The sequence below is a fragment of the Ceratotherium simum genome, chromosome 16 (assembly GCF_057802395.1).
Source record: "Ceratotherium simum simum isolate JZ-2026a chromosome 16, ASM5780239v1, whole genome shotgun sequence".
In the NCBI taxonomy this organism is placed as follows: Eukaryota; Metazoa; Chordata; class Mammalia; order Perissodactyla; family Rhinocerotidae; genus Ceratotherium; species Ceratotherium simum.
In genome coordinates, this window is record NC_141915.1 from 20,935,389 (window position 1) to 20,996,336 (window position 60,948).

The 60,948-nt window shown below is 36.5% G+C and overlaps 1 protein-coding gene across 2 annotated transcripts; it reads left to right on the forward strand.

The window, feature by feature from the left end:
* The first annotated feature begins 19,599 nt into the window (after positions 1 to 19,599).
* Positions 19,600 to 60,487, forward strand: SUZ12 (SUZ12 polycomb repressive complex 2 subunit). 2 transcript variants are annotated; one of them, XM_004441906.3, is made up of 16 exons: positions 19,600 to 20,077; positions 22,897 to 22,943; positions 23,031 to 23,095; positions 27,203 to 27,271; positions 36,215 to 36,264; positions 40,562 to 40,647; positions 42,520 to 42,751; positions 44,086 to 44,179; positions 48,438 to 48,543; positions 52,188 to 52,365; positions 54,034 to 54,125; positions 54,342 to 54,485; positions 54,967 to 55,124; positions 55,522 to 55,720; positions 56,372 to 56,451; positions 58,144 to 60,487. In XM_004441906.3, the coding sequence occupies exons 1-16, from the start codon at positions 19,804 to 19,806 to the stop codon at positions 58,487 to 58,489; spliced, it is 2,220 nt and encodes a 739-aa protein (XP_004441963.1). In that variant the 5' UTR covers positions 19,600 to 19,803; the 3' UTR covers positions 58,490 to 60,487. The 2 variants fall into 2 exon arrangements, with proteins under 2 accessions (XP_004441963.1, XP_014651871.1); XM_014796385.2 differs by lacking the exon at positions 27,203 to 27,271.
* The last annotated feature ends 461 nt before the right edge of the window (positions 60,488 to 60,948 follow it).

Here is a 60,948-nt window from a genome sequence, read left to right on the forward strand (position 1 = left end):
TTATAGCACCAATCCATAACTGTCCCCTGAACTCCAGACTCATGCCAGTACATCCAACTGCCTACTCAACATCTCCACTTGGAGACCTTACAGGTGTTTCAAAATTAGCATGTCCAAAACCAAGCTGCTGATGTTCTCCCGCAACATCTGCTCTTGCTATAATCTTCTCCATTAACCAAGGTTAATGGCTGTTCCAGTTTTTCAGGCCAAGAGCCTGGGAGTTGTCCCCAACTCCACATCTAATTTGTCAGCAGTCCTCTCTGTTCTACAAAATAGAGCCAGGATATGACCTCTCCCCCTTCATTGTTACTGCTATCATCCTAGTGCAAGCCACCATTATCTCTCACCTGGATTATTGCTATAGCCTCCAGCTGGTCTCCTTGCTTTCACCTTGGCCCTCTTGAGTCTGTTCTTAACAAGTGTCTCTTCTTAACAGCAGCCAAGGTTATTTTGTTAAAATATAAGTCAGACCACATCACTCCTCTGCTCAAAACACTGCAGTGACCTCTTGACTCAGAGTAAAACCTAAAATCCTTTCATTTGCCTACAAAGCCCCATACAATCTGGTGCCCTGCCCTTCCCTTCCTCTCTGACCTTACTTCCCACTCCTGCCTAGTTTCCTCCACTCCAGATATATTAGCCTCCTTGGTATCCCCTCAATATGACAATGCAGGGCCTTTGCACTCGCTATTCTCTCTGCCTGGAATTCTCTTCCCCAGATAAATTCATGGCTCATTCCCTACCTCCTTCAGATCTTTCTCAAATGTCACTGTCTAGGGAGGCCTTTCATATTTAAAATTGCAGCCCTTACCCTCAACAATCCTTATTCTACATTTTGCTTTTTTACCTCCATATCACTGATCACCATCTAACATTATAGTAGTATTTATTATTTGTCTCTCCTCACACAGACACTGAAACATTAGCTCCATAGAACTAAACTTGTTTGCTGCTCAGTCTCCAGTGTTGGGCACAGTTAAGTGTTTATTCCATATTTGTTGAATAAATGAATGAATATTTGTATAGTTGTACTACTTAGTTTGTATTGTAACTTATCTCTTTAACCTACATGTCTACCCTTCGTAACACTGTGACTTTCATGAGAGAGAGAACTAGTATTTTATTTATCTTTGAGGTCCCTAGAACCTAACATTGGAAAACATTAGGTACTCAGTAAACATTCACTGAAAAGAAACAACTCTACATTATGCATAAAAGCCATGACAGTGTTTATCACGCCCAAAACCCTTCCTAAAGGAAATGGATCTACCCACAGCTACATGTTTCTTACCCCCTGTCCCTGGGCAATTTGCTCCTCCTGATCAGGCCACAAGTAAGCTCCTGACTCAAGGACAACTCATCCATTGGCTGGCCAAAAACCTATAAAATACCCTGGCATGAAAAGATGACTCGAACTAACTTAACTCGCCCTGTTTGGACTCTGAATTAAGAAGAAAAAAAAGAGAATTACATGATGGGGACATATGAGTTAAAACCAAAGAGAATCCATGAGTTAGAGATAGGAGCTTGAGGAGCTTGGCAAGGCAAAGCTGTAAGGAAGCAGAAACTATGAATTAGTAGAAACGGTGAAATAAAAAAAAGGTATATAGAGTAAGGGGGGAGGGGACGACACAGTACCTAAGAGAAAATGGAGAGTCACTGATTCACATTTATAAGAGCACTCTGGAGTGAGCATCCACAAATTCCTGCAATTGAAGTCCCATTTTGAACCGTTTTGAATCTAGTTGTCTTGAATTTCTGTGCCCCTTCTTGCTTCTGCGTCAATTTACAATAGTGCCCAATTGTCTGAGGTGCCTTAAGAGATTGTCTCTGTTCTTTACAACCCTCAACCCTAACTAAAATACCATTTTTGGTTCATACAGTGGCTGTCACATGTAGAAGAGTGATGATATTGCATTTTCATATTTTCTACCAAATGATACATTTGAGATGTTCTTCAAAGCCTTAGGCAATTGACCCTTGGAGCTTTGAACATTTATTAGGAAGCACAGGGAAGAATGTTCTCTTTGGAGCCATTTGGTTTCTCTTAAAGCCATACTCCTACAGCAAGCTAGAATCCACTTACAGTATGAATGTACCTTGCTTTAAACAAATTTGGAACTCTGGATTTATAGCAATAGATTATTATTTGGTCACTTTAATAATCTTTATTTATTTATTTTATTACAAAAGTAATGTACTGTTAGAAATTCAAATGCTATAGTCTTTCAAATAGTGAGGATTTATGAACCACAAGAGAGCCACAACCTAAAATTCCCCTGCTACGTTTCAGTGAATGCCATTGGCTTGTGTAAACATAAAGCACCTAAGGAAAAGGGCTTTCTGCTTCAAAGACTTGGTCACAATCTTTCTCTTTTCCCTTCTCCATTAGTAGCCATCCCCTATGGGTCCACACAGCTGCCACTGCAACAGAGAAAGCCAGCTATTTCAAAATGCACTAGGTATTTTGCTCAAGGGGCAGTGGGACACAACAGATAAGACCACCAGCTTTATTTTGAGTACATTTTGGCAGTATCTACCAACATTTTAAATATACATGCCTTAAGGCCCAGCAATTCCGACATCTACAAATCTATCCTACAGAAATACTAACAAAAGTGCACACACATATATGTATAAGGATGGTCACAGAAGCAATGTTTGTAATAGCAAGACATTGGAAAAATCCTAAACTGTCTATCAGGGAAGTGGTTAAATAAATTACAGTACATCCATACAATGGTATACTATGCAACTATTACAGACAATGAGGAGTGTGTCTATGTAATGAGATGGACAGGCCTATTATACATTGTTAAATCTAAAAAAGGCAAGTTGCAGAACAGTAGTTATTGTATGATCCATTTTAAATGTGTGTGTTATGAGCTAAAAAAAGCTTGGACGATTGCCCACCAAACCATTCACACATTGGTTACCTTTGAGAAGTAGAATGACGACTTTATACCTTGCTATATTGTTAAGTAATATAACAAAGGTATACTATTTTTGTAATTTCTAATTTAAATAAAACATTTTAATAGAGAAAAGAAAAATGAAAGAAGAGGCTTCAGAATCAAATTCTGGTTCAAATCCCAGCTCCATCATCTTTTTAGGGTTAGTTGGGATATTAAAATGAAAATTTGCTTTATCTTAACTTCTGATTAACACTTCACAGCAATTGCTTGAAATACTTGAAATACCTCAGCTTTTATTTTATACATTGTGGTTTTTATAAAGATTTTTTTTTTATTTATTTTATTTTTTCCCCCCAAAGCCCCAGCAGATAGTTGCATGTCATAGCTGCACATCTTTCTAGTTGCTGTATGTGGGACTCGGCCTCAGGATGGACGGAGAAGTGGTGCCTCGATGCGCACCCGGGATCCGAACCCGGGCCGCCAGCATTGCAGCGCACGCACTTAACCACCAAGCCACAGGGCCGGCCCTACATTGTGGTTTTTAAACACCAGAGAAGATTTTGCCTTCGTGGACTTGTGATCCATTTTTCATGTGAGGAACACTTTTTGTAAGGTGAATAATTTCACTCAAGTTATCTGTTTGCTAGTAAGATACCCATAATAAATAGGGCATATTTTTGACTCTTTCGCAAATCCTGCTCCCTTTTCTCCCCATCTCACCCCAAGCCTCCACAACCTGGGAGCTGTCCAGGTACAAATTAACATTTAAAAAGACCTCAAGTTGTTCACACAAGCAGCTCTATTATTGCTCTCTCCTTTACAGCCTTGGTCTGCTCAAAAACCCACATTCAAATTGGATCACATCCACTGCGGCCCTTGAGCACACAGGTATTGTGGGAGAGAGGCCGCTTTTGGCTACAAACCCCTTTATTCATTCTAAAATAACTTCATTCATAAGGTTCATTGAACAACTAGTTTGTACCCATCACAGGCTCTGACAAAGCACTTTTGCTTACCTTGTCACCAAACCTTACAGTAACTCTGTGGGTGGGTGAAGCTTCATTAAGAGATGAGCAAACCAAGCTTTCAAAGGGTGGAGTGACTTGCCCAAGATCACACAGCTAGTAAGTGGGGGAGCCTGCTGAGAAATCTAGGCTTTGGGGTTACTAAAGGTCACTAACGGCTCTTTTTTTTTTTTTTAATTAACTGGTTCTAAAAGCCAAATAGTACTTTAAAACTTGCAAAGAAAAGCAGCATTCCCCGACCCCACCAGTCTCCTCTCCTGCTATAACTGTCTTATGCAACCACGTGGAACTTTTTAAGCTATGTCTACTGGTTTACCGCCATTTTTCTGATTAACACGTATGACCAGGGTGTTGCATAGATTAACCAAACGCCACTCTACCGTCACCTCTCTGTTCCTTTACACTTCCATGCACTCTCCCGGCTCAGGTTGGAAACTCGGGCTCGATGCCGTCTCCAGCACGACCGCGGCAGTAACCAGCCGGGCCGGGGCCCAGAGGCCACCACACCTGGACCGCGCCCCGGGCTGCGCGCTCGGCCTCCCCCGCCCGGCCCGGCCTGGCCAGGCCTCGGCCCCCTGTCCCACCCTAGACTCCTCGCCGGCTTTGGGTCGGAGCCCCGGCCACGGTCAGGGTCTGAGAGCCAGGATCCGGCGGGGCGAGGGCCGGGGTCAGGGGGCGAAGGTCAGAGCAGGGGGCGAGGGCCAGGATCTGAGGTGAGGGCCGGGGTTGCAGGCAAGGGTCGAAGTCGGGGGGCGAGGGTCGGGGTCGGGGGCAAGGGTCAGAGTCGGGGGGCCAAGGTCGGGGTCGGGGGCAAGGGTCAGGCGGGGGGCGAGGGCCGGGGTTGGGGTCGAGGGCCAGAGTCTGAGGCTAGGGCCCGGTCTGGGATCGAGGGCCGGGGTCGGGGCGGCGATTGAGGCGGGTGAGGGGGCGCGTGAGGCCGGTCCCGGCTGAGCCGGTGGCCGGGGCTCGGGGCCGGCAGAGGACGAGAGCCGCGCTCCCCCGCCGGGGCAGCGGTGGCCCTGGGGAGGGTCCCTGCGGGCCCTCGACCGGCGGCCGCAGCTCCGCGGAGGGGGCGCCGACCTCGGCTCCAGCCTCGCGCCTGCGGGCGGCCTCTCCCGCCACGGACCCCGGGGGAGGCAGCCAGGGCGCGGCCGGCCTTCCCCGGCGTGGGGCGGCACCGGGGCTGCAGGTTTCCCCGCTCGCTCACGCGGCACGGCCCGCAGGCCCCTCCCGACGCTCGAGGTCGAGGGTAGCACCCCCTGCCCCTTCCTCCAAGGGGGCGGGGGTCCACAGTACCGCAGCCTCGCTCCAAAGGAACCGCTCCACCAATCCCCTCCAATTTTCCCTTCTGACCCTCTTGTAAAAACGTTCTTTATTAGGCTAAGCGGATCCAAGACTTGAGCAGTTTGGGAGGGAAATCTCCTTTGTTTATGGAGGGGGCAGCGTCCGTTTCCCACTAAATGTAGTACCCTCCTATGGGCCTTTGTCAACTCTGTCCCCTCTCTCCACACACACTCATCCTCCCCATCCTCCCCAAACTGTCGTCACACGTGTGGGTTAAATCAGTTTTTAATTTACGTTACTATGAGTTTGAAACTACTACTCACAGTGGCTCTGTGTAATATACTATGATTATACTTCCTTTCTTATCAGACTTTTTTCTTTTCTCTGGAGTTAATCATTGTCTCAATTCTTTGTTAAGCTTTCTACCTACCTATCATTAATTTTTAATGAAATCTTACTTTTGTACATGACCCATATACCTTTGTGTATTACCCTATTTTTATCGTTATATCTGGAAAACTATAAATCTCTGTTCATTCAAACTCATCAGGTAATACATCTATTTTGTTTTTTTTTCCAGAAGTATCCCTCCCATTCCAATCTTAACTGTTGCTCACTAAGCCAACTGCACAGCTGTTACTCTGGGATTTCCCTTCATCACCATCCTGGGAATTTTCCTTACTTCTTTGTGTGAGTCCCCTGTGTCTTGGATTGCATGTCTTGTTTTTCTTCCTTATTTTGGTACAGCACATCTTCCAGTAGCTTCCTGATAAAGGGTATAAAGGAGGTAAATTTTTCTTGCAATCTTGCATGTCTGAAAATATCTTTATTTGACCACCTCACCTAACTGATGTGATAATTTGTCTGGGTGTATACTTCTAGGTTGGAATTCATTTTTCCATAAAACGGTGAATTGTCTTCTAGCTTCCAATGTTACTGCTGAGAAGTCTAATGAAATCTTACTTTTGTACATGACCCGTATACCTTTGTGTATTACCCTATTTTTATTATTATTTCTGGAAGCTTTGATTATTTTATATTTTTGATGTTTTGAAGATGCACAATGATATGCCTTGATGTGCATCTTTTCATTCATTGTGCTAGACACTCAAGGGTCCTTTCAGTTTAGAAACTCCTGCCCTTCAGTTCTGGAAAATTTCTTGTATTACTTTTTTTTTTCTTGCAATACTCATTAGATTTCTCTCTTCCAAACACACATACTCTGCCTCCCTCTATCCCCATCCATCTTCTCTGTTCTTACTTTCTCAAATTCCTGTTATTTGTATATTGGAATCTCCAAATAATTCTAATCCTCTCATCTTTTCTCTTCCACTTCTCATCTCTTTGTTTTTCCTACTGTCTGCAAATTTCCTCAACTCTATTTTCCAAACTTTTCATTGACCTTTTGTCAATTTTGGCTTCTAAACAATGGTGTGCTAGTAAATGTCTAATAACCAATTCTCCGAGGAGGGTTGAGGGAGGATGGGGAAGCTTTGATTGGTAGTTTGCCCATTTCCATAGTGTAAATATTTCCACTGTGGTTAATTTCAAGCTACCACCATTACATCACCACTGAATGCAGAGTTGGGAAGAGATGCACAGTAGTATATCATTATATTAGTATTTCTACCATATAGATACAATAAACAAATCATCTCAAGAGCATAGGTAATAACAAAATGTAGGAAAATAACTTGGAAGTGATGGCTTTTGAGTATTACTTTCGTTTTTAATATAATATATTGAATTGTAACTTTATAAAATAATTTTTTTTGGGTTTTTTTTGCTGAGGAAGATTAGCCCTGAGCTAACATCCATGCCAATCCACTTCTACTTTTTTGTATGTGGGACACCTCCACAGCATGGCTAGTGAGTGGAGTATGTCTGCTCCTGGGATCAGAACCCCCAAACCTGAGCCACAAAGCAGAGCATGGGTAACTTTTAACCACTCAGCCACGGGGCTGGGCCCAAAATCTAATTTTTAATAATGACTCTGTTTAACAAATAGCTTGCAAAATTACTGGAAATCAACAATTGGCTCTTGCAATCCAGTATGAGCCAGCTCCTGCAAACTACTGCTTTAAAATAAAAAATCATGGTCTTTAACATAACAAAATTAAATCAGAGTAATCTTCCAAATGCAGTTCTGATCACATCACTCCCCTGAGTGAAAGTCTTTATTGCTTTTCTGCCTACTGAAGCCCTCAACAGTCAAAGCTCAATTCACATTCTACCTTTCTTATTTGTTCATCAAACAAATATTGATCAGGTATCTGCTATGGGCAAGGTCTTAAAGAAGGAGCTGAGGATACAAGGCTGAATAATATACCTTTCCTTTTTTTGAGGTACTCACAGTATAGTAGAGAAGCAAAAACTTAAATACGTACTATTGAATGTGCTAAGTACCATAAAAACGTGTGCACAAAGTACCATAGGAATGCCTAGCAAATGACTAATTCAGCCTGGGGGATCTGCCAAGGAAAAACTCAGCATGTCTTTCCTTGTCTTTTAGGTCTATAGTGGGTTAGGTTTTTCTGTTTTGTTAAGCATTATATACTTTTCTCATCACAAGCCCTAAAGGTAAAGTGTAGTGTTCATTTTGAAGACTGCTAGTCTATTTTTTTTTCAAGCTACAAGCAATGTCCTCAAAATAAACTCCTGGTTTACTCTGTTAAGTGCAAAAATTTTAGACTGAATCAATAAAGAATCTCTTCAAGCTATCAATGCAGGGGAAAGGTGGGAATATTGAAGTATGTGCTGCTAAGTGTCTGGAGTATATTTACAAGTATGAATAGAAGAAATGTCATGGAAATAATGTGAAACATAAATGGAAGTAATAGAATATATGGCAGTGGATAAAATATACTTGTAAGTTGTAACTGAGCCATAAGCTTCCTAGAAATCATATATATAGGATTTCATAGGATTAGCAATCATCTTATCAGAGGATCACAAGATGTTTCTGATCCAAAATATTTGAGGCTATAATCTCATTCCAGACTGAGAATAATTGATCTAGTAGAATCTTCTAATTGTGTAAAGAAATAGGCCCAGAAAGTTGAAGTGACTTTTCTAAGGCTATGTAGATATTGGCTGAGCTAGGATTAGAGAAGCTAGGTGTCTTGGCTCTCACTTTAGTGTGTCTTTTCCTCTAAATACTTTAAATATTTACTTAGGGGCAAGCTCTGATGTCCACCAAGCAGCACTGAAGCAATTTTGTGTCAATATGTTCACTCCTTTGTTAATTAGTTCAACAAACATTTATTGAATGCCTATTCTACAATAGGCTTTAGAGATACACAGATGAATTACACATTATCTAGTAGAGTAGACAAGCACATACTCTATGGGTAATTTATTCTATCTGGGAAGATTGGGGGATATTTTCACGTCAGAGATGACATCTGAGATAGTGATGAATGTGTAGAACTTCGATGAGGGAATGAGAGAAGGCGTTCCAAGCATATTAAGAAAGTGTAGAAATGCTAATGGAATAATTCTGAAACTAGTATGACTGAAGAGCAGGCAGTATGGCCAGGAATAGAAAGAGATGAGATAAGAAGGTAGGAAGGACTCTGCTTTTGCAAGGCCTTTACCTGAGAAATTAGGGATATTTATTAACTTTGCGAAAAGCTCTATCATAGTATTATTTGAAGCAGGAGTCAGTAGCTTAGGCACTTGAAAAAGTCTTCAAGACTCATCCTAAACATCCAAACTACTTGTTATATGCCATACTTCTTTCTGAAATACACCTGAATTCACAGTGTCCGGAAACATTTAGCCCAGAATGAAACAAGTTTCTCAACTCTATTTGGGAATTTTATGGTGAACTCATTTCCTCTGTTCATGTTATATTTTGTTCTCCCTTCTTCTGCTCAGACACTTGAGAAAAATTTTAAGATTTCTAAAAAATAAAAAGTAGCTTCTAATAAGAAAAAAAAGGAACTCAGCTTTAATTGAGTATATAAGCAACATAATTAGAATCATAAATTTTCCAGGAGACTTAAAGTGAGAAAACTGAAAAATGCTCTTTATGATGGGGACTCACAGTTGAGTAAAGAGGAAGTCCCCAGTCTGGAGAGTGAGCTCTGCCAGTAAGGAGGAGGCATCGCCAATCAGTAGACCTTCAATTCATTTGCTACTCCCATTGCTCCTTTCTCTCACCAGCATTTGCTGGAAAGGGCAGTGAGCAAATCCACTCTTCCTTTAACTCAGGGATTTGGTTGTCATCTCTCTCCTCCCTAACATTTCAACGTTCCTGGGAAAACAAAATTTGTTCTTTCTCACTAAAATATGACACTTGTTAAACACCTAAGTAATGCTATTAACAGCACCAACTGGGGCCCCTTGGAGTAAGTGCTCAGGAAAGAGAGACAGAGATTGAAAAGAATATAACTATTCTCATTAAGAAACAAAGAGGGGAAAAAAGGATTAGAGTCAGAGACACCAGTATGAACTCATCTTTAGCTTAAAATAGGTAGAGATGGATAGATACAGAAATAAGTATAGATTTGTGTGTATGCATGTGTTAGTATATATACACATATTTCCTAGCTGTGTCCACTGAGAGGGCCTAGAAGCAATGACACCTCAGAAGCAATGAGCATATCCAGCACCCACATCTTGGTTTCTCTATCATTTTATCATAATAAAAGGACCCAGGGCTGCTTGGACTGGTGGCTGATCTAGGACTGGGGTAGGGAATATACTAGATAAGTCTGGCATTTCTTATAGTAAGAGAAAGTAAGGAATTGCTAAAAGAAAAAAAAAAAACACAATGATGGGGTCATGTCAAAGGAACAGAGGAGTCAAATAAAAGATCTCTCAATGGCCAAAGCAGGAACAATTTGGACAACAAATAAATAATATAGTATTCGATATAGCCCAAAGTATCAAATAAATATCCATGAATCCATACTGATACAAATAAATGATTGAATAAAGACAGAAATGAGGGAGAAGAGAAAAATCTCCTGTACAGAAGAATTGGAAATCATTTACATAGATACTCCCGTATCAAGGAGGTGGAACTTAGTTCACCATCACAATCACCATCACCACACCCAAGTGTAGGCTACACTTAGGGACTGGCTTTCAAAGAGCACAGTATGGGAAGGGGAGAAAAATTAACTTTACAGTGGAGAAACCTGTCAAATACTAAATTGGTCTGGTGATCAAGATTAGCATCATCAGTGGCAATCGTATCGGTAGCATGTACCCTGGATATGATGTAATGAGAATGGCACTTCACATCTGTGATCTTCCTCCCAAAAACCCATAACCCCATTCTAACTTAGAAAAACATCAGATAGACCCAAATTGAGGAGCACTCTACAAAATACCTGACCAGTACTCTTTAAAACTGTAAAGGTCATCAAAAACAACGAAAGTCTGAGAAACTGTCACAGGTCACAGACCAGAGGAGACTAAGGAGTCATGAGGACTAAAAGAAATGTGGTATCCTGGGTGATAGATGCATAGATAGGTAGATAGACATAGACAGTTAACTTTGCACCCAACAAGAAATATACACATTATTTCAGCATCCATGGAACATTAAAGTAATTGACCGTTTTAGGCCCTAAAAAAAAAACTCAACAAATTCTCTAAAACAGAAATTATATAGGCCTTTTTTTTTCTTCTTACCATGGTGCAACACAGAATTAATAGCAGATTGGTTGAATAAATTATGGAACATCAAGAAAAAAAAGGCCTAACAACTTTATTTTTTAACGAGCCTGTCTGTGGGTAATTCAGACTGCTCAGATCTTTTTGTATTCTCCGTATTTTTCAAATATTTTTTTTTCCCCCAAAGCCCCAGTAGATAGTTGTATGTCATAGCTGCACCTCCTTCTAGTTGCTGTATGCGGGACGCGGCCTCAGCATGGCCGGAGAAGCGGTGCGTCGCTGTGAGCCTGGGATCCGAACCCCGGGCCGCCAGCAGTGGAGTGCGCGCACTTAACCGTTAAGCCACGGGGCCGGCCCTTTTCAAATGTTTTTGTTTTAATTTGTGAAAGAGGATTTTTAGATTCTTGCTTGATAACTGCAGTATAAACTTTTTTTAATCTTATTTTATATCCCATCCTAAATATTGTGCAGTTCGCCTTCTTACTGGACACTCTTCTACATCATTTGACATGTTTTGAGCTGAATTTGTGATCCCTTTCTGCCCCATCGGAAAAAAGATAACACTATTTGCCTTTTGTTTATTGATCATTCAGGAACAAAAAGTGGAACCCAAGCTTTATAATTTTATAGAAAAGGAATATTAGTATGAATTTAACTTTGGCATAGCACACTGGCAGGTGATTTCGGTGATTTTCTTAGAATTGAACTGGGATAATTTTTTTTTTTAATAATTTTATTTATTTATTTTTTTCCCCCAAAGCCCCAGTAGATAGTTGTATGTCATAGCTGCACCTCCTTCTAGTTGCTGTATGTGGGACTCGGCCTCAGCACAGCCGGAGAAGCGGTGCATCGGTGCGCGCCTGGGATCCGAACCCAGGCCGCCAGCAGCAGAGAGCGCTCACTTAACCGCTAAGCCACGGGCCGGCCCAAGAACTGGGATAATTTTAACAATAACCTAGATCAGTGTTTCTTGATCTTTTAAATTTTTTTTCTTGATGTCTAGTTTGATTTTTAATAAATTCCTATTCCTCTACCTCTGAAATCTATGTCTATCTCTCTAGCAAGATGTGCCTTAAGAACACTGATGTGTGGGGCCGGCCCCGTGGCTTAGTGGTTAAGTGCACGCGCTCCGCTGCTGGCAGCCCGGGTTCGGACCCCGGGCGCATACTGACTCGCTGCTTCTCCGGCCATGCTGAGGCCGCGTCCCACATACAGCAGCTAGAAGGATGTGCAGCTATGACATACAACTATCTACTGGGGCTTTGGGGGGAAATAAATAAATAAATAAAATTATAAAAAATAAAGTTATAATGTTGAATATGATTTTCCAAATTACACATGACCCACCCTCAACTTCCAGGGATTCTGTTATGTTCAAAAATCACTGGTCTAAATCAAACCTTAATTTTATATTTAAGAAAACTGAGACCAGAGAAGTAAATAGCTTTCTCAAACTCACACTGTAAATAATGACCAAGTCAAGTCTTGATTCATAGTGTAATGTTCTTTCTCGTAAATTTGTTGCAAAGTGGGACTTAAGGAAAAAATAGATTTTAAAAATAGAAATAGAGCCAGAAGTATTTCTCTCCTATTAAGAGAACTCTCTTCGAAGAGTGTGCTCTGAAGAAAGCCCAACCAAATTAAAATTCCTTGGCCTCTGTGTGTGAATTTGATCCTGATACACTAAAGTACAGAAACTTAATTTATCTTGATATAAAGTAGAAGTCCTACTCCTCCAATCATTCTCTTTACAGTTCCTCTGTGATAGAAAATGGTTACAGAACTCTTCTGTTGAATGCTTTTATAATCTCAAGGAATTTCTTTCAGGCACGTAGAGTTCAAATTATCCTAGTAGCAACGTATGAGCCCTGTGTTGTTCTGTCAAAAACAGCTGCTAAATCATCCTGTGGTCTCTTCAGGACACCTCTCTTAGCTCAACCACGAAGGTCGCAACCGCCTCAAACCAGTCACATGAGTAAGTTATTGTTAGAATCTTCCATGTCCCAAATTAACTTACAGTACTAATAACTGCAGGGAATGAGGAATGACAATGCCTTTCAATGGATTCACAGCAAATTTCAAATTGTTACAGGGTCTGCAGGACAGATCTTTCTACAAATTAAAGTTAAAGGATAGTAAACCATGAGTATGAAGAAAAAAAAGTAGTTCAACCAGGAATAATAGCAATGTTTCCCCAGGAACTAGTTCCACTGAATAGTGTGCAAGCAGAAATAAAATCCTGAGTAGAGGAAGGTGAATGAGGACATTTTTTGTATGAAGTACCTGAAACATCCTGAATAACACTGAATTTATAAGCTAAGAGACAGCTCTTCCATAAATGTGCAGGCCTACAGATTCTCTCTCAACATATACTTAAACCTCCTTTGTGATCTTGGCAAATTACTTTAAACTCTGGGACTCAATTTCCTCAGGTGTATAAAAAGAGGCTTAAACTAGATTCTATCTAAGTTTCCTCTAGCTATAAAATTTGTTTCCATATAATAAATTAATTTCTAAACAGTAATTGCTAAATATATCCTTCAAACAAAAATTATATCATGGAAATATGAACAATATTTATAATAACAACCAGCTAAAAACCACCTGTATCTCTTAATTTATTTTGATTAACAGTAGTAATTACCAATTGTGAAATGAAGGTGAATTTATAAACTTTGTGGTTTTTTTTAATATAAATTCTAATCATTAGTTACTATTTATTTTATTTATTTATTTATTTTCCCCCCAAAGCCCCAGTAGATAGTTGTATGTCATAGTTGCACATCCTTCTAGTTGCTGTATGTGGGATGCGGCCTCACATGGCCGGAGAAGCGGTGCGTCCGTGCGCACCCGGGATCCGAACCCAGGCCGCCAGCATTGGAGTGCGAGCACTTAACCGCTAAGCCATGGGGCCGGCCCTGAATTTATAAACTTTGAACGGAAATCCAGACTATAGGAGTATTATGGAAGTGGTATGATACCTAGTTATGCTGACATGATTTATGAAGGACAGCGACAAAGTAATGCTCTTTTCCCTTCAGAAAATGAAGGAAGCATTTATTTTGGAAACAATAAGTTTACTCAAAGTTAAGAGGTAACAACAGTAAGACTGCATTTTTTTCTGGGCAGGCCGTGCATGAGATATATATAGACTGATTTTTTAATCTATATTTCATTACTATGAAACAAAGTAATCTTCATTACTCTTAGCATAGGTTTGTTTTTAATGCTGTCAAATTTTGAGGTGAGTATAGCCCAGAATAGATTATTAGTGCCATTTTAGCTCATTGTTTCTCATTAACAGATTTGGGAAGACAGCAGAGTATAATGTGGTGGTTTTCAAAAAATATTTTTTTAGTAAGTAGAACCATTATCTTCAAACAAATAGTTAAAAACAGAACAACTCTGATGGGAGGCGAACGGGGATGCACAGCCCACCATATTGCAGCCTCGCCATTTCCCTAAGATAGCTCCGTGAAACTCTGGGGCTTCCAAGATGACAGCCTGGATACCTTTGTTGCACTGGAAAACACTTGGGGTTTTGAGTCGCATGTAACTGGGTTCAAATCTCAGCTCACCCCCTTACAAGCTGTGGGGTGGTGAGAGAGTTACTTAATCTCTTTGAGATTTAGTTACACATGTGTGAGAGGTTAACAATAGTAACAAACATTACTGTTTATGATTGTTGTATGGATAGGATGCTCAATAAATATCAATTCATTTCTGCTTTTGTTTAAAATTAAACATAAAACAATTTTCCCCACAGTTTAAAAAATGGGCATAGTAGCTGTCTTCAGATGTAGGCCTCCCGAAATTCAGTTCTAGATATTTCCAATTTGTCTCAGGTGGTTTTTTTCCTCCCTCAGGTTATTAGTGTCAAGTTTCTTCTTGTCCCAGGAGTTCTAACTATGCCTTACTACCATCCTTATTATATCTAGTTAACTCTAGATAAACATACACACAAATCAGTGGTTTATTACAAAAACCCCGTAACACACAGTGAATGTTCCATGGTTCTCATGTTTTTCTTTTCTAGACAAAGGGAACAAAAATGTGTAAACTTTTGATTTTAAATTTCACATAGAACTTTTAAAATTGTTCCTTCACACTAACTTTTATTAGGAAGATTACTATTTTTATTTCAGAGGCCATTCCTTTTTTTTTTTTTTTTTGGAGGACGATTGGCCCTGAGCTAATATCTGTGGCCAATCTTCCTCCTTTTTTTTTTTTCTTTTTTCTCCCCATAGCCCCAGTAGATAGTTGTATGTCATAGTTGTACATCCTTCTAGTTGCTCTATGTGGGATGCCACCTCAGCATGGCTTGATGAGCGGTACGTAGGTCTGCACCCAGGATCCGAATCAGCGAACCCCGGGACACCAAAGCAGAGCACCCAAACTTAACCGCTACGCCACCAGGCCAGCCCCAAGGCCATTCCTTTGTTAAAATCAAATTTGATTATATTTCTCTCAGAACTTATCAGCAAATATAACCTTTTAGTTTCCTCAAAGCAAGGGAAACATTTTTTTTCTGATATAGCATTTGTTGACTTATTCTAATAGTCTCAGCCCTCAATCTTAAGGTGATGAGAGTGGATGGAGGATAGAAAAACACCATACAAGTAAAAAGGAAAATCAATATCTAGGTTATTTTTCAGCAAATGCATTCAATATTGATGACTTCATTCCAGCGCATCCAAGGCGATATTTACTGATCTTTCTTGACCTAGAAATGACACGTGCAATATCTTATATCTCTAAAACTCTCTAGTTTCATGGCATGGTGGTCAAGAGTGAGGGCTCTGGAGACAGACTGTCTGGGTTAGAATACCAGCTCCATCATTTACCTTGTGCAAGTTACTTAACAAGTCTTGCCTTTGTTTCCTCATCTGTGAAATGGGGGTAATAATAGTTACCTAAATTAGAGGGGTGGTGTGAGAACTGAATGAGTTAAAAACATTAAAAACTTAAAATACTGCCTGGCACATAGTAAGCACTCAATCATTATTGTCATTATTTGTATTTTTGCACTGGTGTCCATCCTTATTCATCAAAATTCATTGAATGAGCCCTATTCTGTGCTAGGCACAGTGATAGACACCTTATTTACTGAGACAAATCACTCATCATCCTTGCCCCCAAGAGCTTACAGCCAGAGTAGAAAGAAAAAGACTTGGTGCTATAACGCAGGGGTTGTTAACTTGAATCGGATTCAGGGAGTCTGAGAACTTAGATGAGAAAAAAAATTACATCTCTATTTACATTAACCTCTAACTGAAATTTAGCATTTCCATTAACTGTCAATATAGGCGATAAATCACAGGGTGTAGCAGTGCCCATGGCTTTGTTTCCATGAGAAATTACAGATATTTCCATATCACATTACAGTTCTTGCAGGTATTTCAAAATATTATTTGCCCTCATCACTATTTTGAAATTATGCTAGTTAACAGACTGACCTGCTGCTAGATCCTATTTAGTACATTCAAAAAGAAGCACCTGTAATACTACATCACAACTATTTTTTACTATTTTGGTAATGATATTTTATTATGATTGGTTTCCTTTATAATCTGATAAACTTTATTTATATTTGTGCATTTTTTCAAAAGGGTTCCATAGGCTTCATCAAACTGCCGAAGGCGTCCATGGCACAAGAAAGGTCAACAAATGGGGCCAGCCCCGTGGCTTAGTGGTTAAGTGCGCACACTCCCGCTACTGGCGGCCCTGGTTCGGATCCGGGCGCACTGACGCACTGCTTGTCCGGCTGTGCTGAGGCGGCGTCCCACATACAGCAACTAGAAGGATATGCAGCTATGACATACCACTATCTACTGGGGCTTTGGGGAGAAAAAGGAGGAGGATTGGCAACAGATGTTAGCTCAGGGCTGATCTTCCTCACACACACAAAAAAGAAAGGTCAACAAAAGTCTGTGTAAGGCAAAGTGGGGGTACTAATGAAAGAATGCACAATAGGAAGAAACACAAAATTATTTTTTTTTTGTAAGAGAAGCTAGGTGGTCCTCATTTTTTAAAACAAACTTAAAAACAGTCAACTTGATGTACTAAAGATAACCTTATTCTGATTGCAAAAGTGTATAGAAATCAGTTAAAAAAACCTGGGTTCAAGTCACAGCTGTGCCACTAAAGTGAGCAAGTCACTTAACTTCTGTGAGCCTATTTCTCATCCGTAAAATGAAAATAATGCCAGTTTCATAGGAGCATTATGAAAAAGTGAGACAATATACATCAAAGCATATTGATTATTATAAAGGTTAAAACAATTGCTATTCTTCTTTCCTTGCACACACATCTAGTTCTGTGCTAGGAAATATAAAAGAAATGGACAAGGGCCTTTGCTTTTTAGGAGTTTACCAATTCCAGATATGGCATGAAGGTAAAAGCAAACAAAACCCTAGAAAGCAATTCGAATTCACTGTGAGGTAGGGGACTAAACCTATACACGTTATTGACAGTGAATCGGTGTCACAGGTCTCAAAACCCGTTGTGATTCCAAACTTAGAAAAAACAACACAAAATAAATAAGCTGGCTACCGAAGTGACCAACTTTGAGATGTTCTGTAAATGTCTTACCTATAGAACAAAATCTGATTAAGAAGACTGTAGTGTAACCAAGATAATCCCTCAATTAACTCTAACCTGTCCAAGGTAACAAGTTTTTTTTTTAGTGTTTTACATATATTCCAGACAAAGGAGAATAGCGAGAATTTGTTACTACGTCACTCCCTTTGCATGGTTGGCTTTGATTCTCTTGACCAGTACTGGTTAGCTACTGTACGTTAAAACCACGCTCATGCTGAAGCCTAGAACGCTACCACGGCATTCTTAAGGGAAATACCCTTCAAGAACATCTCAACTCCCTTCGCTTCATTTCTCTGTTCATCAAAGATTTATGATAGCCTGTGACTTGGTCTTCTTCTTTGTCTGTACCTGTCCCCCCACACTCCCCTCCAAAACGGAGAATCTTGTATAAATGATGAAGACTGGTAATTTTGCCAGTTATATTTACTGTTAATTAATAAATTAGCATTCTGGTTTATAACTTGATATTTTGTGATTTGTTTAGTGTGATTTAATTCTCCAGATTCTGACGGGACAGATGAAACTTCATGTTCTAACCAAGTAAAGCTAACGATGAGCAGTTTACCAAGATCTAAAACCTACAAGCCTCTGTGGCATGGCATTAATCAGAGAAGTCTTATTTCAGAAATCTAAAAAAGGAAAAAACCCTGTTTTTGTGGGGGAAATTTAAAAAAAAATAGTACAGAACAGTATAATAAATAAGAGAGCATTCTGAACTTTTTCTCTAACTAAAAATATAGGCTGTACATAAAAATCAGCAACAGGTATACCTAATTTCAATGTGTTCCTGAAACGCCAAATTTTATATTAAATGCATCATTTGTAGAGCTCACTTTCTTAAGCAGCAAATGCTTTGATAAAGTCAGTGCTTTAGATATTTAAATAACCATTCCAAAGATACTGGTTTTACAAACAACTCAAATAATCACTCCAAAGATACTTATTTTGTATAGAGTGCTTTGAAGTTAACTATAAAGGACCCAAAGCAGACATTTGAAAAATGTTATTGAAAGTACGAAATGGTTGTGTTTATAGATTGGGATTTTTGAAGATAATGTTTCATTTTAATGTAATACAAGATCACAAGATTTGAATTGAAAGAACATCCTTGGAGATCATCTTGTCCAACCTGAAATTCAAATCTTTAAGAGTATTAGCTCAACTCCAAACCAGAAGACTGAATCGGGCCTATGCATCTATCTTTTTAAGCAAGACCCGCAAAACGCCGGATTCCCTCACAAGCGCAGAATTCGAGCGCGGAATGAGTATGTTCTCAACAGAGTGTAAGTATTTCTAAGAAATCATCCAGTTGATCCCTTTGACCACTCCTGTGGTGTCGGGGGGTCGGGGGGGGGCGCGATCAAATATCTAGGTTTTGATTCCAACACGTTGGGAAGCCGCCTCTCTCAATAACGATCTTGAAGCCTCACAGCACCTACAAAAATAGTTTTCCTCCTTCTATAGGACGTTCCTGTCACATATAAATCGGTCCCTTTGGTGGAGGCCAGTCGTGTCCGAGAGCAGCAGCCGCAACCCCTCGCCTGCCCCCGGGGCCTCTCAAGGGCTTTGCTGGGTGGGATTCGGCCATGGGCGGCTTGAGGCACGTGGTGACGAGGGGACCGGGGACGCGATCCCCGCCTCGGGAGCCCCTCATACAAGAAGCGACCCGACCAACCCCCGGACAGGCCCCTTCCTGTGAAGTTAGAGACTCGATGATCGGTAATGGATTTCAGTTCATTTAACAGGCCCCTCGCCCCCAGTTCCTCAGAGGCCCGCCTCTCTTCAGGAGTCCTGTACCCCCCTGGGGGCGGTGACTGACGACGCTCAGAGGGCGAGAAACGGCTCCCTAAGCCGCTCGCCGGGTCCCTCTCTCCCCACAATGCACCGGGGCCAGCAGGAAGGCCGCTCCGACCCCTAATTTTCCCGCGAATTCAGTTCAAAGAGGCGGCCGGGCCCGCGATCGGCAGCGCGCACGGGCCAACCAAGCCGCGCCTCCGCGAGAAGCGCCTCCGCGTGACTGACGGGGGACTCCGCGGGCCAACGGGCTGGGCGGCCGGGCGGCGCGCGCTCCCGCCGGCCAATCAGAGCGCCGGGCGGGGGAAGTGGGCGGAGCGAGGCCAGGCTAGGGTGAGCGGCCTCCGGAGCGGAGCGGGGCTCTCAGGAGGAGACACTTTTTTTTTCCTCCCTCCTTCCCTCCTCTCCTCCTCCCTTCCCTTCCCCTCTCCTCCCCTCTCTCCTCCTTCCCCCCTCGGTCCGCCGGAGCCTGCTGGGGCGAGCGGTTGGTATTGCAGGCGCTTACTCTCCGGGGCCGCCCGGCGGGTAGCTGGCGGGGGGAGGAGGCAGGAACCGCGATGGCGCCTCAGAAGCACGGCGGTGGGGGAGGGGGCGGCTCGGGGCCCAGCGCGGGGTCCGGGGGAGGCGGCTTCGGGGGTTCGGCGGCGGTGGCGGCGGCGACGGCGTCGGGCGGCAAATCCGGCGGCGGGGGCTGTGGAGGCGGCGGCAGTTACTCGGCCTCCTCCTCCTCCTCCGCGGCGGCAGCGGCGGGGGCAGCGGTGTTACCGGTGAAGAAGCCGAAAATGGAGCACGTCCAGGCTGACCACGAGCTTTTCCTCCAGGCCTTTGAGAGTGAGTGTGTCTGAGGCTCTGAGGGCAGGAACCCCCACTCTTCCAGCATCGGGGGGCCGGGACACTCGTGCGGGGCCCCCCTTCCTCATCGGGAGTCGACTTGGTTTGGGAGTGGAGGGAGAAATGGAGGGGGCTGTCCCCGTTCAGGGGTTACGGCTCGAGGGGGCCCGAAGTCCAGGGCCCTTGGGGGAGGTGGAATCGGGGGTCCAGGTGAGGTTCTTGACCCCCCGACGGTTCACCCGGGAGGCTAGGCAGTGGGGCCCCACGTTAAGAGCAGGCGTCTTTTAGATGAGGGTACGGTCGGACTGGAGATGTGTGCAGTTAGAGCCGCAGTCAGATCCGAGACGAGTTCTTGCTTTCTTTCATGCCTTTCGGATTCTACAAGTACAAGGGTTTCGGTTGTAGGTTTTGAGGAGAAAAATTAAACCAGCGAAGAGATGAGTGCGGTAAAATGGACCGAATTGTCATTAGTCTGAAATGCCTTCGCACCAACTCGGTGCTGCATGTTAACATGGCACCTTTGGATGCTTTAAACCTTTCAGGTCTATCCACCCATTTCATGGATACATAAACAGAGACACGAGGAGTTTAAGCATCTCCCTTCTCTTGAGACGATCTCGGGATTCTGCCCGATCTCGGGATTCTGCCCTTGTACTTTTCTTAATTCCGGAACGTTTTCTTATGTCAATTTCTGTTTTTAAGGTCTGTTTCCAGGGCGAACTACGACTTAATTTGGAAAGGGGGGCAAGGTGTCTGGAAACAAACAATAGAATTTATAAAAAACATCATGACTATGAATAATCTCAACTGTTCTTTAATTAATGTTATATCCTGATTGTTTTCCTTTTTGCTTTTCTGTGGATGTTATAATTTGGATGATCTCTAATAGCTAAATATCTTACAGAAACTTGAATAAACTCGGTTCTCCTGCCGAATGTCGTTATTTACAGTTTTACCATAGCATATGTTAAGGGCATGGCATCAGCTGTGCCTGGAAAGACGTATTACATTGTTTAATACCCTCCTTTCATTCTCTCTCATTAGTGCTTCATGAAATTCTCATTGGAATTGAATATAAGGAATTTCAGTTTTCATTGAAACGAATATTGAACCTGCTTGAGAAAGATTCACATTATTCTTACTTTTGCTTAATATACTTTGAAAAATCTAGAGAGGCTTTAAATTGGAGATATGGTGGAGAACTGAAGCAGAGTGATGACAATAAACATACACGTTTGTACATCTCATCTCCTTTTGGTTTATTTGAAACTAAAACTAAACTAACCGAAGATTAAGTGGAAATTTTAAAAATTCTTTCTAAATGTTATGAGAAGACAAATCCTCCAAGAAAGTTGTAGCTGTTTTGCTTTCTAATGAGTCTACCTTGGAGAAGTGAACTGTCAGTGAGAGCTAGATTTGGTCACAAAACAATTTGATTGTTTTCTAATATCTTAGTTTCTGCGAAGTTTAAATGCTTTGATGTGTTTACTAATATAGTTAGTCATATTTAGTTTATTTTGATACTGTTTTGTTTAAAGAAGCATGATACTAATAGGTCATTAATGTAATTGGCACTATGGTATTCGCATATAAAATATTTTCTATCTATAACCTAAGTCCTTTATAACAAATTTTAACTAAACTCAGCATAGAAAGACTTTGTTGATTACTTTAAAAATTTGTGTTGAGGTAGTATTTACATATTGAGGTAATATTTACTTTGAACAAAATATGTAAAAACTTGAACTAGAAGTATTCACTGAAAATTTTAGCTACAATTCGTGTCTCAGGTTTCTTTCAATATTAACTGACTTCTATATCTGTTTTAGGACAACTAGTAAACGGCTTTATGCCATTTTGGTTGACTACTATACAAATTTTTAAAAAGATCAATTAAAAAGTAAAAATTTCTTGGGGCCGGCCCAGTGGTGTAGCGGTTAAGTTCTCACGCTTTGCTTTGGCCGCCCGGGTTTGCAGGTTCGGATCCCAGGCTCGCAGGTTCGGATCCCAGGCTCGGACCGATGCGCCACTTCTCAAGCCACGTTGCGGTGGCGTCCCACGTAAAGTGGAGGAAGATGGGCACGGATGTTAGCCCAGGGCCAATCTTCCTCAGCAAAGAGAGGAGGACTGGCAACGGACGTTAGCTCAGGGCTCATCTTCCTCACACACACACAAAGTGAAAATTTCTTTTTGTTATTTGGCATCAATAGCTAGTTCTTTTCTGAATCCAACTACCTCATTTCAGCTACTTTTTGGAAGGAGGTGGGTTATAAATAGTTTAAATTAGCTAAATTAAATGAATATAACTACTTCTCTTCAGTTCTGCATACAGACTAGTCTAGAAAGTAGCTACCTTAGAAATGTAAGGCTTAAAAAAAAGATTGTAGAGAACCTTAAATTTAAAATAAATGTAGAGCAGCTAGAAGGGTGTGCAACTGTGACATACATCTATCTACTGGGGCTTTGGGGAAAAAAAAAAGGAGGAGGATTGGCAATAGATGTTAGCTCAGAGCGGGTCTTCCTCAGCAAAAAGAGGAAGATTAGCAAGGATGTTAGCTCAGGGCTGATCTTCCTCACAAAAATAAATAAATAAATAAATAAATAAATGTAGACACATTTTGTGATTATATGCCATAGATTGAATGTCTTTTGATGTTATTGTACATACTAATTTTTTTGATATAAATATTTAGTATAGGATTGCCATAACAGGTGATTGGTTTATATTGGTTATAACACATGCTGGGTTGATATTTTCTTGACAACTTAAGTAATAAGTAAATTTAGGTAATGTTTGGGTTTTGTTTCTTGTTACCTAGAACCCACGCAGATCTATAGATTTCTTCGAACTCGAAATCTTATAGCGGTAAGTAATCAACAAAATGCATCAATATAATTTTTTTCTTAGAATTTCACCTATTTAATTTTAATATTTTTAAAACTTTTTTTATAGCCAATATTTTTGCACAGAACTCTTACTTACATGTCTCATCGAAACTCCAGAACAAACATCAAAAGGTACATTTTATGAATCTTATTTCAAGTTGATCAAACCATGTTAAAGTTTTGTTTTAAAGTACTATTTCTAATTAAAGATTAAATGTGAAAACTGACATGAGAGAGGGACTGGTTAAATAGGTTGCAAGATGATTTTTGTAAATCCCAATTTATTACTAGTTTTTTCCTAATAGAAATGATTTAGTAGTGAGTAAATGAAGTGATTTTACTAACTAATGTTTTTACTCTGTACTACTACTTATTTTTGAGTTTGATAGAAGTTGAGGGTTTAAATATATACTAAAGGGCTCAGGGGAACTATCTTTGATACATAAATTGAAGTTAATTTTTTAATATTTCTTATATATTCTAACAAAGAATTTGCTTCTAAAATGATAGGTTCAGAAAGTCTCATTTTATATCTTTAGTGGTGTTCCTCCTAAAGGGGAGAGACTTTGGAAGTCAGTAGGATGAATGTCCTTAAAAAACAAGAAGTTGTAATCATCTAGTCTTAAAGTAGAGTCTAGAGGTGTTGGACAGAGCTTAATTTTGCTTTGTAACATTTAGTATTTAATCATATAAGATTATGGAATGCTAGTATCTTGTCTTACGTGCAAGTTTATTTATTGAGCATATCAAGTGAACAACTTTAAATTTAAAGGAGAGAACTTCTACTAAGCAATTAGTATTGTTATAGTGTTGACTTAGTAAAACCATTAAGCTATCTCAATAGACTTTGAAACTAAACTCCTTTGGAGACTCCTACTGGTTACTAAGTAAGCATCATGTTTTCTATAGCAAGACGTAGTTTATCTTTGTAGATATATCTAGGTGTATTTTGAAGGATTGAAATGTTAAAACCATTTGTCTTCTGGTAATCTTTCTGAATTGAGAGAGAGAGAGAGACAGTGAGACAGCGCAAGTGAGTGCAGTGCATTTAATAGGTGAAACTTGCCAGGCATCTAAATAACTGGAAGAAGGTGATGTATTAGGGAACAGAATTAAATTTGTCAGCTCTTTACCTGTCTACTGTTATTTGATCTATGCCAGGGTTCAGCAGACTTTTTCTGTAAAGGACCAAATTAGGCTTTGTGGTCCAGGAGGCAGAATCAAGGATATTAGATAGGATATAGGTACTTATACAAAAAGAGAGAAAACAAATGTCCACAAATTTTTTGTTGATGAAATTCAAAATATAATAAATTGAGTACAGTGTTTTGTAATACAGACCTACTAGTGAAAAGTGTGGGATTCTTTTATTTTTATGGGGTGGAGGGAGGTAACATTGAGCTTAATTGGGGTTGAGAGTTAGTGTTCTCTATCATCAAATCAATTGCAAATGTTTATCCGTAAAAACCATTCTTAGCTCATGGGCTGTGCAGAAACAGACAGTAAGCCGGATTTGGCCCGTGGTCCATAGTTTGCTGACCTCTGATTTATTCTATAAAAATAGGAGAATTTGATTAAGTAGTAGTAAATGTCTTCCTTTAGTATTTTTAATACAGAAGATCAGTTGAGTTATCATCTAAGATGTTGCCTGATTTTAATTTGAAAGTGATTAAGTTTTTTCAAAATAAATTTGAGTTATTCCATAAATGGATAAAAAATATATACATTTAAAATCTAAATTCATTTTTGTGTCATGTTTGTTTACTAGATTATTTGACTGTCTCATTGTGGGATACGTTTCTGTTGTCTGCTAATGGGTGGAGGCAATTTTAAAAGCTTGGTAGTAGAAACTAATTTTCTTAATTTATTGCCCTTTAGGTAAAAAGTTATCTTTTGGGGGAGTTTTGAAGCAATTTTGCCAGCCAAGAAACATATAAGTTCCACTTAGTTTATTTCCATACAAAAATGCATTACATTAGGAATCATTTAATTCTTCTGTTATTTACCTGGCCGTATAAGACATTAAGACTAATTTTTTGACAAATTATACCACAACTTATGTCTTCAAATGAGTGTTGTCCTTTTCAAAGTAGTTGGTGACTTTGGAAGGTGGTGAATTTAGCCCAGTGATTGTGGTCTTTGTTCAAAATATTTTTGGAACTCTTTTTACAAAATTGCTTTGAGTACTATCCCTTTGCTCAAAATGTTTTTGCAACTCCTTTTTTTACTATCACAACATAATATCCATTGGTGGAATAAACATATCACTCCCTTTGAAGTCATACACTCAATTGTAATATTAATTCTGATATATTTGTTAAACTTGCCTTGTACTTTAGTCTCACTTCATAGAGGTATTCAAATTCCATAGGCTGACTACACTGACAGTGGAAATACTGGTGAGGAGAAGGGCATCTTTTATTGAATCCATTTTACTAGGTTTCATGTAAGCTGTTTCTGAATTCTCCCAAGAAAATTTCCTGAAATTTCAAAAATATTCTCCTTTTTGATGACCTTTTGATAACTTTTTCCCTTGTTAAATCTGAGCTCAGTGGCAGTACCTTTCTAAAGAACAGAACTACTTGGTATTGGGAGGTAGGGCTACTTTTGTATAGTTGCTTATGTGGTTTATTTTGTTTTTTCCTAAGGAAGGCTGAGTTGCCCTTATGATCTTACCTATTTCAAATGGTTGTTAGTACTCAGTTCTCCTATGCACTTCTCCTATGCACAGCTCCATGATGTTGGAAGAGATGAACCTTGTGACTTACAGTCTAACTTTTCTTCCTACAGACAGGATTTCTTCTTAATCATTACAGAAAGATAAACATATTACTCTTAAAAGTTTCCAGTAGCTTTACAACCCTCCTCAGTAGTACATTTCAGTATTTATACTGAAAGTTATTTATAACTAGCCTGAAAGAATCCTATGTTTTTCTTCTTTCTTCTCTCTAATCTGTGGAGATTGAAGATGTATTGCCATCCTCATAAAGTACTTCTTACTATGCTCTATTGGATGAAACTTTAATATTGAAGTTTTCAGTAACTCTAAAGGTAAAGAGAGAAGCTTTTTTTAAAAAGATCTTTTGTTAATGGAGGCTATTTATTCACCTGAAGTATAGATTGTATCAATTCCACTCTTCTGATCAGTATTTTACTGCAATATATTTGCATTAACATTTCTCTGCTGATAATTTTTATGCTAGTAGTTGAGTATAATCGCTATTTTGAAGAATGAGCATATTAATAATTTCTAGTATCTGGGCTTTACAAAATAATTAATGGGGAATACATTAAGCTTTTCAAGTCTTACATTTGAAGAGAATATTTGAGTATAAAGAGAAATAGTTGTTTCCAATTAGCATATTATTTGTGGGTCTAGATTTTTAACCTCTCTCTCTAGGTTGTAAATAGTACACCACCTTAAGAACTAAGATGAGGCTTGTTTTAGAATCTGTTCATTCTTAAATTGCTTGGGGGTATTATTCTTAAGTTTCTATTTTATGGAAAAATTACTTTTTTCTCTTAAAACTTGTTAAGTTAAAGGCTAATAATTTTATTATGATTTGATGGGTATGTCCCCTAAACTTGAAAATTTTTTCATGATGGTGACAACCATCTCTTTAATATGACATATCATTTAACTTTAACCATTGCTAACAATCTTTGAGGATGTTTAATTAACTTCAGATATGTTTTGTAGAATATCCATTTTTATGTGATAGCGCTAGCACGTATTTGTCAGGTTACTTAATAGAACTATGAATGTTGCAAATATACGTAATTTGCATTTCTTTAGCTCAGTCCAACAGATGCTTGAATACCTACCAAGTATAAGGCACTATGCCAAGCACTATGTGGCTTTCCTTGGAGAGCCATGGGACCTTATAGTCAAGTAAGAGAAAGAGAATATTTATGCACGTTTCACACTTAAGAGACTAAATGTCAAAATAAATATAAAACAAGTGCCATAGGTAAGGAGAAATCACTCTGGTTTGGGAATAATTACAAAAGGTTTCTTGGAAAAGTTAGTGCTTGAGATGGGACTTGAAGGCTTGTCTGCTGTATTATAACATACACTGTCTCAAAAGTATTTATTGTTATGGCTAACCATCCATAATTTATCTTATTAAAAATAGTCAAAATCAGATTTCCAACTTGCCTATTATAGTGACAATAAAGTGTAATCTGTTTGTTTTTCCCAGTTGAGAAGTGATTATTTTGTTTATCTGTTTCTTCCAGGAAAACATTTAAAGTTGATGATATGTTATCAAAAGTAGAGAAAATGAAAGGAGAGCAAGAATCTCATAGGTAAGATAACCTATCAGTTTACATTAAGTGACATATTTGAGGAAAGAGGAAAAATTATAGTGATCATTTCCCTAGTGATCACCTCAATATTGTAAGGAGTTAGAAGGAACCCTAGAAGTCAGTTGGTCCAAACTCATACGCAAATTAGGAATTACTTCTATAGCATCCCTGGCAGAGAATCCTTAAGATTGTCTTAAATACCTCCAATTCTGGGAACTCACTGTTTTCTAAGACAGTTGTACTCATTATTGTTTATCTCTATTACTGGTTTCTTGCATTTTGAATCAAAGTTTCTATAACTTCTACAGTTGGTATTAATTCTACAACCTCATCTAAGGAAGGATAGAGACTTATATTTATGGTGTACTTACTGTATGCTAGGTGCTTTACCGGGTGCTTCATAACATCACATCTCTTCTAAGTAGTCATCTTCAAATCTGAGAGAGGCTCTCTTTTTTTCCATCTTATCCTTTCCCTTTCTTACATCTTTTGGGCAAAATATTCCTAACTTTATTTTATATTTGAAATATGTTCATCACATGATAGTTTCAGAAACTTGACCCTTTGGACAAAATCTACTTTTATGTTTTCAAATGTGATACCCAGAACTAATCCCTAAATGTTCTGAGTAGCCTAATGTCTGCCTAGGCTAGACAGTATGCTTCCATTCCTAGACAGTGTGCTTCCATTAATTCTTTTATATGTAAACTAAAGAAAGTTGGATACTATTCTAAAGAGAAACAGGAACTTGGGTGGTATTTATTTATTCATTGACTACTTTTAGGGAAAAGGCAGAACTAAAAGTACTAGATTTTTTAAAAATAGGGTTGGAAAAATTGCCACCTTGGATTTTTCTTTTTCTCTTATAAAGATTTTATTTATTCATTTTTTTCCCCCCAAAGCCCCAGCAGATAGTTGTATGTCATAGGTTCACATCCTTCTAGTTGCTGTACGTGGGACTCGGCCTCGCGCTGGACGGAGAAGTGGTGCCTTGGGGCGCGCCCGGGATCCGAACCCGGGCCGCCAGCATCAGAGCGCGCGCACTTAACCGCTAAGCCACGGAGCCGGCCCTCTTTTTCTCTTAAAGTTTTAAGTTGTATCTTACCAATTTAGATAGGATATACGCTGACTTAATGATGCTTTTGTGGTTTCTCGTTTTAGTGACCTGGTACAAGATGCTATTTTTGCGGTTGCTGCTTATATTTAAAGTTTGGCTTTTGAGTTAGGTTATTTTGTTACTTGAATTGTAAAATCACATTTATAATTTTATATCTTGAGATCTTGTAGGACTGAAATGTAATTTATATTTTCATATCCAGGCAATCCTGACTTGTAAATAAGCTTTGATATTCCATTCTAGAAGCTGAGATCCCAAATCTTTACCTTAGTCCATCTATTACTGCCCAAGGAGTACCTGACAATATAGGACTGAGAATATTCTCAGTGCATGCACACTCTGTTCTTTGCTTAAATTTTTATTTCAGATCCTTGTCTGGTTTCCTACCCTGGACAGAGTTTTTGGGATTCTCAGGGCCTTTTTTACTTAAAAGTATAAGCTGTAGTCAGATCTGACCTCCCTGTTTCTTTTCTCCTAAATCTATTAATAGTTTGCCCTCCAGGTCTTTGAGGGTTCATGTAAAAAGCAAGAATGAGCCAAGAAGAAGAAAACTTGACCCTTTGCTTCATCTTCCCCATCAAGGTTCTACCTTCATCACTGCTAAACCCTACTACTATCTCATTTTGACATTGGCTTTGATAAATATTACAGAGCTTCCCTTAGAGTGTACGTGTTGTGAGGGAGATAGATTATACTGGTCACTTCTCTGAATAATCACCCCAAAATTTTGTTCCTTTTGACCCAGTGCGTTCAGCAGCTAGGCCAGTACTGTAACAGAAGTGTTGTTACCCAACTCACAGAAACATCAGAGAGTTGCATAGAATTTGCAACTCTCTGCTTGTAATTTTGAAAAACAACTTTTTCAATCTTTGGGGTCCACCTGGGACCAGCGAGTTGGCTATTTCAACCCCCCCAGATCTCTCTTTTTTTTTTTTTTTTTTTTTAACAGACCTAACTCTGTTGAAGCTGACCGTGCTTAATACCCAACAAGGCACTTGAGGCCCAGGAGGTATTGAGTTACTGTACTGGGTGCTTCAGCCTCCTCAGGATCTTTATGAATGTCTCAGTGTTGCTCCCAGAGTCACTAAAATGAATTCGGAAATTGCTTCATTTTAAGTTTACCCCCGAGACCCTATATTATTAAATTACTTCAATGTATTTCTCACTTCAAATTAGGCATAATCCTTTTCTTCTTCTAAACTTATCACTTAGGATCGTAAGAAGTTCCCTAGACACCGGTATGTAATGCTAGCACTATAAAACTTTGCTTCTAAAATCTGTGGTCTAATTCTCTTACAGGAGAACAAAATAAATCTTTGTTGTTCTGTGACATTAATTAGTAGAAGTTAAAATCTTAAATCATCTACAAAAAAGTATCTCTCTCACATCTATAATTTTATTCTGTACCATCTCAGACATAGAAATCTTATTCAGTTTAATTGGATTCTGGATCTGTTCAACAGCTGTAGTCTGGGAGTCTTCCACTGGAAATCAAGTTCATTCAGCACTTGTAAAGTTGTAATGTCTCCACTCCCAAACCCAATGTATTTCATTCTCCAAAGTTCCAGGGGAATATCAAGATACACAAAAATACAATAGTATTACAGCCAGAAAGTTAGAACAATCAAATGCCTGACCTTTTTATGACATTTGTAGTGACTTATAAACCAAACCAAATTCCTAGCATTATCTGTGCAAAATGAAGTTAGTGTTCCAGGATCTTTTATGTGTTTTGTACTCTAGATTTACAGTTATCTTACTAGTCACAGATAACAGCAGAAACTTATTAGTGGAAGGAGCTGAAAGAAAAAAGAAAAACATGGGACATTTCATGGTTTTTATGTCTTTAAGGTGTCAGTCAATTCACAACAATAGACCAGAATTGTCATTTGTAACCTTAAAACTCAATAATGAAGCTTACCATCTATGAAGATTGTTTTTTTCCTTGAAGAATGGCTTCTAAAAACTCCATAGCAACTAGCAAATTTTAGAAATTGATAGTGGTTGTACCTCTAGTCTCCAAGTTCTTTCTGATGTTTCTCCTTGCTTTTTTGGTTTGATTATGTATATTTAAAACATCTTTATTTTCTTTTTAGAATGTCTGATATAATGCTTGATATCCTATCCTCTCCAGCTCTTGTTTCTGGCACTCTAATTTATTGTAGGTTTTGATCAAGCACTATGGCTTATTGGAATAAATCTCTGGTCTTTCTGTAGTTTTCCATCCTAGCAGGATCCCAAGGGTCTCTTGTGCTATTAATCCTACCAGTTTTGGAATTCTCTAGTTGTAAGTCCTGACTTCTGAGAAGTGCATCTCCACTGACTGAAAGGCAGCATGGAAAGATTTCCAAATTGGAGTTGCTTCCAAAAAGTATTTCCTGGGGCCAAATGAAAAGCAAAATGTCTCCTCTCTCTTCTCCTTAATCATCTTCCATTACTGGTCTGCTGTTAATAGCTGGAGAAGTCCCCTGAAAGATACCTGAACTAGAACTTTTACTAGGGATATTTTCAAGCCTGTATTTTTAGTAGGTTGCTAAGGTAAAGTGCCTTTCATCACTTTTTGTTGTTGTTCTTAACAACCTAAGCTTTTGAATTGGTAATGGCCCTTTTCTAAGCGTGTTTTTGTATAATAACAAGGTCTGGATCTATTTTTTTCTGGGATTCCCATTTCCTTAGTGTACCATGTCCCAGACACTATATTAAGTCCTAGGGGATATAATGGTGAGCAAAACAGATGAAGACGCTGCCTTTATGGAGCTTATCGGCATTTAGGGAAAAAAGACATATTTATAATAAATATAATTATAAAACAAGTGCTGAGAAAGAAAAGTATAGGCAAACTATGAGTGTATAGAGCAGGAGGACCAGCTCTTGTTTGAGGTTTTGGATTTGGGAGTACTAGTCAGGGAGGGCTTCCCTGAAGAAATGAGCTGAGATTTAAAACATGAATATAGGAGTAAAATGGGGTGAGAGGGTGAGCAGATAGATAATTCTAGGTAAGGGGAATATTATTCATATGTCACTTGAGGCCAAAGGAGCTGACTAGAGAGAGCAGGGAGAGTGGCATTAGATGAGCAGATGGCTTTGGCCAGATAATGCAGAGCCTTGTAGGCTATTTAAGAATGTTGATCTTTATCCTAAGAAAGCCATACATTATTTTAAATAGATATATGCATTAATGATTGGCACCCCTCTCTTTTGTAGATTTAGCTGCATTTTTAAAACTTCAGGCTGCTTCTTAAGTTGATTGTATGTCTTTTCCACCATTAATAATATTTGATGTCTTCTTCCCCTTTTCTTTCTCTTTTTTTTTACAATCCTGTCTTGACTGTAAGTTTTGAAGTTATTTTCAAATCAGCATCTTTCATGCTTTAGTTCCTTTTTCAGAACCAGGGCCATACATTTCTTTTTACATGCTTACTCCTGAAGGTGCCTTATCACTTGCCACTGAGCATATCTGATTCTTAAAATCTAAGTGTTTAAGAACAAATTTTTTTAATGTTCATCCTTGTATGATCTTTGGGTTTACAAAAATTCCTTGGGCCGGCCCCGTGGCTTAGCGGTTAAGTGTGCGCGCTCAGCTACTGGTGGCCCGGGTTCGGATACCGGGCGCGCACCGACGCACTACTTCTCTGGCCATGCTGAGGCCGCCTCCCACATAACAGCAACTAGAAGGATGTGAACTATGACATACAACTATCTACTGGGGCTTTGGGGGAAAAAAAAAGAGGAGGATTGGCAATAGATGTTAGCTCAGGGCCGGTCTTCCTCAGCAAAAAGAGGAGGATTAGCATGGATGTTAGCTCAGAGCTGATCTTCCTCACAAAAATAAATAAATAAATAAATACAATAATTCCTTTATATTTTGTCTACAATACTTCTGGAAAGTGATTCATTTATGTTTAATTAACTTCCTCCCCTCGTTCAACTTTATCTTCTCCCTACAAGAGTGTTCCCATCCTTGTGTCTGAACCTAAAAAGAGACAGTGGATTTCAGAATAGTGGGCTTGATGTAGTCACCAGTTCCTCAGCTTTATGCATCATAGCATTAAATATATAGGAAAAGTTGAATAACTGACATCTAACAGTTTACATGCCAAATAGTTGATCATCAAACTTGACCTGTTTTGAGGTAATACAGCCATGACCCTAGAAATGAAGCCTTATACCTACCTCTATCAGATTAATGTGTACAAATTAGAGGCACTAATCTTGGTTTCTTACCAGCATAAAAACTTTGGTTTTTCTGTGGGATCTGGCTATTCTTAAAATTTGATTATCCTAGGTGAATTTCATCTCAAAATGTTAGTCCCTTATGAATTTAAATTCACTTAACCTCATTCTGCAGACTGCTTTAGAATTGTCAGATGTTTGTGCTTGTAATCTTGTCCCAAAATTCCAAATTCCCCTTCTAGTTTCCTAATGCCTTATTGCTTGCTTCCTCAGAAGATACAGATAGAGAACACATCAGAAAGATGAACCAAATCTTTATCTGCATCTTAAAGCCAAATAGGCCTGACCAGTTCTACATGTTTCTTTCTTTTCCTTCCTTTCTTCTGATCCAGCTTAACCAATTAAGATGTGGATACGGTAGCCACAAGAGAGGGAAGAGGGTAAATCAAGAAGGGAAATAAAACTGCCCTTTTTCCTTGGATGAAGCCACCTATGGAAGGGATCAACTAGGCCTCATTGTAACATTTTATTCTAGGTATATATCACAGTGTTTAATTTTCGGAGGGGGAAGGAGGAGGGGAGATTGTACATATAGCAGATCACATTCTCAGTTATTTTTTAATTTGGTTAATTGATATTTGAAATTCCTTTTCTCTAAGAAACTATGTTATAATGATGGCTGAATGTGCTTGCTACCTCATTTAACTTACAATGTACCATTTAAAACTGTGTCTCAAACCATCTGTGGTGAAGGACCTTTTTGTTTGTTTTTAATTTCTAATCTTTTATAGATGGATACTTTTATAAATATACTGATCACATGCTTGGATGTTATGGCAATGTTAAATTTCTATAAAGATTTTTAAAGTCTTATTCTCAATTTCTTCCCCTGTTGTAGAATGATAGCAGTTTCCCCAATGACCTTACTTTACAGACCACATTTTGAATAACACTAATTTAAAATATTTTGGGGGTTATATCAATGCAAGATGTTTCTGGCATTTCAAAGTTGGAAGTTAGAATCACATTTCCAATTAAAAACAATGTAAATAATACTGTAAGTATTACAGGTCATGATCCCTGACCTTAAAAATCTTGTTAATCTAGGAGGACATCAGTATCATTATGAAAAGCATTTGTTGAGTGCCTTTCTGTAAGACACTGGGAGGTGCTAGGGACACTGATATAATAAAAAGATTGTCAAAAAAGAATATGTGTGAAAAAATAGTGACAAAAAAGTGGTAAATACAAGTGCTTATAAAGGAAATTAAGCTCTCATCATTAAGCTCTGGAATGGTTGGGGATGGGGTCTTTGTAGAAGAGAGAAAGTACTTTGATGGATGCTTTATTATTTTATACAAGCCTCGCAATCTTGAGAGAAGTCATTTCCTCATTTTATAGATATCAGGTCTCAGCTAATAACTGGAGCCAGAACTCAAACTTGGATTTTTTGTCTCTATTTTATCATTCTATTCTATTTTCCTATATAAGGCTTTAGTGGAAATAAAAAGGAATGGGAGCCATCTTACAGACAGCAGTTAGACAAACGATTTGGCAGTTGAGGACTCATGAGAAAATTTGGAGAAAGAAATAATACTTACAAAATGGTGTTTTAAGAAAATTAATCTGGCCTTAGTATGTAGGTTTAACTGAAGCAACTAAGAATAGGATAGATTGGTTATGACTAGTGGATTATCTTCTAACATGGAAATTATAGAATATTCCTCTATGTCTTTCAATTATGTTTTGGAGTTTTGCTAATTCTGCTTTCTAAGGTGACATTTATGGAACTTTTTATAGGAAAATGCTAGTTATCTTTTAGTATAATGGCATGTAGATTTTGTAGATGGTGGATATACTTTTAAAAATCAACTTTCATTATAATTGACATTCAATAAAATACACCCACCTTAAGTATATAGTTTGAGTTTTGACACATATACAGTTGCATAACCATAACCATAATCAAGATATAGAACATTTCCATCACCTTGAAAAATTCCTTTGGGCCCCTTTACAGTCAATGCTGTTAATGTATTTTTTTTTTTTTTGAGGTATGAATTCTATGCAGTCAAATTCACTCTTTTTGGTGTATAGTTCTGAGTTTTGACAAATGCATATAGACAGGTAACCACCACTACAATCAAGATAAAGAACCCTAAAAATTCCCTCATGCCCCTGTTGTAGTCAACCTTCATCCTCCCCACTCCTCATGTATTTTAAAAAGGTATCTGATTGATGTCAGCAAGTGAGTAATACACGTGAATTACCTGTATTCAAAAATCCTATTGTATATGACTTTTATTTTGTTGATACTTAAGTTACAGTTGTTATTCTTAGTTTTTCCCTCATATTTATGCTTTCTAACTCTGCTTGGACTCTTAGACTTCCACCCTTCTTAGTCAATTTTTGTCCTCTCCTGATAACCTAGCATACTTTTCTTAGTACTGTTCTAGAAATGCTCTTTGAACCCCTACCCTGTAGTTTTGTAGCATACGGTTTCATGGCTTACCTGACTAAGAAGATAGAGACATCCTCACATTTTCTGCTGAAATCTCACTCACCTCTTAGTTCTCTAAGAAGACGAGGTGTCCCAGGCAAAGTTACGAGGCTAACCTCTTTATAATATGTCCTCATTTCCAATCATTACTTGCTCCTTAATGCTCTCTTGCTTCAATGTCTTTACATAACTCTTCCCCTCTGATTTTAAGAATGCCTAGATTGTCACCATTTTTAAAAAAAACAAAAACATACCCTTTATTATCCTTAATGCCCTTTAACTACTATTTTCTTTCATTCTTTACACTAGTAAATTTCTTGAGTAAAGGATCAATACTACTTCCTTTTCCCCAAATCTGTTCTCTATAGCCCTCTGTAATCTGGTGTCTGTATCACACGACAGAAGCTGTGTTTTGGAAAGTTATGAATGGCTCCTGATCAACAAATAGGTTGCTCTCTTTTGTAGTTTTAAGGTATTACAAACGCCTCTTGATGTTTCTCTTGATTCTTTCCCATCTTAATAGTTTTTCCATTGTTAGATATTTTTCAAAACAAAAGAATCACTATAGTTTATTATTCCTTTTTCTTTTCCATTGCTTCTAAAACTAAAAGTGAAAATGACATGTTGAAACAGTAAAATACAAATCTATAGAAGATTGTAATTGTGTATTTCACCCCTAATTGAAGTAGAAAGTGATAGTTCTGCATCATTTGTTAGGAGGTCGAATTTCCATAGCTTTAAAATATTCAAACATGGATTTTTACATGGATTCAGCTACCCATATCAAAATTTCCTTTTTGAGGGGTGGGAAGGGAAACCCATGCTCATGTTATAGGTAGAACACTAAAGCACAGTAGATTATCTTGCCTCTCATTTGGTGGTTTGTTTTTTCTGCCTTACTCCTTTGGTGTTTTTGTTTTTATTTTTGTATGTTGTGGGTTTTTGTTTTTTTTATGTGTATAGACACACTGTTTTGGATATCATACTTAGTAGGGAAAGCATGGAGTCATGGGCTTGGATAGAGTTAAGAATAAGAAATCAAATATTTATAAATTAGCTGAAGTAGCTTTGATTTCAATGTTATATTTTAAAGTCTAGGCTATTTTTATTATAGAGCATTAAAGTGATAAAATATTTTGTTTGTTTTCTTTAGCTTGTCAGCACATCTGCAGCTTACATTTACTGGTTTCTTCCACAAAAATGGTATGTACTTAAAAGTAAATAAATTAGCATTCTAACAACAAAACACCTTTGTGAACGTAAAAATCTTATTTTTTTGTGTGTAAATTTATAAAATTATACTTAATGGAAAAGATATTAATTCTGATCATTTAATTTCTCTTTAGTTGACCTCAACAATTTCAGTTATTGCTTTCTGTGGTCAATAATGGGATGTAGAGGATGTAACTTGCAACTCTTTTAAACTTTAAAAGTAGTGGTTCCTAAATTTTAGTGTGTGTAGAAGCATTTTGATAGTTTGTTTAAAATACATATACCTGGATCCTACAAAGACTCAGATCTACTAGGGTTTTGCTGGAGCTTAGGAGCCAACATTTTAATAAAGCCCCAAGATAATTCAGAAGTAGGTTGTTGGAGGAACAAATTTTAAGAAACTCTGCATTAGGGCCGGCCCCGTGGCTTAGCGGTTAAGTGCGTGCGCTCCGCTGCTGGCCGCCCAGGTTCGGATCCCGGGCGCGCACCGACGCACCGCTTCTCCGGCCATGCTGAGGCCGCGTCCCACATACAGCAACTAGAAGGATGTGCAGCTATGACATACAACTGTCTACTGGGGCTTTGGAGGGAAAAAATAAATAAATAAAATCTTTAAAAAAAAAAGAAACTCTGCATTAAAAGCTTTTAAAATTTGTAGGTGGGGGGCCAGCCCCGTGGCTTAGTGGTTAAGTTTAGCTTCACGGTTTAGATCCTGGGCGCGGACCTACACTGCTCGTCAGCCATGCTGTGGCTGCAACCCACATAAAAAATAAAGGAAGATTGGCACAGATACTAGCTCAGGGCGAATCTTCCTCAAGCGAAAAGAAGATTGGCAATGGTTGTTAGCTCAGGGCAAATCTTCCCCAGCAAAAAAAAAAAAAAAAAAAAAAAATTGTAGGTAGACCTTATACATAAGTTCTTGTTCATAGCCTGGTTTCCTTGCTGCTTTCCTGCTATCTAAGTTCTAAGTAGATTTTGAACTTGTTAAATTAATCAATGCTGTGTGTGATCATTCTTAAAGGTGAATGTCAGCTTCATCTGGCTCATATCTAAATAGATGAAATTCTAGCTCTTATCTCTAAACAATACTTCTTAGGGCTCTAACTATTGCTATTAAAAACAAAAGCTGTATAGGGGCCGGCCCAGTGATGTAGTGGTTAAGTTTGTGCGCTACACTTTGGTGGCCTAGGGTTCACAGGTTCGGATCCCGGGTGCAGACCTACACACCACTTATCAAGCCAAGCTGTGGCAGGCGTCCCACATATAAAGTAGAGGAAGATGGGCACAGATGTTAGCTCAAGGCCAATCTTCCTCAGCAAAAAGAGGAGGATTGGCAGTGGATGTTAGCTCGGGGCTAATCTTCCTCACAAAAAAAGAAAAAAAAAGCTGTATAATATTGTCTTGCCCAACTCAGACCCATCATCTTTCCAGAGATCATAAGTAGAAAATAGTGGGAAAATCTTTTCATAAAATTAAATTTCTTAGATTTTGCCTTTTTTTTTTTTTAGATTTTTTTTTTATTTTATTTATTTTTTCCCCCCAAAGCCCCAGTAGATAGTTGTATGTCATAGCTGCACATCCTTCTAGTTGCTGTATGTGGGACTCGGCCTCAGGATGGACGGAGAAGTGGTGCCTCGGTGCGCGCCCGGGATGCGAACCCGGGCCACCAGCATCGGAGCGCATGCACTTAACCACCAAGCCACGGGGCCGGCCCCTACCATTTTTTATTTCCAATGTTTTTTGAACTTTAAATTATAAAGACTAATGATGAAAATTTTAATTAATTGCCTTAGAGTCTGGAATAGGTGAAGAGTCTCCTGAGTAGAACCCCTTCTGCGTAAATATTTTGAGTTGATATTATTGCATCATATTTTTAAAAAAACACAGCAGTAAAACAACTGAAACAACCACTACTAGCAGTGGGATATATCAATATGTTAGATATTGTACAAAGAATATTATATAGTCTTAAATGTTACTTCATTAAAAGAGGTGAAAGCATGCTGGGTAAAGTTTCAGTTGGTTTCAAATGGATAAAATGCCTCTTAGCTTGTCTGTCTTAAATGTGTGTGTATCCTTTAATTATCATGTAATGTAGTAAAACCTTTATGAGAAACATGTCAAGTTGGTCATCCTTGGTGCTGTTTAGTAAGAAACAAAATTTAATAATAAACAAAATAGTTATTTTAGAATGGATTGATAACTAATCAGGTTTTTTATGTAAGAAATTTGAAACCTGATCATATCTGTAATAGCAGTTAATGTAACTTCTAGTTTTGCCTTAGATCTGGTCTATTTTTTATATAGAAGTAACCTGAGTAGCATTTTTATGTTCTGTTTTCCTAAATCATTTATAATCATCTCATAAGAGTCCTTATTTCTAATCATTCATCATACTTGGTTTTCTGTGGTACTTCTAAAGTACATGGACTCTAATACTTTAGAAGCTTATAATTTGAATTTTATAAGTTTGTTAGCCCTTTGTTCCCAGGGACTTATATAAAACATATATAAATTATCTGTCACTGAAATTAGTGACAGATATTAATATAATAAGATTTACTAATTAATAGTAATCAATATTATTTGGTTAGTTAATATTAATTGAATCAAATTAATTTTAATTGTATTAATTAGTTGAAATTAATTGGAAAGTAGTCCAATTAAACTTTTTTCCTGTCTACACGACAAAATACATAAAGTTCAAAAATTGCTCGAATTCACTTGAAGTTTTTATTTTTTCTTGATGTTAATGAAGTAAATGAGAAAGTAAACTCTGTTGATACTTCTGTTTCCAGAAAATAATTTCCTATTATAACTTTGAAATTAGTGGAAGTTGGGAAGAAGCAGATATATTGCCTCTCTTGTCTATTGAAGGTATATTTGTAGTTTTTTATTTTTTTTAAATAGTATTTTTAAGAAACCAGGATAGAAAACCAATGTCAAGATCCCTAAAATCTGATTACTTTTTCTTTTGTTTTTAAATGAAGACTTTTGGTTAGCAATTACTACTTGAAACTGCTTAGAATGAATACACAAAGATTGTTAGGGTACTATTTTCATGGTGAGTATTGTTCAGAGAGTATTTTTGTTATTGCATTTTAGACGTTGGATTATTTTTTGCTATATTAAAAGTGTTTTTATCCTGGATACAACTTTCAGAGAGACTGATTCAAATTTATTTTATGCACACACCCTGCATAACAAGAATGTTTTTAAGTAGAAAAAAAAAGTTCTCCAGAATCTCAGAACAAAAATTACTTTATATCTGTATGTTTATGGATTCATCTATTATAGTAGTTCTATATGTTATTGAAACTTAATGATGAATGATTAAATATTTTAAGTTTTGAACTATTAATGCCTTTGGGATTAAAGACAAGTAACTTATAAAGAAGTACTCTGGAACCTTAATTTGCAAAAACCTTTGTTAGTTAATTGATATAGAGAATTTAGACTATTACTTAAAATTAAAATCCCTAAACTTTGTAAACCAAGAGATTCCCCTAGATAGTAAAATATCTTGGTTTTTGTTATCCCATTTAGGCTTTAGAGAAATTCTGGAGAAAAGGCCAAAAAATAGCTATCTTTTTTGTGAAATGATAATATAATGTTTATATTATATAACTTTTTAAATGTTTAATATTTTTTGAAATCCATTTTTTATTCCTTGGTCACAAGTCCTGGTCAAATTCAAGAACTTTTTAGTTTAACATCTCTGTGCATTCAAAATGAAACATATATAATAGTAACTAGTTCAATGTAAATGTATGTTAAGCTAAGTAATTTTTCTAGTAAGAGATTTTGTGAGAAGGAAAAAAATTAAAAATGTGTATTTTGTGGTTGTCTCTCTTGAACGATTTCATTTGTTTTTTCTGCCAAGAAGCTTTTAACTGTATTTATCAAAAATACTTTTGACTAGCAGTTTATTATATTCTTTTTTTGTTTTAAGTGTGAAATCTTTATAGCAGAAGTAATCAGTAAAATTTTTAGTATTAATTAAAATAATTGAGCCATCTTATTTGAATCAAAAGAAAATCACAGTATGTAGGAGTGTAATTAGAATTTTCTTCTGAAGGGTTTATTTAAATAACTTTATATATAAAGGCTTTTAAGGAGTTCACTGCAAATTTGGAACTGATTTTGGGAAAAAAGAGTGGGTAAACTTCTAAGAAGGCTTCATTATAGGAAGTCTTTTTTGTTTGAAATTGCCAGACTTCTTAGGAAAATGAGTACTATATTTATGTTTTTTAAAAAATACATTTTAAAGTATTGATTTTCTGTTTAGATAAGCCATCACAAAACTCAGAAAATGAACAAAATTCTGTTACCCTGGAAGTCCTGCTTGTGAAAGTTTGCCACAAAAAAAGAAAGGTAACATATAAAATGATACTGGTAGATTAAGTGGAATATTTTTTTAATTGAATATGTTCATGCATATATATTGTGTTTTTAAACCTTGAAAGCTTTTAAATATGTTGATGGTGAATTATAAAACTGATAATCTGTTTTGCCAACCTCCTAGATCTTCCTGTTTTTCCTAGTCTGGCTATAGGTATCTGCAAAAAACTTTCTCCTACAGGAGTCAGACAATGAAGGGAAGAAGCTATCTTTTAGCATCTTAGGACATAAATTCAGTTGCTTCCCTACCACTTCAGTCTCTTAGCTTATTTTTTAGCTGTTTGTATCCATTGAAATTTTTATTATAAGTGCTAAGAGGGAGTTTTCCCCAAAAGGATTATCTCTTGTAACACTACTTTCAGGCAAAGAAGTTCTATTGCCAGCGTTATCAGCCATTAACTTATTAATACATTGCTTCAAATTTTTATTTATAAGATGAAATCATTTCACCATAGAAACAAGTGTTATGATGATTAAATTTACTGGGCAAGCTGCCAAAGCCAACAGATGTACTTTTAGTAGCTTCAAGTTGGTGGGTATTTTAAAGAGTAGGAATGACCTGTATAGAGATTCCTATTGCTGATGTTCTCCCAAAATTATAGTAAGGTGATACGGGGCTTGAAAACTGTGCTAGAGCATTATTGGTATGGAGTGCAATAAGGTGATAGGAGACAGCAGTGTAAGTATATATTAAAATTAATATATTAAAAACTTTAAAGGTAAGAAATATCACTCTCACTCAACCCCCATACACATGACAAGCAGTGATGTGAAAATTCTTCAAAATATATTACTATTTAGGGAAAAAAGTATGAATATAACTATAATATGATCCTTTTTGTTTTTAAAAAAATAATAGGTGTAAACATTTTCTTGGAAGGATATATACAGATAACTGCTAATATTAGTCATCTCTGGAGTGTAAGACCTGGGGGTTGGGGGAGACTTTCTCATTCTATACTGTTTTATTGAGTAGAATTTTTTTTTTAGACCTTAAGCATGTATTCTATTTATTTTAAAAAAGAAGCTACCATAAAATATGTACTATATTTTTTTGTTATAAAGGTCTTCTGCATCTTTCAGTTTCTCAACTATGCTCTTTCAGCATAACGCTAGTTATATACAGTCATGCACCACACAACGACATTTCAGTCAATGATGGACCACATATACGACAGTGTTCCCATAATATTAGTACCATATAACCTAGGTGTGTAGTAGGCTATGCCATCTAGATTTGTGTAAGTACACTCTATGATGTTTTCGCACTGTGACGAAATTGCATAACGACGCATTTCTCAGAATGTATCCTTGGTGTTCGGCAACCATGACTAACTATAGAACATGACTCATAAGATGATTAATATTGCTACTATTAAACAACATATTTAAGTATATGAATTTACTATTTCATAATGTTAACAATGCAGTTATTATAATCATTTTTTTCATGTCTAATGATCCCATCAACTATTTTGTTAAAATAGAAAATTTAAGGGAAAAGATTAATTTACATGAGTTTAACATTTTAAGCATGGTTTTAATTCCATATTTCTAATTTAAAACTCTTTCAGATGACCATCAGCTAAATATTGGATATACTTGATTACTTTATCATTCTTTTCATTATATTGGAGAAATCCTTGGTTGTGTTAATATTTGGAGTATTCTAAATTTTCTTTTTGCTTCATCACAATTTTCAGAACTATGGTTAGAATTTTGGCATGCCATTTGGTAATCATGGCCTATACCATGTTTCCTATAGCTGTGATTAGAAATTTTATTGTAATTCTTATAATTGCACATGCATAAATAAATATAATTTAATAATCTTTGCCTTTGCAGGATGTAAGTTGTCCAATAAGGCAAGTTCCTACAGGTAAAAAGCAGGTGCCTTTGAATCCTGACCTCAATCAAACAAAACCTGGAAATTTCCCGTCCCTTGCAGTTTCCAGTAATGAATTTGAACCTAGTAACAGCCATATGGTGAAGTCTTACTCATTGCTATTTAGAGTGACTCGTCCGGGAAGAAGAGAGTTTAATGGAATGATTAATGGAGAAACCAATGAAAATATTGGTAATTTTTATTTTAATAATTTTACTATATTTTGTCTTGGAGATTAAGGTGGTCAATGAAAATGATTGAACCAGTGTATCTTCATAGTATTCATAAATGTGTACAAAGTATTTCTTTTTGAGTTATTTTAGTAATTTATTTAAAACTTTGCCTTTCCAAGGAAGAAAATAGTGCAAATATCTTATAATCTAATTAGATAATTAATTTTATAGTAGATTGCCTTGGCTCTTAGACTGTTCGCTATTGTGCTGTACTAGGTATTTATTTTGTAAAGTTCTCATTATTACGTGTGAAACATTTCATAAAGTAAAAAAATATATTGAACACTGGATGGATAAGACTGGTATTTCAAGCTAGTCTCTCAGCAGACAATAAATTCATTCCCCAACAGTTTATTGTAAAAGATTTAATACATACAGAACAATTGAAAGAATTTTATAGTGAACACCTGTCTACCCAGCACTTAGATTCTACAATTAACATTTTATTATACTTGCTTAACATATGTCTACCCTCTATCCTCCCAGCAGTTCTGATTCCACTTTTGAGGTAATCATTCAACCAACATATAGGTGATGGGGATACAAAGATGATCAAAACATTCAGTCCTATCCTCCAAAGGCTCACAACATAGAATACAGAGATAGACATAGAATAAATAATTGCACCAAAATGATGAGTAGTATAATAGAGGTATATGTGAAGTTCAGTGGAGAAGCATTTTGGAAGAAATAATCTTTGAGTCTTGAAGTATCCTTTGCAGTTCTTGAAAAGTTACCATGAATGAGGAGGATTTTTCTCCTTGCCTAGCAAGGAAGATCATTTTGAACAGAAAATAACATTTGCAGAAATGTAGGGTTAATGTCAATGAATGTCAGAAAGAAAGGACATAGAGGAGGCCGGCCCAGTGGCGCAAGCGGTTAGTTGCACGCGCTCCGCTGTGGTGGTCCGGGGTTTGCCAGTTCGGAGCCTGGGCGCGCACCAATGCACCGCATGTCAAGCCATGCTGTGGTGGCATCCCATATAAAGTAGAGCAAGGTGGGCATGGATGTTAGCCCAGGGCCAGTCTTCCTCAGCAAAAAAAAGAGGAGGATTTGCAGATGTTAGCTCAGGGCCGATCTTCCTCACACACACACACACAAAAAAGTAAGGACATACACATATGGTAAAAACGTAAAATTGAACAGTGCAAGTCTGGATATTATATTACAATTTAAGTGTAATTTGTATCTCATTTGGTACAAATGTAGTATGTTATATTAAGTCACCATAGGTCATAAATATGACATTTTTGCTTAAATATTTGATTTATGAGAAATGTTTGTCAAATTCAGATGTCAATGAAGAACTTCCAGCTAGAAGAAAACGAAATCGTGAAGATGGGGAAAAGACATTTGTTGCACAAATGACAGTATTTGATAAAAACAGGTAATGTTGATGGACAAACAAGGCTCCCATAACGTTCTAGAAATGTTTTTATTCTGAGGGAGAGTATATAGCTGTGATATTATTTTTTTGCCTTTGTTTCTCTTTATTCTTAAGAATGAAAAAACGAATTTGTAATTTGTCTCATTTCTCTTTATCACATAGAAAGCAATAAACACAGATAAGGAGCTGTTTGAATGGCTCAGTTAAGATTGTTTATTTGGCAAGTATTTTCTGAGTGTCTACTCTGTCAGACACTGTTGTAGGCAGTGAGAAGGCAACAAAATTCCTGCCTTCGTATAGCTTAACTTCTAGTGGAGAAAACAGACACCACCTCTCAAAAATTGTATCAACTAATGTTACTTAATGGTGAGTGCTGTGAAGAAAAATAAAGAGAATGAATGGTTGTTTTATAGAGAAATCCTCTGGGAGAAGGTAATATTTGAGCAGAGACCTGAATGAAGTGGGCCCTGTGCAAATCTTGGGATTATGTCTTTACTAAAGTTAAGGAAGAAAATTGTGTGTAACCATCATTGTGTGGCTCTGTGCATTTGGCACAGGGTAGCAAAGAACACTTGGATTTATAATCATCTCTGTAGTTTTCATTTGGGAATGAAGCATCTTAGTGCCAGTAAAAGATCTAGGAAGCAAATGCAGCAGTCTTTTTTGACAGGATTGGAGGATGAAACCTATAACATGCCATGGTTTCTTGTCCCAGGCTGCTCACTGGTAGTTAACACAGTTCACTGTCAGTCAGGTATAGGAGAAAGTGCCAAGAAAAGCAACTAGTACCTTTCTCCTACTCTTTAAAAAGTACTAGATTGTTACTTTAATGTAATCACCTGTTAGCTACCAGATAAAGAAAGATACAAGGCATTTAAAAGGAAAGCAAAGATGATTAGGAATAATACCGTACATTTTGACTACCATATTGTCTTAGAATATATCACTTAATGTTACTCAATATTACTGGCAGAAACCAATATAGTGTCATTTTAAAGTTAGAAATTTGAATGTGAATCAAAGATTTAAATGGAAAAACAACAGAAACAAATGTGCTAGGAGATAGTGGTTATGTCTGTGGGAGCAGCAATTAGGATGTGGTACACTGGGCTTCATCAGTGTTTTTACTGTAAATACTCTGTTTTAGGCAGCATGAGGGGGTACATTGTATTTTTTGCATTCTTTCTGCCTTACATATATATTAACATATTCCTTGTATGTATGAAATATTGCTTTTTATTTAATGAAAAAAAGTATCAAGAAGAAACCATGGGGGAATTTTCCCCCAACTTATTTGGAAAATTTCCAAACCTGTAAAAAAGTTGAAAGAACAATACAGGTAATTAATACCCACATACCCTTCACCTAGATTCAGCAGTTGTTAACATTTTACCACATTTGCTTTATTTGTGTGTATTTTTGTGATGAACCATTTGAAAGTTAGATTTTGACACACTACTTCATTTCTCACTCCTAAACACTTCAGCATGTGCCTTCTAAGAACAAGGACATTTCTCTCCATAACCACAATATACCTTTCATACTCAGGAAATTTAACATAATACAACATACACAATACTCTTTCCCCATTTGACCCCAATAATATCCTTTACAGGTGTTTTCCCGCACCCCCACAATTGAGAATTTTGATCTATACCTACTTGTCAGTTGCCGTATCTATTCAGTCTCTTTCAATTTGAAATAGTTCTCCAGCCTTTCTTTTTTTTTTTGCCTTTTGCCTTTTATGGCACTTAAAAATTTTTTAAGTACAGGCCTGTAGTTTTGCAGAATGTCTCTTAATGTGGACTTTGGTGATTGTTTCCTTATGATTAGATTCAGGTTAAACATTTTGGATAGGAACACTAACTGGTGATGTGTTCTTTGTGTACATCACAGGCACAGGTAATATTAGGTTTGATCACTTGGTTGAGTTGTCGTGTTCGCCATATTTCTCCACTGTAACAGTGCATTTTCCCTTTAAGTAATTAATATGTAATCTCTGTGGTAATACATGAAACTGGGTAAATGTTCTTTTTCCCCCAACAGCCTTTTTTTTTTTTCCTTCCCCCCAACAGCCTTTTACCCAATAGTTTAGCATCCATTGGTGATTCTTGCTTAAATAAATTATTCCTATGGCAGTTGCCAAATGGTAACTTTCTATCATTTCTTGCACATTTATTGGCATTTTGCTGTAAAAAAGAGCATTCCTTCCCTCAACTTTTTTTTACCAGTATGAATTAATGAATTCCATTTTTATTCAATCTGCTTTAATCTGTTTATGTTGTTAATTCATTTTAATGCACAAATTGTCCCAAGTTTGGTCAGGAGGAGCCAAGCAGGCTCTTCTGTCCTTGTGGCTTATTTTTATTTATTTATTTTTTTGTTTATTGTCTGGAATAGTAAAATATTCCAGGCTTACATTCTCCTTTTCCTACTTCTGCTCTGGAATTGCCTGTTTCTTCAAGGAGTCTTGGTTCCTTTAAGTAGAGGGAAAGTATTTGCAAACCAAGATCTGGGGAGTTAGATGTGTAAAAATTCTTTTTATGATCATAGAAAAGTTAAAATCTCCTTCAAGAATGACCAAAGTTCAAAAGCCATATAGAAAAAGTATGAAATATTGAGCAAAATAAAAAAATTCTTTCTGAAAACAAAACAGCCATCATAAGCCAAGTCAAAATAAAAGTGACAAGTTGGGGGAAAATTAATTTCAACTCATACTATATGGATAGATGTCTCATTCTTCTAATATAAAAAGGTCATACTAATTAAAAAGAAAAACACCACAGCCCAATAGAATGAGTAAGGGATGTAATAAAAATGTTTATAAAATATATATATGGTTCTTAATCAATTAAAAAATAAGACATCTGAATATAAAAGTTCACTGAGATGTCATCTTTTTCACTTACCAGTTTAGCAGAGATCAAAAAACTTGATAAATAACTTTTGATGAGGCTGTGGGGAAAAAGGGCCTCCTCATCCATTACAGGTAGGAGAGTTAATTGGATTGTAGCTATCAAGTGTACAACCACAAAATAGAATATTATGTAGCCATGTACATGCATAAGGAAAGCTCCTTTTCAATTTAGAAGTATATGAATATACTACCTATTCAAATAAATAAAATTAGCTTTTTAAAGTATTAAGTTGAATATCTTTGCTGATGTACTATTGAAATAGAATAAATTCAAGTACCACAGCATAAAGATAAAAATTGTTAAGTTTCAAAGTCATTTGTTGTTGAGTTACACTTTGGAGACAGACTGCCTGGATTCGGTTGCTAGCTCTGGCTACTTATAGTGTTGTCTTAAGACAAGTTACTTAACCAGTCTGTGCCTCAGTTTCCTCTTCTGAAAAATGGAGTAAAGGCATCTACTTCATCGAGTTGTGGGGAAGATTAAATGAACCATGTAAAGTCTTTAAAATAGTGCCTGGCACATAGTAAGCACTCAATAAATGTTAGCTATTTTCACCTAACAGAATTTCTGTAAGACTCATGAAGAGAAGCCAGATTCTTGCTATATACAATTAATTATTGAGCATGGTTGAAAAAGGATGTTCAGGGTAGTAATGTTACCGGTGTTTAAAGGTATGGAAAAAATAATATAAACTATATATACACACACACATATATACACACACATTAAAACCATAATGTAAATATGGGTATAATTTAATTGATTCTTTGATTCAACCAGTATTTCTTTTATTCATTCATCCATGAAATGTTTATTGAGCACCTATATGTGCCAGGTGCCCCCAGGATCTTGTAGTTATCAGAGTCATCATTATAATCATCAATTTAGTTTACTGGTCAAGTATAAAAGTCAAGAATTCTAGTTCAAATATTTACAGTAGTTAAAAATAACAGGTGTAATTCTTAGTGGTTCCCTAAGGCAAGTATTGTAACACTGTTTGTATCCTATTTTTAAAAGTATAAAGCTTGCACACGTGCTTTATACTTAATGTTTAAAACTTACCAAGTTTGAGACCTTAGGCATATTATACTTTAAATGTTTAAAGTTATATCTGAGTAGCTACAGTAATGAAATAATTCTCTAGTGATAATAGCTATTAGTGCAAATCATTAAAATTGCTTTATCAGGAATGGAGTGTAGGTATATTTTAAAATCTTGTTGGGTATATAAGCTAGTTTATAAATTTAATAAATGCTTTTTAGTATAAATCTAAAGATGTAGAATTTGTATACTTACAGTAATACACAGGATACTTTAAAGTGTATGTGTTTGTCTAACAGGCGCTTACAGCTTTTAGATGGGGAATATGAAGTAGCCATGCAGGAAATGGAAGAATGTCCAATAAGCAAGAAAAGAGCAACATGGGAGACTATTCTTGATGGGAAGGTATGGACTACTTAGAAGGTTGAGCACGTTATAGTTATGAACTCCCATTTTTGGTTGATGTTTTCTTCCCCAAATGCAAATTCATGTTGGAAGTAAAGAGTCCTTTGTTTTTATACTTTGAAAAACACAAGTAAAAATTATCTAGTCAGAGTATTTAATGGAAGGCATCGTCCTTGGAGCCAGATTGCCAGGTTCAAATCTCCACTTCTAGCTATGTGGCATCTGGCAAGTGACTTAAGCTTTTGTGTCTCAGTTTTCTCATCCTTAAAATGAGGTATAGAATTGATGGATTAAATGAAATAATAATGAAATGTGCTTAGCACCGTGCCTGGCATAAAATAAGTGCTCAATAAATGTTAACTGCTATTTTAAATCCCATTCATGGTAACAGCAGGTAACACATGATGACTAGTAATAAATTTATCAAGAAATCTGCAGAACTTAAATGGAGCATACTTAAAATAACTCTTCTAAGAGACTTAAAAGAATAAATAGGCATACATACATTTCTTGGATAGGCAGACTCAACAGATTAACATTGACATTTATTTCTAAATATATTTGGTCAGTGTACCATCACAAGCAAAATCCCGAAAGAATTTTTTTAAGCTTTAAAATTAGTCTCAAGTTAACATAGTACAATATGTAATAATACTAAGGAAAATTATGGAAGTTTTCTGAGAACCTTTACATACCAGATAGTAGAACATACTATAAAGTTAAAAGAACTTAAATTGTATGATATAAGCATAGGAATAGTCAAGCAGATCACTGAAGCCATAGTCCTGAAGTAGTTTCATGTACGTTGGAATATATAGTCTATGATAAAATTGGTGTCAGATCTGTGTGGGAAAGATAGACTGTTCATTAATCGTGACAGAACTAGTCTGTAGCCATCTGGAAATGAACTTAGACCTAATAAATACCAGAAGGCTCATGAACATAAATGTAAAAATGAAGACTATATAAACGTCAGAAAAAAATGTAGGTGAATATTAATATAATCTTGCTATGAGAAAAGCCCTTCTAAGTATGATGCAAAAGCTAGAAAGCATAAAATAAAAATGACTGATTAAAGTGAATAATTTCTATACTGCAGAAATCTAAAATTAAAAACAAATGATGGACTGGAGAAAATATTTGTAACACACAAAAGGCTAATATTATGAATATGTAGCTTTAGAAATAAAAAAAAAAATAAGCAATCTAATTAGAAAAATGGATAAAAGGCAGTTCTTAAAGCAACAAATATAGATTGCCAACAAGCTTTTAAAAAGATATTAAACCTTATTAGTATTCAAAGACATGCAAACAAAATCAGAGATATTATTTTTGACTGCTAATTTGACAATAATTGAAAAGATTGACAGTTTCTACTTGGAGATGTGAAGGACACATACTCTCAAATAATGCTTCAATGTAAGAATAAGTTGGTATAGGCTTACTAGAGGGCAGACTGGCAATGTGGATAAAAATTTAAATTGTGTAGATAGTCATTTAACAGTTAATTCTAGTTCTACAGTTTTGTCACAAGGTAGCAACTGGTTAACTGAAAAGATGTAGGTAACAGGTCTTGTAAAAATTTTTTAAATAGTGAAAAATTGGAAGCACCTTAAATCTAAAAAGGTAGCCATTTTTTAAAAAGAACAATACTTTGACAAGATTTCCATGATATTTAATTTTTACGTAATGGTATACATACTCCTACTTTTTCTAAAATTAATAATAGTGGTTACCTCTAGGTGATGGGATTTCAAATAATTTTTATTTCTTTATACTTATCTACAGTGTTTTAATTTTCTGCAGGTATTTATTATCTTTATGTTTTAAATTTCTCATTTAAAGTTTGTCTATCCATGAGAAAATGAGGATTATATATGAGTTGTTGGTTTTTCCTAAGAAATTGTTTGAGGCGGTAACATTGGCATCCATTAAATCAGATCATATAGATTTGCTTCTTTTTAAAAGCTCTGTGGTATTCTTTTAAATAAATGTCCCATAATTTACTAAACCAATGCCACTTTAATGGATAATTCAGTTATTTTAATTTTTTTACATTTTCAAAAACATTTTAGTGAATATGTGTGTACATGTATCTTTTTGCATTGCAAGCTTTTTTTTTTTTTGAGGAAGATCGGCCCTGAGCTAACATCTGCCAATCCTCCTCTTTTTTTGCTGAGGAAGACTGGCCCTGGGCTAACATCTATGCCCATCTTCCTCTACTTTATATGGGGCGCCGCCACAGCATGGCTTGCCAAACGGTGCGTCGGTGAGTGCCCGGAATCCAAACCGGCAAACCCCGGGCCACCACAGCAGAGTGCGCACACTTAACCGCTTGCGCCGCTGGGCCGGCCCCACATTGCAAGCATTTTTATAAGATAAATTCCTAGATATGGACTTATTGTGTCAAAACCGGTTTGTATGATCACACTTTTACCTCATTCCAGTCTAAAATTATAGTTTTAAGAGGATTATTTATAATAAAGATGTAGAAGGAATTTAGGCTTTTATGGCAGTAAAATAAATAGGAGCCCATTGAAGCTTTCTATAAAAGGAAAGGGCATGAAAGCAGTCTTCGAGAAGATTATTTAGTCTCCTATATATGGATTGAGAAGTAAAAATTAAAAGCAGGGAGAGCAACTGAGATATTGTAGTAATAAGGTAGTAAGGATCTATACTTGCTGATTATATAAGAGAAACAAAAGAAAAAATAGGCGTTAAATGTAATTCTAAAATTTTTAATTTAGGGTCATGTAGAGTGATAATGCTGGGAACAAAAATAATCGTGCCTGAGAAGGAAAGAAAAGATAATAGATTCATATTTAACTTATTTTAATTCAAGTGACATTGATAGCATCCAAGTGGCATTGTCCAAGAGACATTTGGAGGTATACAGGTTTAGAGCTCAAGTATAAGGAATGGAGAATCAGTTTGGGATCCTCAGCCTAATAGGTAAATCCTTGAGGATGAGTGAGAGATTGGGGCAGATGGCTAAATGTTAGCTAGGAATTAAGGAGACCAAAGGAAGAGTCATTTTTTAAGTGATTATAGGTGGAGTTGGAAAGCCAAGATAGTTCAGTGTCCCAAAACCCGAAGAAGAGAAACAAGGGCAGTCATCAGTGCAGCTGAGAGAAATCAAGGAAAATAACTAATTGCTATAACTGTTCAATTTACACAAAGAAAGTAATTGGTCATCCAGGAGAGGTTGCAGGCTGGCAGGCGTTGGGTACCACCAGTTTTTTATTTTGTTGTTTTTAAAGACATTTTTCTTTGGTTACCAACATATAACAGTGGGAAGGTTTCCCATGAGAACCTGGATTTCTGACTTCTTTGGAAGTCAGAATCTGAAAATCTGGCTGTGCTGGGCCAGTATTTGCATCTGGCAACAATTCAGCTGTTGCTGATAAGTGGTTGCCTCTTTTAGACAACCTGAGCTCTCTAGTACTACAGTCTCTACTGTGCCATGCATCTACTTTACTTGCCTAGCCATCCCTGTAGGCGTTTTGGGTTTTCAAGGAAAAATCTGTTGATTTAAATCAAATCCACATTAACTTATCACAATAAATATGTATTCTTTTATTCCTACAGTTTCGTTCAATTCATTATATGGAATCTTCACTCTTTTCATGTTTTTTCTTTTTTAGAGGCTGCCACCATTTGAAACATTTTCTCAGGGACCTACGTTGCAGTTCACTCTTCGTTGGACAGGAGAGACCAATGATAAATCTACAGCTCCTATTGCCAAGCCTCTTGCCACTAGAAATTCAGAGAGTCTCCATCAAGAAAACAAGCCTGGTTCAGTTAAACCTACTCAAACTATTGGTAAGAACATTGCTGTCAAAATAATGCTTTGCAGAGTTAGGACTTCGGCTTTAGATTAATTTGTTTGTCTTTTGCTCCAATAATTATTCTTTGGGAAATATTATTTGTCTTATTAGAGAGACATACTATGAGCAATGGTAAATTAACAGTCTGCTATGTTAAACGTAAAGTTTTGTGTTGAAGTACTGATCAACAGTCCGTTATCCAAAACCCTTAGGCCAGATATGTCTGGGAATTTTGTTTTTGTTTTTTTTTAACCTTTAGAAGCATGATATAGAATATAGCATATAGGCCATATACCACATGACACCTCCAGATGAGGTCTATAGATAGCCTCTTGTCAATTTAGGACAGCTTTTTCCACTAAATAAAATTTGCCTCAAACGTATGAGAAAACAGTTGGTTTTTGGAGCTTTTTAGATTTTGGAATTGCAGCTATAAAGGGCTTTTGAACTGTATGCTTTTTATAATTCACATAAAAATTTGCATATGGTGTAGAACTGAATTCAATATTTCAGAGTGTTTTTACAATTTTAGGGCTGGAAGAGGATCATCATAACCTGAATTTTACCAGGTTAAATTTCGCAGTAAATTTTTAAGTGGAAAAACATTTACAGATGGAGTTAGCTCTGCTGAGTTAAGGCCCAGGTTGCAGTGTTCTGTCATTTTGTATCTGCCTGATGGGAGCACTGTCCTTGACCTGAGAGCATCCATGTGTTTTTACCTAAGTCTGTTTAAAGAAGGCAGAAGGCTTAAGACAGCTTCTTTGACGTTGACCACTCATGTTCATTGTGTGCAGGTCGCTGTAAGAGTCAGATTAAGAGACATAAGAAATGGCCCATGCCACAGGAAAGATTTCCCAAATAAATTGTGGTCTGGGCACTTCTCAAAATACTCTGTGGCCAGTCAAATAGGTAAAAGAGTTTCAAAGAAACTGAGAAAAAAAGTTATATATAAAATGGTACAGTCTGTAAAGAAATATACCAAAACTACTAACAATAATTCTCTTTTGGATTTGGAGTGATATTAATACAATAATTTTTAATTTAATTTCTGTTAAACCAACACTTAGTGGATCTCTGCTGACTGTTGTGCACTGGGAATACAAAGACCAATCAAAACCACACACTGACTCTCAGAGTGCTTAAAACATTATAGTGACTTCATATAATTACTTGGGGTTACTTTTTTTTTTTTAATAAAGCACGTTTTAATGTGTACCATTTATTTATTTTTTTTTTGTGAGGAAGATCAGCCCTGTGCTAACATCTGCCAATCCTCCTCTTTTTTTGCTGAGGAAGACTGGCCCTGGGCTAACATCTGTGCCCATCTTCCTCTACTTTATATGGGATACCGCCGCACCATGGCTTGCCAAGCAGTGCGTTGGTGCACGCCTGGAATCCGAACCAGCGAACCCCGGGCCGCCGCAGCGGAGTGCGAGCACTTAACCACTTGCACCACCTGGCAGGCCCCTGGGGTTACTTTTATAATGGTTTAGGACATAAGAGGTGGTTTTTAAAGGAAAAAAATGGCTCGTGACAAAAATTGTGTTCAATCCCACAAGTAGAATTCTGTGAAACTTTTAATGTTTAATTATTTTCACAAGATCTGTTATTTCACTTTTTAGAAGCAAGTATTTGCATTAAATATAAAAGTATATATTTTCAGCTGTTAAAGAATCATTGACTACAGATCTACAAACAAGAAAAGAAAAAGATACTTCAAATGAAAACCGACAAAAATTAAGAATATTTTATCAGGTAAACACAGCTGACTTCTTTTTTAAGTAATCGTGAAATGCCTTTGTTTTACATGTTACATGTGAAATATTTTGGCATATTTAAAAAAAGAATGTTTCTAATTTGATTTTCCTTTTAAATTGTTGTAACTATTTTTAAAGGTGATATTGAAAATAAAATATGTTGAGATGTGTAAATTAGTGATTTTCTGTTTTTTTGTATTTTGTTATTTTAAAGTTCCTTTATAACAACAATACAAGACAACAAACTGAAGCAAGAGATGACCTACATTGCCCTTGGTGCACTCTGAACTGCCGCAAACTTTATAGTTTACTCAAGCATCTTAAACTCTGCCATAGCAGATTTATCTTCAATTATGTTGTAAGTGACTTTTCATTTTTTTATTACCAATAATATACATTATAAGACATTCTGACTTCCAGAAGTTGTACTTTGTGCAAAATACTAAAATTTCTGCATTTGATGGATTGCTATATGCATGAATTACAATGAATGATTCAAAGTTTAAATATATTTGCAGAGTGTACCTATATTGACTCACATAATCCACACATCAACTCTTTGAATTAAGTGGTAATTTCCTTATTCTTGCTCAGACAAGAGATAATTTGTACAAAGTTACCAAGCCAATAAATGGCACAGCCAGGATTTTTACACAAATCTTTTTGACTCTAGGTCTTTTGACTTCCTATTCACCATGCTGGTATACCTGGCTTATTTTAGTTTTCAAAACATTAACGACCCACAAGTACTTTTTAATTAATTAAATTGGAGGGATAGGTATTTAGGGTAGGATAATTAATATTTTCATTTTCTAAACACTTTACCATTTTTGTTACAGTATCATCCAAAAGGTGCTAGGATAGATGTTTCTATCAACGAGTGTTATGATGGCTCCTATGCAGGAAATCCTCAGGATATTCATCGCCAGCCGGGATTTGCTTTTAGTCGTAATGGACCAGTAAAGAGAACGCCTATCACACACATTCTTGTGTGCAGGTAGGTAAAAAGGTCATACCATAAAAGTTTATTCTCTGAGTTTTATTGATGATGTTGGAGGAACAAAAGGGAGGCAGACAAAGCTGCTATTTAGGTGGGAATCATTATTTCAGTATTAGCTAAGTCCCTGGGGGGTATACTACTTTATAACCCTCCCCAGCTTCTGTTTCTACAGGGGTTTTCTCACTTCCTCTTTACAGCTTTTTCTTGTGTTTTAAATGTTAATGTCACTACTGCTACAGTGTGTAGAGGGATTCAAGAATTCTCCAGGGGAAGTTTCTGTGTGCATACCTAGGTAAAAACTTGTAAGAAAGGAATGTACTCTATTTTCGTGGTGTGAAATATAAAGAGCCTTATCCCTGTCACTTAATATTACATCAACATTTTTTTTCATTAGGCCGAAACGAACAAAAGCAAGCATGTCTGAATTTCTTGAATCTGAAGATGGAGAAGTGGAACAGCAACGAACGTACAGTAGTGGACACAATCGTCTGTATTTCCATAGTGATACTTGTTTACCTCTCCGTCCACAAGAAATGGAAGTAGATAGTGAAGATGAAAAAGATCCTGAATGGCTAAGAGAAAAAACCATTACAGTAATTATTATTATTATCATTATTGACAATGATTTTAGAATTTTATGATTTTTATTTGAAAACTATTGTTTAATATGAATTAAACTTTTGACTTAGTGTAAAGGAGTTTTTTCTAAATTAAGAAATTCAGGAATCCACAATTTTTATAATTGTGTCATTTAAATAGTTACCAACAGGGGCCGGCTCCGTGGCTTAGCGGTTAAGTGCACGCGCTCTGATGCTGGCGGCCCGGGTTCTGATCCCGGGAGCGCCCCGAGGCACCACTTCTCCGTCCAGCGTGAGGCTGAGTCCCACGTACAGCAACTAGAAGGATGTGAACCTATGACATACAACTATCTACTGGGGCTTTGGGGGGAAAAAACTGAATAAATAAAATCTTTAAATAGTTACCAACAGAATACAGATCTTCTTATGATTTTCTATATATTTTTTTATTTATAGGTAACTATTTCATAACTTAGGATTTCCCTTTTAAAATTACTACTTAAATAGAAGTTGTTTTTAAGAAACATTGCCACTTTGCTATGTAAATAAGTTGTGGTATTTTTAGTTGCAAGAGATTTTATTTTTAACATTCTTTTTTTTTTAGAAATTCCAATTATATTTATTCTGCGTTTAATAGATATTTTTTCTTTTTTTTTTTTTCTTTAGCAAATTGAGGAATTTTCTGATGTTAATGAAGGAGAGAAAGAAGTGATGAAACTATGGAATCTCCATGTCATGAAGCATGGGTAGGGTATTTCTAAATTTAAATCTTCCATTTCCTTTATGTTCTTTTTGCTGCTTCACATTCTATAAATCTACCTGTGTTAGAATCGTATTTAAAATTCTGTTAATTTAGATGAAGTGTGACCTAAATGTTATCCTAATCCAAAGTATTATAATTGCAGAAAGAAAAATGGTGATGTTCAAAGAATGTGCAAGGAAAGGTGCTAGCTCCGTCTAATAGTGGGTTTTTATTTTTGATGTCTTTTTTTTTTTATGACCCAGTTTTCATTCTTTTTATTGCCAGGGAATACAAAAATAATATGCTATGTGCTACATGCCTGGAAATCCTGAAAATTACTTATCACAGTAACTACCACAATTTTTTTTAATTGCTTAATTATTCAGAATAAAATATAAGTAGCTTTTCTGATTTCTTATTACCATTTCATAGAGGTCAAGGTAGAACAATCCTTATTTCTTGTGCCTTTGTGGCTAAAAGTAGGTTCCAGAGCATTGTTTTTCATGCAGATCTGCCTCCTTCCCTGTGTGAACTATTTACCTGTCAATACATATACTTTTCTTTTCTACCTTCATTATTATTAGATCCTCATTTAAGGCTTTCTTTTATAGCATAAGCATCCAAGATTTTTTCATTTATAGATATGTAAAATAAATGGGAGGGGACACTTGTTTCTTTACTCTTGGAGAGTGAAGAGGTGTTGGTGCATAAGTTCTAGTCCAGATGTCTGGGTATGCGTGGCTCATTAAGTGCCTTGAGCTAAGAGTAGTCTTCACATTTTTAGTGGGTTGTAAAAAAGAAAAAAGAGGAAAATGACGGAGATCATATATGGCTTGCAAAGCCTTTTACAGAAAATGTTCACCTGGTCCCTGGTCTAGTCATTAAAAGTCAGTTATGAGTAAAGTATGTATGTGGAGGCTTGGGTTAAATATGTTTTTCCTTTTGTCTTGATATGCTAGTTTCAAGATAGAATTTTAGTCACATTACTTCGAGTTTCATTTTAATTCCTTGATCCAGATCTGTTGGCATAACAACTGTTGAGGTTCGTTACGTACTGGCATTATACAGTGGCAAATAGTTGGGTAAACTATTTGGGTTTCTGAAAATCTGCAGGCAGGCCGTATGGACTCTGTTGGACTTGCAGTTTCAGTGGGTAACTGAGCAGCCATTCTCCTATTTGGTTTAATTTGGTTCTCTCAAATTTTATTCATTGTATATGCACCCTACTCACTTTCCACCAACACAACCATGCTGTACCACATTTGTTGTGACATCTTCATTTTTTCAAAGGTTTACCATGAGCTGAAAATGTAGAGAAACACTGCTTCTGAAATAGGAAAGTATTGTCAAGATCACGAGAGAGAATAAAAGGGATAGTTAGGGTGTATATAAAGAGTTAATGAAAATTGTGCTGGCAAGAGAAAATATTTTGTACTTTAATACTGCTGTATGTAATTTCATTAGGAAAAACAGAAATGGCATCTATTTAAGCTCTGGTTAAGTTAAATCTCTTTAAATTTCTAAAATGGTAAGCTCATTCAGGTGATTGAGTCTCAGATTCACTATTTACTGCTTGTTAAATCATCACTTAATGGATTTGGGTATAGTCTTATTGGTTGTATAACGGTTATCACTTTGCATTTGACAAGAGTGCTTTGTATTGCTGTTGATGTTTTGTGTTGTTTTTATTAAATAGGTTTATTGCTGACAATCAAATGAATCATGCCTGTATGCTGTTTGTAGAAAACTATGGACAGAAAATAATTAAGAAGAATTTATGTCGAAACTTCATGCTTCATCTAGTCAGCATGCATGACTTTAATCTTATTAGCATAATGTCAATAGATAAAGCTGTTACCAAGCTCCGTGAAATGCAGCAAAAATTAGAAAAAGGAGAATCTGCTTCCCCTGCAAATGAAGAAATCATTGAAGAACAAAATGGGACAGCAAATGGATTTAGTGAAATTAACTCAAAAGAGAAAGCTTTGGAAATAGATGGTGTCTCAGGGGTTTCTAAACAGAGCAAAAAACAAAAACTCTGAAAAGAAAAGGCCTAACCCCATGTTACGGACAAACACTGAAATTGCATTCTAGGGAATTCAGCCTCTAGGAAGAGTTTTGTTTTTGTTTTTAATCATAGGTTCCAAACAGGCACTGTTAGATGAAGTAAATGATTTCAACAAGGATATTTTTATCAGGGTTCTACTTCACTTCATTATGCAGCATTACATGTATATCAGTTTTATTGATGTCATTAAAACATTCTCTAGTTTGAGCATGAAAAGCAATACTTCAAAGAAAGTATTTTTAACTTCAACAATTGTCTTATGAAATATATTGAATTGATAATCTGGAAGTTATTTCATATACTTAAATTATAATGTTTTTTGCATTTGTGACTGGCTGTTTTTCTACTTTGTAATTGTGAGACATTTTCTTGGGGAGGGAAAATTGGAATGTGAGTCCTTTTTTTAAAGATTGAAGATTTTTGTGAAATTATGTTGCTTTATTATTTGCAGTCAAACCTTGATCCTTGTTTTTGAAATCATTTATCAATTTGGAATGAAAAATTACAACGTAAGATATTTTACATTATATATTACAATTTTAAAATAGCACTTCTTCATCTTAGGCCTGTTTGAGATGATGTTAATTTTTCAAATTGTCGACAGTGAAATGTCACGTTGGTTTATAAGGTTACTGACCATTTGTTTTTATGTGGATAATTTTAGTGCATTGCTCACCCAGTATATTTTTTTAAACTTGAACATTTTGCTGTTTTTGTTTTGTTTTATCAATTAGGTAATCACATGGAAAATTCAGCTGTCCACATCTTTTCATTAGGATTGTAAACCAAGGGAAGAATGAGTTTGAGATTTTAAGATGCCACTTTTGAGGGAAGAAATGTTCTATAAAAATGAACCAGAAAATGTTGTAACTTTTTTTCTTTGCAAGGATGTCTTTGTAATGTATTTCATAATTAGAATATCCAATACAGATAAGCTGACTTGAATCGTTTTGAGCAATTTTGCCCTGTGTTATGTGTTTTATGCACATATTTGCAGTTGGATTTTCTCCAACAGAAAGTGGTTTCACTACTGGCACATTAACAAGCACCAATAGATTTTTATTCCAACTCCAAGCACTGTGGTTGAGTAACATCACCTCAATTTTTTATTATCCTTAAAGATAATTGCATTTTCATATTCTTTATTTATAAAGGATCAATGCTGCTGTAAATACAGGTATTTTTAATTTTTTTATTTCATTCCACCACCATCAGATGCAGTTCCCTATTTTGTTTAATGAAGGGATATATAAGCTTTCTAATGGTGTCTTCAGAAATTTATAAAATGTAAATACTGATTTGATTGGTCTTTAAGATGTGTTTAACTGTGAGGCTATTTAACTAATAGTGTGGATGTGATTTGTCATCCAGTATTAAGTTCTTAGTCATTGATTTTTGTGTTAAAAAATAGGAAAGAGGGAAACTGCAGCTTTCATTACAGACTCCTTGATTGGTGAGCTCTCCAAATGAAGAGTTACAGTCAACTCTGATCATGCCTCTGGATAGTGGACCTCGAGCATTTCTCTCGGGCTTTAATTTGCTAAAGCTGTGCACATATGTAAAAAAAATAGATTATTTTAGGGGAGAAGTAGGTGTAGAATTATTGCTTATGTCATTTCTTAAGCAGTTATGCTCTTAATGCTTAAAAGAAGGCTAGCATTGTTTGCACAAAAAGTTGGTGATTCCCTCCCCCAAATAGTAATGAAATTACTTCTGTTGAGTAAACTTTTTATGTCATCTTATAATAAAAGCTGAAAAAAATCCCTTTGTTTCTATTTATAAAAAAAAAATGCTTTTCTATATGTACCCTTGATAAGAGATTTTGAAGAAATCATGTAAGATGATAAAGCATTTGAATGGTACAGTAGATGTAAAAAAAAAATTCAGTTTAAAAGAACGTTTGTTTTTACATTAAATGTTTATTTGAAATCAAATGATTTTGTACATAAAGTTCAATAATATAAAAGCTGTATTCTGTTTTGTTTTTGTTTTTTATGATTGTGCATTGTTAATGCGTGCAATAAAATTTTGGCTTGGCTAGGATAGTTAAGGATCCAGAAAAAGTACACCCATCGGTCAGAGCTAATCAGAAATTAAGAAGAAAATTCATGTGAAATCCTGTTTTCAGTTTTAGTAACATCAGTTGCAACTAGTATGTTATATTATTTAATGGTAATAACAAAAAATATTTTTAAACTTATAGTTCAGAGGAATGTCAATATTAGTTAACCTAATAGCTACACATCTTTGGTTATAGATTTTTTCTTTTTCCTTTTTAATGAAAAAGAATTTATCTTGGCCTTCAGAAAGCTCTTAGACTAGAGTGGGATATGAATGATAACTATAAAGTAAAACAGTATAGTGTATAATAAAATTATATACTGCATTCTGCAAGGTCAGTAGTTGAAGTTAACTCTAGAAGAGTTGGGGAAA

Excerpts from the sequence above, each read along its gene's own strand:
- SUZ12 (XM_004441906.3), top strand. The coding sequence starts at position 19,804 with ATGGCGCCTCAGAAGCACGGCGGTGGGGGAGGGGGCGGCTCGGGGCCC. Across the intron at positions 23,096-27,202 it reads TCCAGAACAAACATCAAAAG|GAAAACATTTAAAGTTGATG; the intron begins GTACATTTTATG and ends TGTTTCTTCCAG. Across the intron at positions 36,265-40,561 it reads TGGTTTCTTCCACAAAAATG|ATAAGCCATCACAAAACTCA; the intron begins GTATGTACTTAA and ends TTTTCTGTTTAG.